General features: G+C 37.9%; 3 protein-coding genes across 5 annotated transcripts; 1 reads left to right on the top strand and 2 right to left on the bottom strand.

The window, feature by feature from the left end:
• Window positions 1-14,680: 14,680 nt before the first annotated feature.
• On the bottom strand, window positions 14,681-16,159 carry LOC110462760 (probable G-protein coupled receptor B0563.6). The gene has a single exon (XM_021516909.1). The coding sequence runs from the start codon at window positions 16,148-16,150 to the stop codon at window positions 14,888-14,890; it is 1,263 nt and encodes a 420-aa protein (XP_021372584.1). The 5' UTR covers window positions 16,151-16,159; the 3' UTR covers window positions 14,681-14,887.
• A 74-nt stretch (window positions 16,160-16,233) lies between these two features.
• Window positions 16,234-48,815, bottom strand: LOC110462759 (gamma-butyrobetaine dioxygenase-like). 3 transcript variants are annotated; one of them, XM_021516906.1, is made up of 16 exons: window positions 48,598-48,665; window positions 48,282-48,383; window positions 45,406-45,491; window positions 44,721-44,812; window positions 43,574-43,701; window positions 42,618-42,757; window positions 42,235-42,290; window positions 41,976-42,051; window positions 41,489-41,536; window positions 38,608-38,735; window positions 37,904-38,035; window positions 36,652-36,712; window positions 34,200-34,253; window positions 33,671-33,739; window positions 32,391-32,492; window positions 31,394-31,821 (listed from the first exon to the last, which is right to left on the bottom strand). In XM_021516906.1, the coding sequence occupies exons 2-16, from the start codon at window positions 48,337-48,339 to the stop codon at window positions 31,714-31,716; spliced, it is 1,338 nt and encodes a 445-aa protein (XP_021372581.1). In that variant the 5' UTR covers window positions 48,340-48,383; window positions 48,598-48,665; the 3' UTR covers window positions 31,394-31,713. The 3 variants fall into 3 exon arrangements, with proteins under 3 accessions (XP_021372582.1, XP_021372581.1, XP_021372580.1); XM_021516905.1 differs by lacking the exon at window positions 48,282-48,383 and having other exon boundaries at window positions 48,598-48,815; XM_021516907.1 differs by lacking the exons at window positions 31,394-31,821; window positions 32,391-32,492; window positions 48,282-48,383 and adding an exon at window positions 16,234-16,316 and having other exon boundaries at window positions 48,598-48,815.
• Window positions 48,816-59,675: 10,860 nt separating this feature from the next.
• On the top strand, window positions 59,676-61,707 carry LOC110462752 (uncharacterized protein F54H12.2-like). The gene is made up of 2 exons (XM_021516897.1): window positions 59,676-59,858; window positions 60,508-61,707. Exons 1-2 carry the CDS (start codon window positions 59,676-59,678, stop codon window positions 61,705-61,707), a joined length of 1,383 nt encoding a protein of 460 aa, XP_021372572.1.
• Window positions 61,708-66,626: the final 4,919 nt, after the last annotated feature.

Raw genomic sequence — 66,626 nt, 5'->3', positions numbered from 1 at the left:
GTCCCAGCACTCCCCGCCCCCTCCACCTCCCCCGACCCAGCACTCCCCGCACCCTGCAGGTTACCACCACGACAAAATAATAGAAAGTACTCGTAATAACGGTCTGTTCATCTAATTGAGCGAGGGGGGATTCCTTTCAAACCCCATACCTTTTCACGGCCGATCGGGGAATCGAACCCCGGTCGCCTTAGTGAAATGCAAGTGCGTTGTCCACTGCGCCACACGACCCACCCAACCTTTACATTATGTACAATCAACGTGCTTTATCTTGAATGTGTTACAACCAGCAACAATAAAATAACTTGCGTTTATTTTCATTACTGTCCTTACAGTGTTATACTTAAGCACAAGATGGCACTAATAATCAGGCTATTTGAAAACCAGAGGCTTGTGATGAAATGAACTACACTACTGACTTAAGAACACCGTTGTTTACACTGCTGTATGGGTCAGGCTTCGAATGAGGCTTAAGAACGCTTATGATCGGTCAATCCGATTATGGGCAATTGACCACTCAAGTCAGCTAAGTGACCAGGGTGTCCATAATGAAGTCGGTTAATCTCGGGAGTGAGAAATAAATCAATAATTTCCAAACTCCCTCATTGATTTAAGCAGGGATAGGTAGCGACACATCATAGACTATACATCAGACATGGTAGACACATCTTCACTTAAACATCCCACTTTGTAATATATTTTTGTTTGTTGACGGTTAAAGTCCTTGAAGCAGGTATACTCATATACATACGGTGTCCACAGCTAATATGGGATCTTGTAGGGACCACTTTAAAGCGCCATTTTGCTGAAATGTCATAATGACACAATAGCCTACTGTATGTCAGGAATTTTTCGCTGTAGTTTAATTTTCACATTTTCGCCCTCCGGGATGAGGGCGAATTTATCATTACAGCAATTATAAGTAAACAACATAATATACATAGAAATTAAATGTTGAGGGAAAATTAACACTGGGCGAAAATTGAGGACGAAAGCTTGAATGGGTGAAAAGTGTCCTTCAAACAGTAGCACTCCACTCGGTCACATTATTCTGACAACCGGCTGACCAGAAGTATCTTGGAAAGCACCACCGCATATAAAGAAGCAGATGGGAGAACATAAATATAATGCAAAATAAATACTCAGATGACAAACAAATGCAGGAATGTTCATGTATACTCGATTCCCTGCTAAAGGTTCAGCATTTCAGGTCATGGTAACAACCGGTTTACCTGTTGTCAGTATAATATGATAGGGCGAAATGCTGTACTGGGCGCCTTCGGCATGGTATTTCAGTGAGACAGCACTATAAAGTCGGCATCAGATCCGCGCTATCACAAGGAGACAAATACACCAACATACCATGCATTCAGCACACATACACAGATGCACGCACAAATTACACACAAAGAGGTACGTCCTTAAATGACCTAAGCTGTTAACATAAAGTTATTTCGGATAATACAAAACCAAGCCAATCGATGCTGTCTGTCTGTCTGTCTTGTAACATAGAATTTATTAAACCGAGATGTGTTCCGAATGCGCACCCTTACGTCGTAGAGTCTGTTTCCATGGGACTACTAAAAAGATTAAATCCTGCGCTACACGCCGTATGTAATACATGTAAAAACGACGTTCTTAATCAGCGCGTTTACCAAAAAATATGCAACTAATGTCAGGTTTGTTACTATCGCATACGACCGAGTCATTGTTTGGCGATAGCCCAAAACTCAGTTTGTACATATTTGTCAATTGAAATCAATTTTCTCTCATTCGGAAGGAGAAATAACATATATTTTCGATCGTTTTCGTACCCTGAGTATTACTCCCTACACACTGATATAGGTAGACGAGATCATCCCTTTGTTTATCGATTTATTTTGGAAGTTTTTAGTACCCTCCTACACACTACTGAGGTCTTGCACATACTGTGTCTAAGGCCGCTGTTTATAAAATAAGGTCAGACCTAGTAATCGTTTGCTGCTTTCAGGTGGGCATTGACAAAGCCTTGCATTTGTAGGTCCGGCAGGATTTATACCCGAAAATGTAACATTTAAAACAGACAAACTGGTTGTTCCACATAAATGAACATGCCCTTATTTTACACGTCCCACTACACCAGTTTAATGACAACATCTATCTGAAGTCAGCGAGTACAGCTTAGTGTGAAGACGTCATTAATTAACCTCGATAAAACGTGACATATCACAGCAACAATCTGGTGGTGGTGATGGTGGGGAAAGGGGTCAAATGGTCGGGTGGCGTAATGGATAGCGCAGGCGTCTTTCATAAAGACGACAGGGTATCGACTTCTCGATCGGACATGTAAAGTACGTGTCGAATCTGCCCGAACACGTGTTTTTTTTCCGGGTACTCCGGTTTCCTCGCACATTAAGACACCCTGAAAATTACCACCCGGGCTAACAAGACTTATTAACATAAATTGAAGAAAGACGAATAAAGGTTTGATGTATTAAATGTGAACAAGAGTATAACGGACAGTACGAAATATACCTACTAACACCATAATGGAAGTATGATTGTGAGTGTATTACCCTTAGCCGTCAACTGCTATCAAGAGTTGGATGTCAGAAACAATTGAAAAGGAAGAAACGGAAGACAATATAAGAGAAAAAGGAAAGATAAAGATCTCAATTGTGCGATGGTGGCCACAGAAATATTTCGGTGTCCTTGATGTTTCAATAGCAGAAAACACCGAATATAACTCTCGATTCTGCGGGGGTCTCACAATAGTCGTGTAAAAAGATAGCATACAGAGGGATGTGTTGTTGGTTTGTACGGAGTTTAACGCCCTGGTAACAGCAAGGGCCTTACGACGTCGTGCGTGAGGAGACACCAACTAAACGGGAGGGTAGGGAAGTGAGAAAAGTTAAAAAGTCCATGGTCTGCAATGGAGGCAGCTGATCAATTCTGAAATTGTCAATGTCCTCTCAGTACAAGACACGGAAGAAAACCCCGATTATGCAGGCCCCCACATACATGCATGTCGACTCTGAAGAGTACGCAGCGGGCAACATCAGACATATTCTTTTCCCGAACCTGCAGGAATTTCTTCCCTTGACCTTTACCAAGAAGTATGGCATTGACCGTTGACTGGTTTCAAGAGGTTGATGCCAGGAAAACATGTCTAGCGTTTTATGAATTGCGATTGAAAATGGTTTGGTTTGGTTTTGGTTTAATTTTGTTAAACGTCCTATTAACAGCTAAGGTCATTTAAGGACGTGCCTCCATGCGTGTAGTGTATTCGTGCTTGCGTGTGTTTATGCAGAAGACAAGGTATGTTGGTATGCTTGCCTCCTTGTGAACAGCGCGGATCTGATGCCGACTTTATAGTTCTATCGCACGGAAATGCCATGCCGAAGGCACCAAGCACGGCATTACGCCCCGTCACATTATACTGACAACGGGTGAACCAGTTGTTACCATTCCTTAATGCTGAACATTAAGCAGGGAATAACAACTACCATTTTTAAGGACTTTGGTATGTCCGGGCCTGGGGATAGAACCGATTGCCTTCCTCACCTGGTCGAACGCTCAACATTCAAGCCAAAGTAGTTAGAAGTAGAGAGAAATATAAAGTTCCCAAATATTGCAATGGGCACAGCAAATTTATTTTGGTCGCCAAATAAAAGATACCAAAGCAAATCCCCAATGCTGCAGGGGTTCCCCCATTAGTCGCCTCCTACGATACATGCAGCGGGTAATAGCAGGTGAACTCTTTTCCCGATTCCCCACCTGCAGGGGTAGTCAGAGATGTGCGCGCAAGTCAGTTTTCAGGAAAATGCCAATGCTACATGTAACAGACGGACGACTTGACAGGATGTGCCAATATGTGTTCCGGTAAAAGCACAATGTACATACACTATTTCTATTGATGTACATACTATTTCTACTGATATATACACTATTTCTACTGATTCGTATATTATTTCTACTGATACAAAAACTATTTCTACTGATCCGTATACTATTTCTATTAATACATACACGATTTCTACTGATCCGTATTCTATTTCTACTAATCCGTTTTCCATTTCTACTGATCTGTATTCTATTTCCACTGATCCATATACATTGTACTAGTTCTACTGATCCGAATACTATTTCTACTGATCCATATAAATGTTCTACTAACCCGTACACAATTTCTACTAATCCTTACACTATTTCTACTGATCAGTCCGCTATTTCTACTAATCCGTACACTATTTCTACTGATACTGATTCGTACTGTACTTCTACTGATCCGTATACTATTTCTACTGGTCTGTACACTATTTCTACTGATCAGTCCACTATTTCTACTAATCCGTACACTATTTCTACTGATACTGATTCGTATTGTATTTCTACTAATCCGTTCACTATTTCTACTGATCCGTATATATAGTACTTCTACTGATCCGTATACTATTTCTTATGATATGTATTCCATTTTTTCTAATCCGTATAATAATACTACTGATATATAAACTATTTCTACTAGTCCATATACTATTTCCACTGATCCATATACTATTTCTTCTGAGCCATACATATTTCTACTGGGTCATACACTATTTCCTCTGAGCCATATATATTTCTTTGGAGCAATATACTATTTCTTCTGAGCCATATATATTTCTACTGAGCTATATACTATTTCTACTGACCCGTATACTGTTTCTTCTAAGCAATATACTATTTCTAATTTTAGTGATACTCAGATTTCCTCCATTTATGATGTCGTGTATTCCAGAACGACTATAATATTGCTGCTATTATACATGCGATATCGTGGTTCTGTGCTATTAAGATATATTGATATGACCCTGTTATCTCCAAATCTAGTGCCATAAATCAAGGATGAGAAATTATGGAAAGCTGTCAAGTGATCTGATTCTAAAAAGTTTCAGATAACTGCCATTTCCCGTTTATTTAGGAATAAAGTGTGTATTTAGAAGCATGCATGTAGTGAAGGGAAATGAACTGTGTGTGTGTGAGTGAATCAAATAGCAAATGTCGTAAAATTGGTTCGAGGCTCGTAGATCCATATCCTTGTTTTATTCATCGTTCAAACTTAACTTTTTATAATGTTTAATTTTGCGTCATCATAAAAAACAACAGATATTGTCATGGAATTTGCATGTTGTCTTCAACATCCGAATTATGACGTCATGATCGGAAGAACGTGACACATTTACGTGCTTCATACAGCATCATTCAGCTAGTATGTTAATAAATCGACTAACATCACCAGTACAACACGTGTACATCACCAGTATGACACATGTACATCACCAGTATGACACATGTGCATCGCCAGTTTTACACTTGTACATCACCAGTATTACATGTGTACATCACCAGTATAACATGTGTACATCACCAGTATAACACGTGTACATCACCGGTATTACATGTGTACATCACCAGTACAACACGTGTACATCACCAGTATTACATGTGTACATCACCAGTATTACACTTGTACATCACCAGTATTACATGTGTACATCACCAGTACAACACGTGTACATCACCAGTATGACACATGTACATCACCAGTATTACACATGTGCATCGCCACTTTACACTTGTTTATCACCAGTATTACAGGTGTACATCACCAGTATTACATGTGTACATCACCAGTATGACATGTGAACATCACCAGTATTACATGTGTACAACACCAGTATTACACGTGTGCATCACCAGTATTACATGTGTACATCACCAGTATTACATGTGTACATCACCAGTATGACACGTGTACATCACCAGTATTACACGTGTTGATCAACAGTATGACACATGTACATCACCAGTATTATATGTGTACATCACCAGTATTACATGTGTACATCACCAGTATAGCATGTGTACATCACCAGTATAACATGTGTACATCACCAGTATAACATGTGTACATCACCAGTATAACATGTGTACATCACCAGTATAACATGTGTACATCACCAGTATAACATGTGTACATCACCAGTATAACATGTGTACATCACCAGTATAACATGTGTACATCACCAGTATAACATGTGTACATCACCAGTATAACATGTGTACATCACCAGTATAACATGTGTACATCACCAGTATAACATGTGTACATCACCAGTATAACATGTGTACATCACCAGTATAACATGTGTACATCACCAGTATAACATGTGTACATCACCAGTATAACATGTGTACATCACCAGTATAACATGTGTACATCACCAGTATAACATGTGTACATCACCAGTATTACATGTGTACATCACCAGTATAACATGTGTACATCACCAGTATAACATGTGTACATCACCAGTATAACATGTGTACATCACCAGTATAACATGTGTACATCACCAGTATAACATGTGTACATCACCAGTATAACATGTGTACATCACCAGTATAACATGTGTACATCACCAGTATAACATGTGTACATCACCAGTATAACATGTGTACATCACCAGTATAACATGTGTACATCACCAGTATAACATGTGTACATCACCAGTATAACATGTGTACATCACCAGTATAACATGTGTACATCACCAGTATAACATGTGTACATCACCAGTATAACATGTGTACATCACCAGTATAACATGTGTACATCACCAGTATAACATGTGTACATCACCAGTATAACATGTGTACATCACCAGTATAACATGTGTACATCACCAGTATAACATGTGTACATCACCAGTATAACATGTGTACATCACCAGTATGACACATGTACATCACCAGTATTACATGTGTATCACCAGTATTACTCGTGTACATCACCAGTATAACATGTGTACATCACCAGTATTACACTTGTTTATCACCAGAAGTACAATGATTCATCAAAATAGTACACATGCACTTCACCAATGATACACGTGATTCCTTTTTCTCACACACTTGACAGTTACATTCCCGTTTTTGGTAGGGAAAAGATAAACCTGTCTTGATCAACCACGATCAAGACAACTGACACGCGCTATTACGTTACAGACAACGCACTTCTTTCAACATGACCTGTGACCCTGTGCACTTTTAGCAAAACCGATTACCTAATCAATTTTTCAATATATGGCAAGCTCAGCATTTCAATAGTTCAAAATAGGCGAATGTGTTGCCGTGGGAAAAAATGGTGAAAAGGGAAGAACTGTTAATGAATTTAATTGATGATAATTCGGTGCATTGGGGTCAAACATACAAATTCGCAGTTAAGGTAATTTTTACGGTATGAAAATGTGGGAGAAAAATAATCACTCCTGTGTGATGTAGACAGAGATATCGCAACCCTCTGGTTGAGATATATCTGTCTACGTCACACAGGGGGATATATTCTACTATTCTCTTACCCTGGACAGATTTATCCTTACTTTTACCGGTGTGAGATTTCCTTGTCTCACCCTAGGGTTGAGACCTCCACAATAAACCTGACGTCACTGATGTGACCCGGAAGAAGAACTACTTTTATGAGGTCACACATACACAAGTTCGTCTGCTAATCTTGTCGTGTTTACATTTGACATCAAAGAAGATGGGATTGATTTTAAAATGTTTAAAATATGATGCGTGAACCGTCTGACACTTGGACAGGAACAACAGAGTAAGAGAAAAATAATCATTCACCCCTCGGGGATGAGATAGGGGGATCTCACCCCTCGGGGGAAGATTCTTAAGTTGCCAAACACTCGGCAAAGCCTCGTGTTTGGCAAATCAAGAATCTTCCCCCCTCGGGTTGAGATTCCCCTATCTCACCCCCAAGGGGATGAAAGATTTTATTAGTCTTACGTATATAAGAGAATTATATCTTAGTCATGTTGTCAGTACTAGGCATCAGATCACAAAACAATTTGCTCCAATATAACATTTACAATACCATTATCGATGTCTTCTCCACGTTTACTTATTAACCTGCTCCAGAAAATAAGCTCTTTTCATTATCCTGTAACCCTTTATTAGCAGACATAAAAGATAAAAGGCCCCCAGGCAAATGACCACTGTTTGATATCTGAACACCAAGACTACCTTATTTGATTTGGTGACGTCACAAAACAAACCATCTCTATACCATAGGAGGACGCTGGGTGGGTTATTTAGTAAACAGATTTTATAACGTCGACAGCGACCCCCTAGTGCAGAAGCGCTGTTTTGTTGATGCAATTTTCGACCGACATAAAGGCGTAACGAAAGAGACACGACTAACCTACAGTCTCGAATCTTAATGACAACGATATTTTGTATGCGATAAAAGCCCCATTTTCATGATACAAGTACAAACATAAACACATTATCCAATATGACACATAAAAACACACTCTCTATATTATCTTTTACAACATTGACGTCTCGATTGCTTGATGCAACATATGAAATTTGAAGGGGAACAAATTGTGCGATTTTAAACAAAATGTTAGAGATATGAAATGGTGAGATACATTAAAACGTGTCTAGGATTTCATCAGCAACCCATGGTCTTCATTTTGGAGGCATTTAAAATATTTACAGCGTACAATATGCAAAATTTAGTCCACTTTTGTTTGTAGCATGTATTCCAGTTTTGTATTAACCGGGCGATTTGGCTCTCTTTGAAAGAGTGAAAACCCCAAAAGTCATTATTTTGTGTCTCTGACACGAGCTGTTGTCGTTCTAAGACCTGAACTCTGAAAAAAATGGATACATAGTTGTCCTTGTTTAGCATTTGAATGCAAATAAAAACGTTTTATTTTGCCCTAATCTAAACATGGAAGAAATTAGCGTCAGCATCGGGAACACTGCTGCTCCATCATATCTAAGTAATATTGCGTGCAAGTTTATTGCTTGGCAGTGAACAGATACTTTAATGAAAAAATCATTTCGCCGCCTACGCATCAGTCAATCAATAATGTCTGTTATAAACGGAGTAACTTTTTGATTATTCAACATAACCACAAATTTATCCTGAAGAAAAATATGACCATTGAAAAGGAACAGTTTAACCTTTTCAACACACGGGTCATCGATAATGGCATCTCGCCCACCATTTTGCAAATTGATAAAAGATGTGTTTTTGAATGATACTCGGTGTATAAATACGATATGATACATCTTATACACGTTGTTAAACTAATTGTGGCCATTTTGCCATGAGTGAATATACAATAGTCATACATATATAATCAGTCTAGCTGGAGCAGTACTATCTAGTAGCCAAAGACTCTCGTTGAGGCAAGGCGCAATCGAATATATGATCAATACAATTTGATTTCTGATTTTAATACAACATTTGAGATTCTACTTTTTGTATAATTGCAAATTGCGAGCGTTGCTTAAAACAACTAGAGGCCTTTTATAAAGACATTTAGAAACAAGAACTTATTGTAATGGGGGACCATTACAGAAGCCCCCTAAACTGCTCCCATAGTCACAAAGATGGAAAAATACACCTACATACCAAATTTGAGCAAAATCGACCAATATTTAATTTCGACAAATCAGAGGCCATCTTGGCCGATCGGAAAAAGAAAAGTCATTTGGACTTTATGATGAACACTTGTGTTAAATTCCGTTCAACAGTTTCTGAGCAATGTGTCGGAAACTTTTTACAGCGGAAGTAGAAGAAGAAAAAGAAGAAGAAGAAAGAAAAAGGAGAAGGAGAAGAAAAAGGAGAAGAAGGAGAAGAAAAAGAAGAAAAAGAAGAAGAAAAAAAAAAAAAGAGGAAGAAAAAGAAAAAGAAGTCGACGACGACGACGAAGAAGAAGAAGAAGAAGAAGAAGAAGAAGAAGAAGAAGAAGAAGAAGAAGAAGAAGAAGAAGAAGAAGAAGAAGTAGAAGAAGAAGAAGAAGAAGAAGAAGAAGAAACGGAGTAAAACCAATAAGTCCCCCACTTCGTTTAGGGTACTTAATTAAGACGTACATCCATACAAGTAATCAATCCAAAACGTCGGGCCACATAAACTCGGAAGATGTCACAATAATGAGATTGAAGTTAGCATAAAATAGAATAGTATGACGTCATATCTGATTTATAGTGCTTCTGTTTACAATAGAAAAACTTGTGTTGTCTCGGGAATTGTCTTCTCAGAAAATATCATTATGTCTGCAACGTCACTGCACGAATTACATAAATATGTTAATGACTTGTGATATCAATAACTGCACTATCTTGGAATCGTGTTATTGGTTTCCAATATCAATTACTACGCTCTTTCGGAATCGTGTTATTGTGATTTAATGTATTACTGTCACTGAGTTAAATTCAGCACCAGCTGTACACTTCATCCTGTTTGCTGTTATTGTACATAGACAAAACTGACAATTATTGTGTTTCGTTCTGAAGTTTACGAATATGGAGACGCAAGTGACAAGTGACGATGGTTTCCATCAATAATTGAATGATAGAGTTTCAGTTTTCTTTCTTAAAAGACTGACTACCTTTATGGTATACAATACATAAAAAGTGTAAGAACTAATATCGCACCACCGTTAGTACGAGTTTATGTGACGGACAAAACATCTACGTGTCCTCATAGCGTTCCTAAGTTTTAGCCAACATTCTTACATTGACCAACCTCTGTAAATCCTCAGAAAAGCCTCTTGACAAAGTAGTGTGACATTTCGTTTCACATTGTTTCTTATTATTTTCTACACTTGGGTAAAACCTAAATTCGTTTCTGAAAACAAAATCAAGAAAAAACACACATACAAACATAACGGAAAATCCATTTTCACTGTTTAAAAGCGTTTCAGTATATATATTGTGAGCGGGTGAAATACTGTGCTGGGTGCCTTCCGCAATTTTAGCGAGTTATCGCTCTAAAATTGGCATCAATTCTGCGCTATCGCAAGGGGGCAGATAAACTATCATCCCGCTTCCAGCAAACACACACATTGTACATACGTAGGCACGTCTGTAAACGACATTGACTGTTCACAGGAAGAAACACCTTATAAACAAAACGTAGCCAAACCCTCATATTTACATTTGCGTGGCATTGTCACTATATAGCCTCTTTGAAAGCTGTGTCGTTGATGGGACTTTAATCACCATGCATCACGAGACAAAATTCTTAGCGTATTAATACAACACTGACCGGAACTGCAATATCCAATAAAAATAAACATGACGGCTGCTGAAATATCGCTGGGCATTGTGAGATTTGACAATGTCATTGTAAATTTATGTGCAAAATGAAAAATAAAATAAAAAACACTTTGATTACAACGAAAACAAGACCAAGGTCTGCAATATCGTACAAAATGCACATCGGTTGAAATCACCAATGCCGGCAATGGAAACAATTTTAACGCTCATGCAATTTATCAGAAATATCGTCTATTACACTGCACTGATCAACAGGGGTTCGTTACAAATGTCTGAAATACACATATTCTATAGACCTACTGACACATATGTTACAGACCTACTGATATGAGTCACAGCACACATAAACATTTCAGACATTTGTAACGAACCTGTGCTCCGTCGCAAGATCACTCACTTCAAACGCTATCAGTTTCACGCGTCTCGCATCCACGGTTCCTCAGTTTCTGACGACATGTCAAATAACGAGGATGTTATAGAATCTACCGACTGTTGTCAGGTTCCCATACAATCAACAAATACATTCACGCCTGGATTCTTCACAAAATGAGCAAAGAGAAAAGTTCGAATTAACTTCCAAAAATAACTCCCTCGTGGAGGGCAAGGTCGGATTTACGGTGTTCACTGTATTTGTCCATGCGCGAAATTTGTTCCGGGGAAAAATCGAAACAATTTCAAATCTAACTTTCAGCTCAGAGTTCTATTGATAAACTTAAATCACCCTATAGACATATCATACGCAATTGTATTGATACTGAATTGTGGAATAAAATTGAAGTGTTTGTTAAAATTTCAAAGTACTACTTTGTTCGCCAATCAGCACGCGACAATACGCTGTTCAAACTATTGAACGAAATTGTGTGGACTGTCGATAAGGCGGGCATTTTTAATTTTAAATATAAATTATAAGTTAAAAAAGAACATAAGAGGCAGAGAAAACGTAAATAAAAGTATTAAACTGTTTTTGTATGGTATTTATGATCTATTTGAATGACACAGCTTTGCAAGCAAACAACTCATAATGCGCGCTAGCGCGCATTATGTTGCTTGCTTGCAAAGCTGTGTCATTCAAATAGATCATAAATACCATACAAAAGCAGTTCAATGCTTAAATGGGACATTTCCTATATGTCTTCACTGCAAATATCACAAACAAAATCAAACGCGAAAACTTACATAGTCGATAGATTAACCTGTTAACCAATGCGTTACATTGTCAGAGTTTTCTACTGGAGGCGACTGAAACTACACTGACATCGTGGTCGAGATCATGGTTTAATTAGGATTCTAGTCAATATCAATATCTGCCTTGATAAAAATCTTCTGCACTAAGTTTTGTTGAGACACAGATTTTTTATTTGTTGATCGTATTTTTGTTAAAACCGATTATTTTTCACCGAATTTTTGTTTAGACCGCGTTTTTTTAACCGTATTTTTGTTAAGACCGATTCTTTTTCCACCGTATTTTTGTGTAGATCGTTTTTCACCGTATTTTTGTTTAGACCGTTTTTTCCCCATCGTTTTTATGTTTCGACCATTTTTTCACCATATTTTTGTTTAGACCGGTTTTTTCCACCGTATTTTTGTTTAGACCGTTTTTTTCACCGTATTTTTGTTTAGACCGTTTTTTTCACCGTTTTTTTGTTTAGACCGATTTGTTTTCACCGTCGTTTTATTTAGACCGTTTTTTTTAAACGTATTTTTGTTTAGATCGTTTTTTTTACCGTATTTTTGTTTAGATCGTTTTTTTTTTTACCGTACTTTTGTTTAGACCGGGTTTTTTCAGCGTATTTTTGTTTGGACCGTTTTTTCACCGTATTTTTGTTTCGACCATTTTTTTCACCGTATTTTTGTTAGGACCGGTTTTTTCCACCGTATTTTTGTTTAGACCGTTTTTTTCACCGTATTTTTGTTTGGACCGGTTTTTTCACCGTATTTTTGTTTAGATCGGTTTTTTCACCGTATTTTTGTTTAGACCGATTTGTTTTCACCATAGTTTTGTTTAGATCGTTTTTTTTTTTACCGTATTTTTGTTTAGATCGGTGTTTTTTTTTACCGTACTTTTGTTTAGACACAATTTTGTTTTGTTGACTGTATTTTTGTTTAGACCGATTTTTTTTCACCGTATTTTTGCCTGGACTGGTATTTTGTTCATTGTAATTTTTAGTTGTAGTTAACATTTTACCAATCTTTACACAATTATGACTTTGTGTCTCAAAGTCACTTAACAAAAAGGTTTATATGAAAAACTTTTGGCTGATGTCAAGTCGCAAGCCAAAGTTTCGGCAACGTTCCTTAACACCTTTTTACGGGAAGGTGATGGTAAAAAAGAAACACAATACAAAAAGAAAAAAACCCATCTTTGTTAAAATAGAGATCATCCAGCAGTTCTTCACAATGCCCCAAATCCACGTCTGGTTTATGGAGAAACGTGTTTAGGATTTAATGTCTTCGCAACAGCCAGGGTCATAGGGGAATATGCAGTTTGTCTTTCGCTGTCGTTGTTATGGTGGCATCCTCGAAACTATGCACCCCTGGAAAATGTCATGGTAAAACCGAAGGTATGATGGAAGCTTTTTGATTGGTTTCGTTTTAAAAAAAACTTGACCTATCGCCAGGCTAATAAGAAACCTTTTTAGATTACATAGGAACGACATCCGACTTGAAAGCCTGTTAAAATTACCGTTTAGCTACTGCGCGATTCTTTTGATCTACGTCACAAGATTAAAAAAGTCCACTTGCATCATCCACAAGGTGGCGCGAACCGAGGTTTTGAGATTGTTACGACATACTTTAGGGGTGCAGAGAGCGTACGTAAGGATAACCCCTGGAATTACGAGAATGGTTTGGTGGTTAATAGCGTAGAAAGGGGTTCAGTTGGACAGATGGCCAATCTGATTCAGATCCTGAATTTGCAGTATTATCAGCAATATGAAAGTGACCCATAATGCCTGATTAATCTATAACAGGACTGTTACAAGGAACAAGAATGTCGAATGTCACGTTGTGGGACTGATATTGTTATCACGAGTGTTTGTTTGCGTTTCTGACGTTGCGATCACATTCAACCTCTATGTCAGGGTGTGCATTCGATATTGTAATCCTACTTATTCTCGGACCTGATGTAATTCCAAGTTTGCATATGCAATTTTGTTGGGATATAAACACTAAACTTTGTGAGAGATTAATGATCGCGTTGATTCGTGAGTAGAATCATTCATTAATAAATTTCGTTCTCTTTTTTTTTATTCTATTGATAATTACTTAAAATTTTAAACTTTAAATCGCGATTTCAAGTAATTGGTTCTTAAATGACGTTAGCTGTTAATAGGACCTTAAAGAAAATGAAACAAACTCGACTTTTCTCTTATTATTCTATATACGTTATCTACGAAATAAAGTACACATGGAAACAGATTTATTGTTATTGCAGTAGTGCGTAAACGTGGCAAAGCACATTTAGACACGTAGAATAGAGAAAGGTGTAAGAATGAGCACCTTCACACTGATTACACAAAAAAACACACAATAATATCGATATATATATAGATTGTAATATCATATCATAAAATAGAAAACATGAACGTACAGAAATAAACATACCATCTTCACAACATACAGCAAGACACACGAAGCCGTTCTTATTTTGATTGACACGCAAAAGGACGGACGTTTAAACAAACACATTTTAATATAGACCCAGTGTTCTTTCTTGTGGATATTCTGTGAATTAAAATTGATGGTGTTTTCCGGAAGAACGATGCTCCTTCGTCATTGTTGATTATCCCTCGCACATCCTGCAGACGTAGGTGTCACGACGTTCGTCCCCCAGTTCCACAGTAGCGTTCAGCTGACAGTCGATCAAAGTCTCATGTGCCGGGTTTACGTTAGTTTTCATCCGATACGAGTTCGTCATCGTTCTTTTATAAGTGCAAACAAACTTTAGAGCAAATCGAAATCTGGATCCGCTCAAACAATACAGGTAGAAGTTTGCACACCTGTTGATGTATAGGAGGTAGAACGATGCCGAATAGATTAAAATATCCACAGATTTAGCTTCGTCATCCTCTATTACCACATTAGACGTCACGCTTGTGTAAATCGAAAAAGGCAAAGTGCATATCACGATGGTTATAGAATCTGCCAATAGCATCATCAGAATCTGTCGTCTGCGGGACCTCGGATTTGTTGAAACCTGCGTCCTTGTTTCCACTTTTTTACTTCCGGTTCTGTAGTATACATTTGCCGCCTTTTGTACGATATATGACAACTTCACGTGTCGGAGAATGATGATGTTACTGATGATTATCACTGTAAACATTATGAAGAGAAAACAATGATGAATCCACGGCCAGATGAGACGCCAAAACATTACCATGTTTTTATTATTTGAAGAAATTTCACAGAGCTTGTATCTTTGTTTCTGTGACATTAGACCAGAAGTGAAAAGGAAATGAGCGTTTTTAATCATAGCCAATACAAGTAGTAACAATGACATATGTTTTGCACGAGAAACACTACACCATTTCTGAGCCTTCAGAGGAAATGTTATGGCGAGACTTCTTTCAAGTGTCATGGCAGCGGTCAATAAAATCCCAAGGTCACTACTTGTCCATCCGAAGAAGTTGAATGCTTTACACATAAAATGCGCGTTAATTCCTCTGTAAATGATCCACGGGAAGTTTGCATTAATCCAATGCACCGTCAACAAGAACAACAGACTGAAATTGTCAATAAATGCGTTGATTGCCATGTAAAATGATGTCGACAAAAACCGGAAGTACATACTGCGCATGACTTTGATGACAATACAGTTACAAATAGTGCCCATAACAACTAAAATTGGCGGGAAATAGAGATTAATTGCAGCCGAAATTTGATCTAATTCTCTGGAAAGGTTTGTTTCGTTATCACCTGCAGTGACGTTTAATTTAAGGACAGGTATGGTTTGAGTGCATAAACGTTTGTAATCAAAGCCGATCAATGTAGAATTGATTTCGGCCAATGCCTCGAATCGAACCATTGTTGTATACTTGTCTAACATTTGCTGATGTAACGATTTGTTAAAGATGGTAAATATCCAATCGTGTAAGAAATACTCCTGTTAAGCAGGGTATTGGTTTCATATCCGCTGCTCCTTTATGGAAATAGGATCGTCAAGCATAGCACATCCCATCAGCGATGCTTCGGCAGCGACAACTGGTGATTTACTGAAAATGCAAAACAAAATAAACGAATTATCAAAATCTGTGTAACATTAACACTATAAACACACTTCCTGTGAAATGATCTTTTTACGTATTGCCAAAACATCCTTGTTATTAAAATATCGTTATTTCACGGGACGTGCATTCATGGAACATATGTGCAAAATATATAATCGTCCGTTTAAGAGAGTTCTTAAACCTTTGTCATGGTAACCCTTTTTGCTGTAGAACATATCAATTTGGAATGCTCACTTATATTGATGGTATATCCGGGTCAGCTGTCAGATAATACCACCACAAAGACTTGCATCAATATTAAAACTCGTAATATATAGGACCAAAAGTTCTTTTAATAGTACTTAGGCCTAGCTATGTTACAAAATATCACAAAAACTATGTTAACATATTTTACCGATTCCAACTTTTGAAACATCCCTGATACTGACGAACATGTGTTATATCTACTATGTACCGATCAATAGTGAAACAGACCGTTATCCGAACTCACTCTAAAGAAACCCACAGGGATACGTTTTCGCTTGAAAATCAATGAACATAATGTTTTATTACCTTGAAACGGCGATATTCACAATTTGGACTCTTTCTTAATCCTGTCGTTGTAAACATTGTTCAGAAAAAAGCATTTTCTAATACACTAATCGAAATTTAGAAATAAATCCGGATTTGCCCCGCATTTCTACTGGGCAATTGACTATTTAAAAAAACTTTCTTCAAACCGAGAAATTAAAGTCCGAATATCTTTATATCAAATAACAATCCAGTCATTTTTGCGCCTTGAAAAGAATTCCGTGTTTCAGAAAGCTCATATGTAATAAACCGATGTGTCCGTGTTTTGTATGTGTTGGTAATAGGCATCCAAGACACGCTGTGATCTAGGTGCCACACAACACATTGGCTACTCCCTTTTCCCATGCGCATGTTGTAATTGTCAACGTACGCACCTATAAGACTAAGCGTTACAGATGTTGCCATTGCTGATACTGTCACGTCTCACAACTACAGTAGAATTTTTCATGTATCGATCTTAGAGCGCTGGTGTTCAGTATGATAAGTCTGGCTATGATTGATAGGAGTGTTTCCCTTAGCGGTAGTCATCGGTGTTATATGATACCCCCAACTGCCGCCTCCGTGATCACAAATCTCATTTAACTTAGGTATCGTTTTCAAATAACTGTTGTCTGCTGTTTGGATCTGTAAATAGTATTTAAAAAGTCGCTGGCGAGAAATCTACTACAGGGATCTTGCAGTATATTTAGAAATCGGGTTGAGTTGGGCGCCTGTAAAATTAGTGGCTTCAGGCATATTGACATCGCGAAACATTGATCTACAACCCCCGCTGAGAATTTGTTTCTTTAATGTTTTATATTGTTTTACGGCCAGCAGACAATTTGATTCATTCAGGGCCATACAAACACTATACATAGGCGTTCACAAAAAGGTTGAAATGCTCAAAAAATGCAAAAATCACCAATACCAAACGAATTGGCGACATATTATATCAATTTGTAGTACAGGTACATTTATTGTAAATGACGGGAAAACTTATATCATACTTTCATAGTCGGTACATTATAGAAATTCTGTTACACATTTGTGTTTAATCGACACATTCAATCATAAAATGTTCGACTGTAAATGGTTGAAAACAAATATAATACCAATGTTGACCTTCTTCTCGAACAATGTAAGCGTACGTAAACTTGGTATGGCCTATACTTAGACGTGAGGGGAAAACTTTGTTCTATCTGCGGTCTGCTTTACTTGTTGGTTGCACATGTTTAATTTGACCGGTCGGAATGCTGTTCTGGGTGCCTTCGGCATGTTATTTCAGTGAGATAGCACTATAAAGTCGGCATCAGATCCGCGCTAATATAAGGAGGCAAGTATAACAACATACCCTTGCACGCTTACACAACACACATGGAGGCATGTCTTTAAATGACCTTAGCTGTTAATAGGACGTTGAACAAAATAAAATCAAACCAAACCAAACATGTACCCAGGTTAGATTGAATTGCAAATACCTCTTCACACCATTTATATTGTAAATTTGAATTAACAGAATTTGCCATTAAATGACTAAAATCAGAGCTACATAGTTTAATAGATGAATTGGCTTGGTTATATTTTGTTTCACATCCAATTTACAGCAGCATATTGTTTTCTTGATTTCATCAAACTCAGATTAACTACATTTGTTTCAGCCGAGAAGATAGAGGCATTGGTAAGTAAACACAAGAAAGAAGTTTCATATATAATAGCACTTGTTGGTGCTACATTCTCCGCGACCTCAAAAGTCTACAAAGAGTAAGAGCTCATCTAATAAATCGGGGGACAACGTTAAAATGAAGCCGATTGATCCCTTAAATAATTCCAGGTTTACTGCCGATTTTTTGGTAACGTGACTAAATATTGAAAAACTACCCCATTGAAGGCCAAACATGGATAAACTCTCCTCACTAAACATTGATGTACTGTCCTTACTGATGACGCATGACCTAACGCCCTTACTGCCCATGTAAGAGTATTAGGACAGCGATATACTGCTCCCACTGATCACCCTGAAGAGACAACATATTTATGTATTGTTCCAATGATAGGACCAATCATTTTGAACTCTACTCATCGGACGGACTAAATACTGGTATTTTTACCCCACTGAAACAAACTAGAACTGTAAACCAAAGGCTTACTAGTAGACCTTTCTCATTTTGAGGTAGACCGAGCACGGAGCGTGGAGACAGACACCTAGAATAGCAGATTTAGGGAACATCTCAAAACCATTTGTTATTCAGAACGTGCACACCTCGACAAACCCTTTATGAAGCTTTTTTGATGTTATCACAGCGTATGTATCACCCATATAAAATATTAGTCTGTTTCTATTGCATGAAAATATTACCAACGCCGTTAATTTAAACCGAAATTAGGATAGGACATACAATTTTATAGATTTCTAAGTCCGTTTTGGTTCGACAGGTAACACAGAACCATATATGAAGGCCTGGTTTTCTATACCTCCGTTACTTATATTAGGTTTAAACTAAATCTACATTTTGAACACGTAGTGAAGTGACATGGAGAAGGTGACCGGGTTGGGGGTGGGGGTGGTGGGGTGGTGGAGGGGGTTATTAGAAACCTCTAAGCCATGGGTAATTTCATGATTTAGTAGCATGATAAAGATTGATAATTTCTTATTCATATTTTTGTTTTTATCTATCTATCTATCTATCTATATGTTATACTCCACAGAGACCAAAACAGCATTATTACGTATTACACTAATAAAGTAAAGAAGTAACTCGTCACTTTACCGTTGTATTTATTTTATTGTCTAGGATTCATTATTTCTAATCAGCGTCGTCTGATGATGCGTACCGAATACTTTTAGGAGTTTTGGATTTTTTTTAGTTAACAGTTTTTTGGTACTGGCGTTGGTTTTCTAGCATAATTGGTGCCAAATTATCTTTCTTTTTTTCCTTTTTCGGTGGAGCTGTGCTGGTCTCCACCTCGTCCTCAGAAGGCAACGACATCGCAATTGTGATGTCTACCTTCTGCGGTTCACGGAAGTATCATGAAGAATTTTATGATAAAAGTGCTAAATTTGAACTTTGATTTAATAAAATCATTATATTCGTTATTTGGCGTTTTTTAACCTATAAACTTTCATTCAATCTATACCATCGTGTGACATAAATATAATTAATATCCTGGAACTATATGTGTAAATTGTTTCTCATGAACTTGTGTCAATTTAGATATATTCCATTTATGAAGCCTTTCCTTTAAAGTCGACATGTGTCATTGTTGTCAGATTAACTCATGCATTTACTTTGTCCATCTTATACCATATATCTTTTAAATGGCTCGCATATGTTAAAGATATTTTTTCTCAAACTGGCCTGAACTATGTGTGGTACTATCAATCTACACGTTCTTTTTCAAAAGACGAAATTAAGAAGCTTGTGAAAAGTAGACTGAAGGATCAATTTATACAGAAATGGTTTGATAATATTCTTAACTCCTCTAGAGGACAAACATATTCAATATTAAAGACAAAGTTTGAACAAGAAAAATATTTAATTAAACTTAATACAAATGATAGGAAAATAATGTGTAAATTCCGTTCTTGCAATATGCATTTACCCATAGAAAAAGGAAGATGGTTAGGTATTCCTCGTCAAGAAAGAACCTGTACATTATGTAATTTGTACATTGGAGATGAATTTCATTACTTATTTATATGTGAAAGTGTTTTAGTTAAATGTCTAAGAGAGAAATATATACCAAAATATTATTTCACTTATCCAAGTCAATTAAAAATGCAAGGATTGTTTAATATATTTAATGTAAAAATTTACACAAAACTTTGTAAATTCATAGAAAAGCTTGAAAAAATATTAACTTAATTTCTGTACCATTTGTGTACTTCTATATGTATCTATGCTATGTACAATGTTGTAATTGTGTACATCACACGCCATGTATCATACTTACTATATGTATGTGACCTCTTGTTACACACGTAAGTGTGTCGGAGTGAATAAATAAAACTTAAACTTCAACTTGATTATATTACGTAACAGGATTAACTGGTCATACCAATTCAGACACTGCATTCAGTCTCAGACAAAGGACAGCTAAATTAGCTTACCTGGTCGGGTACGGCCGAAGTCTGAAAGGCCGATTGCTATGAATGACAGATGTCACTCAAACTAAATACTTAATTGCTTTTGTGTAAATGTACTTAGGACACGATTACGATTTGTAACTTCAGTTAGGAACTAGGCATCGGACTGTACGGGTGTGTTTTTGGATACTCCAGAAATCACCCACCGACATCTTGGGATTCTACTTTCAAACTACACATTACAACGAATGCATACATAAAGGGGTTGAATAGAGATTGATATTTAACTTTAATACCAGTAATATATTTAACTTTAATACCAGTAATACTATGGCGGAAAATTGCCCATATTTCCCCAAGTCGGCACTTATGAGAACGGATATATGAATTTTTGAACTGCTGAGATATTAAGTATTGTTAATATGATACTGCAAATATAGCCATATTCACTATTTCTATGAAAGTAATTGGGTATCCCAGACTTTAAAAAAATACTTTCCAACACTTTCCTATCCGAGGACCCACTTTTGAATTAACTTTTTGATTTCTTGATATACACACCTCGTATGCCGGAAAAGTTTCTTTAAACTGCGACAGGTGTTTCTTGGGTAAAAACAGTTTGTATTTCCATATACGTCAATGTCCGTTGTAGCCGAATGTGTAACGCAGTTAACTTGTGACCTTAAATTATGCTGTTTGCAATAATATATTCTCAGACACAGGATTCCGATAGAGCTACCTGTATAGAAATACCTAAGGACGCTTCATGGCAGGGTACACGGTGGCACGCGAGCACTAGCGGATCACACCTTTGGATAAAAATAGTCATAGCAACCCGCCATAGCTCTTTACATTTTTTTTAATTGTATATTCGTATTTCTTAGTTATCTTAATCATTTAAGGTTTCCATTATCGTCCTTTCAAACCACATTCATGGAAAACTTAACTTCATCTGGATGATTGCTGCTAGGGAAGTCTTGTGTTATGCGCAAGGAGAAGCGTCAAAATGATACTGATCCTATTCCGTTCATACAGCTGTAGCCCTATGAATGCAATTTCGCCTGTTAGTCTCTTCATATGATATCGCTGCATAAATTCACATTTAAAGTAATGAAGCTGTAAACGGTCAATGGGAAAGAATGATGAATTCATTATGTAGGCAATCTCGCTATCCTCCGTTCCCTTTCTAAGGAGAGACAGCTTGGTTGATAATCTGTCTCGTAGCTGTTTCATGGTGGATTTTTCGTATAAACCACGCGTTTTTTGTGGAAGAAGAGACGAATTTCCTTGAATTTCGCCAATTATTTCGTAACCAAGAGCAGGGATTCTTTTGATAGGCACGAAGCATGATAAGTTCCTGGCAGTCAAACAAAACAAGTATCATCAATCTGATATGAAGGGAAACGAATGACAGATTCCTTTTATCATATTATACAAAGTAAACTGTATAATTGTGATCTGAAACGAATATTTTGCACTTGGCTGCCTCTGAAACGATGAAAATTGTGACTGCTTCATAATGACTTGACGTCACATTGATGGTTACGTCATTTCCGGAGTGATGGCTTTATGACACTGCATAACACGGTATTCATGTGATAAATTTGGATATGATATTTGTAAATTGACTAGTAATTTAATCTTGATTATTTCCCCGATGAAATACTTTTTCTGGTCATCTCCCATAATATCAAAATGATCAACACAAAAATGATGACGTCATATAACGCAGTGTTTTGGCAAGGTATTTGTAATTCCAAATTCTGATTGGGAGAGGTTACTCGGCGATGAAATAACAGTGATATGTTGCGATTTCTGCAAAATTGTATTTTTGTATGAATAATCAATTATTCATTATTATCTCTACTATAAAAATGAGTTGAGTGTGATTCTAAAATCAATTTTAAGGTGGTTTTACGAGTCACCAAAACGACGCTCAAATTCTCACACATTTGCTAACCATCGGACCAAATTTGGAATTAGATTTCCTGGATAATTGTTTGATTCTTGGCGACAACATATTCCCCAACAGATATCCTATCATGACGCCATTTCGCAAGCAACCAATCAGACAAGCTCCCCAGAATGTGCAGAACAAATATCTGCACCTTGACGCTATCATGAATAGGCATCGCGTAAGCCTGGAACATTTTATTCGTAAAATGAAAATGTATCGTGTCATCGGAATTCTGTGGCGCAACCCATGATTGTACATTTCTGCTACAGTTGACATTTGTGCAGCTCTTGCTGTGAGGCGACAAAGACTTTTCCAGTAGTGGTAATTGATATCTTACAGTGTATAAAAGTCTTGAACATATATGCGTCTCCATAGAATATTACCTGTTCCTTTACCTGACGTACGGGACATGTGTTTGACTCCACTACACAATGATCTTTCTATGAATAAAATTATTTTTTGAGATGACCTCCATGTTTGCTTGTGTTAGTGTCCGTCTCCGCTCTCCGCACTCGGTCTTCCTCAAAATGAGAAATGTCTAGCATTCTGGGGAGCTTGTCTGATTTGTTGCTTGCGAAATGGCGTCATGATAGGATATATGTTGGGGAATATCTTGTCGCCAAGAATCAAACAATTATCCAGGAAATCTATTTCCAAATTTGGTCCGATGGTTGGCAATTGTGTAAGAATTTGAGCGTCGTTTTGGTGACTCGAAAAACCACCTTAAAATTGATTTTAGAATCACACTCAACTCATTTTATAGTAGAGATAGACTATTTTTATAATAGAGGGATAGAAAACCAGGCCTTCATATATGGTTCTGTGTTACCTGTCGAACCAAAACGGTCTTAAGAAATCTATAAAATTGTATGCCCTATCCTAATTTCGGTTTAAATTAACGGCGTTGGTAATATTTTCATGCAATAGAAACAGACTAATATTTTATATGGGTCATACATACGCTGTGATAACATCAAAAAAGCTTCATAAAGGGTTTGTCGAGGTGTGCACGTTTTGCATAAGAAATGGTTTTGAGATGTTCCCTAAATTTGCTATTCTAGGTGTCTGTCTCCCCGCTCCGTGCTTGGTCTACCTCAAAATGAGAAAGGTCTAGTACTCCCCGCTCCCATATAAACTAGGACTGTAAACCATAGGCTTACTAGTACTCCCCGCTCCCGTATACACTAGAACTGTAAACCAAAGGCTAAATAATACTCCCAACCCCTATAAACTAGGACTGTAAACCAAAGGCTTACTAATACTCCCCGCTCCCCTATAAAATAGGACTATAAGCTAAAGGTTTACTAATACTTCCCGCTCCCCTATAAACTAGGAATATAAGCTAAAGCCTAACTAATACTCCCCGCTCCCGTATAAACTAGAACTGTAAACCAAAAGCTTACTAATACTCCCCGCCCCCATATAAACTAGGACTATAAGCTAAGGCTAACTAGTATTCCCCGCTCCCCTATAAACTAGGACTATAAGCTAAAGGCTAAATAGTACTCCCCGCTCCCCTATACATTAGTACTTTAAACGAAAGGCTTACTAAAGGCTTACTAGTACTCCCAGCTCCAATATAAACCAGAACTGTAAANAAGGCTTACTAATACTCCCCGCTCCCCTATAAACTAGGACTGTAAATCAAAGGCTTACTAATACTCCCCGCTCCCCTATAAACTAGGACTGTAAACGAAAGGCTTACTAATACTCCCCGCTCTCCTATACACTAGGACTGTAAACGAAAGGCTTACTAATACTCCCCGCTCCCCTATAAACTAGGACTGTAAATCAAAGGCTTACTAATACTCCCCGCTCCCCTATAAACTAGGACTGTAAATCAAAGGCTTACTAGTACTCCCTGCTCCCCTATAAACTCGGACTATGAGCTAAAGGCTAACTAATATTCCCCGCTCCTATATAAACTAGGACTGTAAGGTAAAGGCTAACTAAGGCAAAGTTTTACAAAGTCATCCATAGTCTCCCACCAGGAATGATTTCTTTATATACCTGGCTGTCACGTGTATCAGTATATAGGTAACCGGCATACTTACTATACTCTTCGTGCCAAAACAAAACTTCCATGCCAAATCTTGTTAGTCCAGGCGAACTAACATAAGATATGCCACACACGCTCTTTTCAGCGACAGTTAGAAATGAGACCAGAATAGACGTAGATTGAAATTATGGCTCAGAACGACAAGTATATATATTGCAAAACTAACAAGAGTTGAACAGCAGATGTATTACATTACACTAGGGGGTGCGATAGACAAAGGCACATACGAAGTCCTCAACATTCACATTCAACAGTAATGAAGCGACATGCTTGATTGATTGATTTTATTAAATCTGAACACTATGTTCCAATATAATAGAAATATGACCGTAGATTATTCGTAGCTAAAACATATGTTTAAAACACTAAATTAACATAACACTAACAACAGCGAGAAATATTAATATATTCAATATGTCATCGTTCAATACTTAAAGTTTTCACAGCTGTTAACATGCATACATAATTTTTCCAAAATTATAGATGACACTGGTCATTTCTTACTCATAAACTCCGTAATTTAACTGCGACAAATATATACAGTAATGCTGACATCATTTCAGTTAGCCAGCTGCCGTCTGAATGTTAAAATATGTCCTTATTAATAAAATTACTTTATATGGGGGTTAACAGTCAATGTCCTGTGAATACGACTGCCTATGGAAACACCGCCGAGCACAATGGAAACAAGTATTGCAATGGACCTGTAGATAAATGTTTGATTAATGACCCCAAGGAAAAGCTCCCCCACCCCAATTCTGCAGTGTGTTTGTTTGGCGTTTAACGTCCCCGCAACAGCCAGGGTCATACGTGGATGGGCGTCTATGGAGAAACCGCCGGAAAGAGAAAGTATAGAGAAAAAAAGAAGACAGGAAAGACAGCAAACGAAAAAATCTCAAGAGTTGCATTGTGGGTAGAAGATAAATGTTTGTCTCTTCTATGTCCCCTTCGTAAATGACGCAGACAACCCTCGAGTCTGTATGGGCCCTAACATTAGTCGCCTTTTTGCGATACACATGCAGAGTGATACAACAGTTCTATTCTTGGTTTCCTCAATGTCCCCTAAAAAGAAGACAAGGAAGAAATCATCCCCGGTTTAGCAGCCCCCCCCCCCACATTGGTCGCCTCTGATACTATCATGCTGTGGGATACAGCAGGTCTCTTCTTTCCCCGAACTTGCGCGCGTTCTGATTCTGCAGCTAGATTAATTGATCATCGGATTCCTACCGGCCCATAAACACAGTAGACGTCATTAGGACCACTAAAAGGTAGATAAAACACCCAAAAGGAAATGACGTCAAACTCACAAAAGGTAAAAAGGCAAATGTCAACTAACTTGAAAAGCAAAAGTGGCCACGGTTGGTTATATCTTTTTGAAAAGACCAAGAGAATTTAGGTAGGTCAGAATTGTTGCTATATTGACCTTTTCGAAGAGAGATTTTATTATATTTGTTTTATTACTAAAACCATTTTCTCGCGTTGGCTGAAGGTCAATGAATCAAATAACAAGTGTTTTACTGTGATTTGGACAGGGACCATATGTGTCCCTGCAATTACAACTGCTTAATACAGTCCTCTCGATATACTACTGTCACAAGTCGATATGTATCTTCCGTAGTTCCAGATTAATTAACCTGAAAAAGACAAGTGCAGATACCAGGTTCGTCTGTTTATTTATTCTTCTCGACACAGTAAAACGTGTTTTTGTCGAACGTGCTATAATCGAATACAGCGGTTGACTTGAATGTTTGCCTCGGTCCCGATGCTTTGCCCTCTTTATATCAGTAAATTTAGCATGGTTGTCTCGCACACTACATTCGGATGTAGTGGTTGTGTCGAGAATATATTTCAGTTCCTACGTTAGCAATCATACTAAACTTTCCCCCGCTTAAGTCGAATGTTCGAAGGTGCCAATTTAACTAGGGTAAATGTTTCGGCAGCAATGACTAGGTCCCGATCAGCCAGCCATGATGATAACAATTGTTATTTACCCATTCAGTGCGACAATCGAACGACATCCCAATTTCTTTGTTTACACAGGTGAACAAGGGTAGACTTAAGAGTTTGCACGCTTTGAACAATAATAGCTTTGATGAGTTAACCTGAAAAATATTGCTGTTGTTATCGAGGTGGTAGAAGAAGAACAAAATAAGCGATAAATACAAGTATCGCACGCACGGTTATGCAAATATACGTCACTTTAACCTGTTAATTTACTTGCAGTTTGATAAATAATCGCAATGTTTAATCGTGATAATGCAAATATATAAGTGAAAGTTATTTTACCGTAAAACTTATTTATTTTGTGCGGAACAGAGTGAATACACCTATTTTCGGTTAATTTTTTGGTTGAATGATTATTTATCGATCGTTTGATTGACTGATTATCGATTGACTATTTCATTGTTAGGTTGATGAATTGGTTCATTGAATTTTTGATTACTTCGTCGTTTTATGATAAACTAATCTATTGATTGGTTTAGTTTGGTTTAATTTTGTTAAACGTCCTGTGAACAGTCAAGGTCATTTTAGGACGTGCCTCCATGTGTGTAGTGTATGCATGCTTGTGTGTTTGCATGTTGGTGGCAGGGCATGTTGTTGTTTTTGCCTCTTTGTGACAGCACGGATCTGATGTCGACTTTAGAGTGCTACCTCATTAAAATATCAGGCTTAAGACATCTGTTGAAAGGATTAGATGTTTGAATGACGGCTGAACTAATTGATTGACTTTCTGTCTACAACAAGAAATGATTGTGTGTTTCATGGTAGTAACGCGAGGAAATTGTTTGTTCAACTTCCTGTAAAATTGGAAAGAAACCGAGCAAGAAAATGAAAGAATGGAAATTCAATTTTTGTTCCGAAAACCTCGATTTCCGCGCACCAAAGGTTAAGTACTGTTTCCCCTTTGACGTGGAAATACTAAAGCAGTATCACAAATATTAAATTAAAATATTGAGGTTATTCGTTTTTACTTTATTATATGGTGAAGCAATATATTTCTAGTATGTTAATAATAGAACAAGCCTAATAGGCAATCAAGTTTTTGCGTTTAAGTAAGTTTCACTGAAAGTATAAGTGCTACACCAACCAAACCTGGACCATAGATGCATCTTAGGTTGTACATCTCTACCCATGCATCAAATGCGTAATGCGGCCTCGCTTTCATGGTCCATTGACTTTGCCAGCATCTCCATCAACATCAAGTTTTTGCGTTTAAGTTAGTTTCTCTGAAACTATCACTGCTAGACCAACCAACCCTAACGTGTGCATTGATGGTCAAAGCGGGGTAGAGGCGAGACATATCAATCCGAATGGCTTGTTTTATAATAAACAGTTCAATCAGTGTACACTGTCAGTATCCACATTTATCGGAAAACATATCAAAACGGTTCGAAACATTCATGAGAAAACAAATAACGATATCAGCTGTCTGTAAATGACAAAGGGGAATGATATGTGGGTAAATCAGAAAAGAGAACGTTTACAAGATAAGTACATTTGTTCTATTGGTGAACCTTAAATCGTTAAAAATGGTCAATACACATAGAACGAGCTCTGTCACAAAGAGTGCTTAAATGAAATTTCAAGACATCCTTGATCAAGCCTTCAGCAGAACTGCCATCCAAACTACAAAACAAAGATCGTTACTAGAATTTGCGTTGGTTGTTTATATCGTTTTCATCTCCTGTCATACTATTGTCATGTCAATCAAATGGAAACAGAATGAATAATATATTTAGGTTTTTGTCACATTGTTGACACATAAATACAGGGACACAACTGTAATTGTCAATGCAATACAATATCTTTATGTCCGCAGATTGGTTGTACAGGATTTTCTTTCAACAGCTTTCGGTAGAGAGGATGCCTTAAAGCACGCTTGTGAAGTGTATCTGATAGCCAATAAAACATTGTTCGGTTAATTTATAGGTTGAATGATTAATTATCGATCGTTTGATTGACTGATTATCGATTGACTATTTCACTGTTAGGTTGATGAATTGGTTCATTGAATTTTTGATAACTTCGTCTTTTTATGATTAACTAACCTATTGATTGGTTTAGTTTGGTTTAATGTTGTTTAACGTCCTGTTAACAGCCAAGGTCATTTTAGGACGTGCCTCCATGTGTGTAGTGTATGCGTGCGTGTGTGTTTGCGTGCTGGAGGCAGGGTATGTTGGTGTATTTGCCTCTTTGAGATAGCATGGATCTGATGCCGACTTTAGAGTGCTACCTCATTAAAATACCATGCTTAAGACATCTGTTGAAAGGATTAGATGTTTGAATGACGGCTGAACTTATTGATTGACTTTCTGTCTACAACAAGAAATGATTGTGTGTTTCATGGTAGTAACGCGAGGAAATTGTTTGTTCAACTTCCTGTAAAATTGGAAAGAAACCGAGCAAGAAAATGATAGAATGGAAACTCGATTTTTTTGTTCCGAAAACCTCGATTTCCGCGCACCAAAGGTTAAGTACTGTTTCCCCTTTGACGTGGAAATACTAAAGCAGTATCACAAATATTAAATTAAAACATTGAGGTTATTCGTTTTTACTTTGTTATATGGTGAAGCAATATATTTCTAGTATGTTAATAATAGAACAAGCCTAATAGGCAATCAAGTTTTTGCGTTTAAGTAAGTTTCACTGAAAGTATAAGTGCTACACCAACCACACCTGGACCATAGATGCATCTTAGGTAGTACAACTCCACCGATGCATCAAATGCGTAATGCGGCCTACCTTTCATGGTCCATTGACTTTGTCAGAATCTCCATCAATATTAAGTTTTTGCGTTTAAGTTAGTTTCTCTGAAACTATCACTGCTAGACCAACCAATCCTGACGTGTGCACTGATGGTCAAAGCGGGGTAGAGGCGAGACATATCAATCCGAATGGCTTGTTTTATAATAAACAGTTCAATCAGTGTACACTGTCAGTATCCACATTTATCGGAAAACATATCAAAACGGTTCGAAACATTCATGAGAAAACAAATAACGATATCAGCTGTCTGTAAATGACAAAGGGGAATGATATGTGGGTAAATTAGAAAAGAGAACGTTTACAAGATAAGTACATTTGTTCTATTGGTGAACCTTAAATCATTAAAAATGGTCAATACACATAGAACGAGCTCTGTCACAAAGAGTGCTTAAATGAAATTTCAAGACATCCTTGATCAAGCCTTCAGCAGAAATGCCATCCAAACCACAAAACAAAGATCGTTACTAGAATTTGCGTTGGTTGTTTATATCGTTTTCATCTCCTGTCATACTATTGGCATGTCAATCAAATGGAAACAGAATGAATAATATATCTATGTTTTTGTCACATTGTTGACACATAAATACAGGGAAACAACTGTAATTGTCAATGCAATAGAATATCTTTATGTCTGTAGATTGGTTGTACAGGATTTTCTTTCAACAGCTTTCGGTAGAGAGGATGCCTTGAAGCACGCGTGTGAAGTGTATCTGATAGCAATAAACCTATGTTCGGTGAATTTATTGATTGAATGATTATTTATCGACGGTTTGATTGACTGATTATCGATTGACTGTTTCATTGTTAGGTTGAGGAATATGTCCTTTGAATTTTTGCTTTAATTTTGTATAACGTCCTGTAAACAGCCAAGGTCCTTTTAGTACGTGCCTCCATTTGTGTTATGTATGCGTGTGTGTGTAAATGTGTGCTGGAGGTAGGGTGTGTTGGTGTATTTGCCTCCTTGTGACAGCGCGAATCTGATGCCAACTTTAGAGTGATACCTCACTGAAATACCATGTTTGAGATATTTATTGAAAAGATAAGCAGTTTGAATGACGGCTTCGGTAATTAATATCCTTTTTGTCTACAAAAAGAAATGATGGTGTGTTTCATGGTAATAAAGCGAGGGAATTGTTTGTTTCAACTTCCTGTAAAATTGGGAAAAAACCGAGCAAGAAAATGATAGAATTGAAACTCAATTTGTGTTCCGAAAGCGAGCCTTGCTTTGTGATTTGCATGGTATTTTTGCCGGAGGCGTGATTAATAATGTCTTGAAATTTCATTTAAACACTCCTTGTAACGGAGGTCGATCATTCGAATGAATGTTAAATACACCATAACAGTAGCATTAAATGCATGCTTTCAATCTTTGAAAACAAATCCATACGTATTTCCTTTAGTTAGGATGTAAACATCTCTAAAACGGACGTTTTACAAATGTATCTGATCACCACATTTCCCTATCCCGTCATAAATTTCCCAATTCATCTGCCAGAGGCATTTAAGAAAATGGTGGAATCAGCAGTATCTCCAAAATATTATTCATGCACAATATGCCATCATCTGCAATAAGAGGATACTTCTTTTTCCTTCAGCAGTTAAGTATTCGTTTCTAAGAATTAAACATAAATCAGATAGCAGTGATGTACAATTTGATCTCATTAATAATTTAAAAAAATGTCAACCGATACAAAGATCAAACAGGCATTTGATAGAACATTGAATATATTCAGTTGAGTAACACTGTACAACGCCACAAAATATATCTATTTTTAAATACTACGTTATATGAGTATGTTTGAGCGAAATTGATTCTGCGCAATACCCAATTGTTACACTGTACAAAGTCAATTCCACGAAATAGAATCAAAACAATGTAGTCTACTGATGTGTGTACACTTGTAAACAACGACGTTCATACTAATCCTCAAAAGGCCCGAGCCTAACGTGAAGCCCGTCATGGTTTCTACATCCAATCCATGTTGCCGACGCGCTTGATTGACGACGCATCTCCATACTTCCTTGCAAGAGTGATCAAACGACTTTTGTATTCACAGCTATTTACGTAGCAACCCTGGAACAGAAAAAACACCCCAAAAAACGTACAACTATTGGTATCAACGTAGACCATCAAAGAAAACTACTCTTTATTCATAGATTTGTATTAAATGAACGAGGATTGTTTCTTTCTGTTAAGTCATTGTATGGTCAGAACAAAAAACTAGACAAAAAGCCATAACTCTGCAAGTGACAGGCAGGATGCCCCAAATTTAGTACGTAGCTCTTTGCTATGTCCAGATAAACATGTTAATAAGTTTTGGTGTCTCCAAGTCAAAAACCATACAGTTTATAGCCTGGACAAAGAAAATTAAATAGGGGCCACAACGCTGCATGCGAGGAGTCCCAATATCCAACTTTAAAAGGGTCTGTTCACCATGCCGAGACATGTATGTAAATTACATTTTCCACTCGAGGTGAACAATGGTAGGCTATATGGTCTTTACCAAAGACGAACAGACTAAGACCAGTATGTTTCTCTTCTCACGATACATGTTGAAATAACTGTTTGCTAAATTGTAAGGAATTCGATGTTGGTTTTATTATCATTCATAAAAGCGATTGCTTTGGAAATGGAATATTAACCTGCAAATGCCTTTCACCACTTCCGGATAATTCATTTCGAGCGTGTGCCATTCGTCTGTTGTTGAATGCGATGATATCCCCGGGCCGAAGTCTGACTATATTCTAAAATTTATTATAATGGTATATAATAGCAAACAAAGCTGACATTTGAATAGAAGGTCACACATTTAATAAAGAGAATAAAATTGTTATACATTAAAGGGAGTGCACCCAAAATAAATGTGACTCAAAATCTATGATGACTGTATTGTCAGTTTATTCATATTTGCAATAAAATTGATACTTTCCAGTCTTAACTGCATTAAGTACAGTAATGAATCAATTGTATTCAAAATGTTTCTATAATAGATTGTGCAGTTTGGTTAAGTTCAACGTCATACTGCTATCGACTTTTAGAGTTACGTCATTGATAGACCATGCTGCAAGTTCTAGCACAATATTCCACCAGTCATATTTTACTGACAACAGGTAAACCATTTGTTGCGATTATCCTTAATACTGAACCTTTAGATGGGAATAGTAACTACCATTCTCAACGTTCAACGTATTGCTATGGAAGGCGCTGGTAAATAAAGAGATTGTTAGGCAAAAGAGAGAAACTAGAACAATGGTCCCGCAATGTGTCTTAATGCCCCCAGTCTAATTTTGTTAACATTTACCTTAACCTTAAACTTTTAAAACCTCCATTGCATTTCCCCAAATCACATTATATCAACATGCCAAATTCAAAAAAATCAAAAAAATCTTTTGGATTCTAAGATTAGGATCGTACCCCTCACGGTCTACATGTACTTTGTTAACAGTGAACTTAGCAAGTTTTTAAACTCCTATTGCACATCTACATTTAACATTTTATCACCATGTCAAATTTCAGAAAGATAAGTCTTTCGGTTTACGAATTAATTTCCTGAAACCAAGCGCGGACTGACAGGGGACGGAAACCATGATAACTATAGGTTGCCCTAAGTTTAAAGATGGCAGCAGTTGTCATGGATGCAACATATTTATTTGGACGCTTTGTACTCCAAAGTAAAAGGCAAGAAACGATTATAATTCTGCAGTGCAATCCACATTAGTTGCCTCCTACGGTATTGCTAGTTTCTTCAATAATGTTTTTAATAGAAGACACTGAAGAAAACAAACACTGCATTCTGCAGGTGCTAACATTACGTACATGAAACGGGATATAACAAGCCCATTCTTTTAACTACCTAGTAGGACGTAAAACGATAATGTGTGAATAAGGTAAAATAAATTGTAATTTTGAAAATAATACTAACTTGGATGTGAAAGTTGGAGATGGCTCTTGCAAATAACTGTTTCGCTCTGCAATAATCCAGCACGTCTTCCTTAAAGGGAAAATGTGTATCTCAGATTATTTCTATGAATGCAATCACTGCTGATCCTTGAAATTAGCTGCTGGTCATAAAAACAAGAGAACAAATTTTTAATCGTTGGAAAATTAGTCAATAAAGATGTCTGTTATACCAGGCGATTCCTTTATCTAGGTTCAATTAACAAAAATGACTGCAAAGCAATATTAAAATGTGTTCACTTAATAGAGTTCAGTAAGTGTCTCAAGCCGGTTTGACTGACATATGAAATTTCCATTATGACACATGCTAGTAGTTAAAAATAACCTTAATAGTTATGGATAAAAAAATCTATCTACGTATGAATAATATTCCAACTAAGCTTTATCTTTTAATGTAACTAATGATACAAACTAATTTAAACATTTAATAATTTTGATGTTACAAAAAAAAGAACAAAACTATGGAATAGAACTGGTGGCGATTAAATTCTTGCCTCTGCAATCTGCAATTCACTGGACGCCATTGGGCTCCAATATACCCCGATAATCTGCAAGCAAAATGACAAATACATATATTGCGTCCAAAATGTAAATAGATCATTTTAAAAACAAAACAATTGAATTGTCTTTCACTCTATGTAAACTAAAGTATTCATCATTCTCTTGTTATGGAATTTTCATCTGGTCTAAGTAACCTGTTCCTGTAAACGATTTAGCAACGGTGCTTGGATTTCCGTTTTATGTATGCTGGAGGCAATATGTTGATGTATTTGCCTCCTTGCGTAGCATTCCTGCAGGTAGGGCGTAATATTTGTACCTGCTGCCCCCATTGCACGATCGTAAGAGGCGACTAAATTTGAGATCTAATCTTTTCCTTCTTTCTAAACAACTTTCTTCTTCCTAATGTCTCCCCTGACAATGCCTCACTTTTGGCCTTTAGTTGAGCGTTCGCCCCTGTGAGGAACGCTTTGGGTCTCTGTCCCCTGGCTGAGACATACCAGAGTCTGTAAAAATGTTAGTTTATACTCCTGCTTTACGCTCAGCAATTTAGGAGTGGGACGACTTGTTCGCCTGTTGTCAGTATAATATGACCGGGTGGGGATGTCCTGCTGTGTGTCTTCGGCAGTATGTTAGTGGCAGTGAAACAATATTAAACCAAACCAAACCAGACCACATTTTGGAAGATATGATGCACGCGCACTTCCGAAGGGCAACACCTGTTCGAGGTATTTCAAATTACAATTGCAGGTTCCGGAAAAGAACTGTATTTCTTACAAGCTGACTAACTTGGAATCCCTTGCAGAATCGGGAATTTTGACAAGTTGACAACACATAAACAGACAATGCATTTATTTTGAAATTGTTCGACAGTTAAGGTACTGCAAAGGTCATAGTGATCAAGTCTTCGTTGGTTCGATGCAAAGTGGAAACATACTACTCACTTTCCTGTTATATAACTATTATCTACAAAGACAAACACGTGTAAGGGTAAAACAAAGAATCGGATTGAGAATTTTGCTAAATTGTCGGTATGAAACCGCGGATTGAAATCGTGAAACATGTTTATATGTGAAGGAGGTACTACCTGAAACGAAACATATCCGATGAAAAGTCAGTTCGTTTTATTTGAAATACAAATATCGCAAATATATGCAGGTGTCTCACTGCTAATTGTTTGATATTATTGCTCTGTCGATGCATTGATAGACACTCAGGCGCTACATTGTTTTTGTTAAAGGAGTTATTTCCCTTTACCTGGTATAAATGTTACATCAATTATTTTTAAAGGGGTTTAAACATAATTAAAATTAAAAGAATAAATAAACTTTCGAACAGAGCATTGTATTACTTGCGTCGAGGACAACCCGTCAACAATATAGTGAATAACCGATTGACGACAGGGTCAAAGGTCGTCTGCGTCGGGCATGTACGATTCAAACATCACGTATTCCAAACAATCAGTAAGTATGAAAAGCATATTGTAACTATTATAACAGGAAAGAGAATAGTGTGCTTCCACCGGGTATCGAACCCTCGGTCTCCAGGTTCCTAGACGGACGCTCTACCACTGAGCTAAAGAGAAAATTCCCTCTAACTCGAAGCTAGAAGGCGACCCGTAATCCTATGTACAATTCAAATCTACCACACTACTCCCCCATTTTAAATATGTTCGCCCTTGAACACCACAACCAAGGTTCTTACTCCCTGTTACCACAGGTAGGGCCACGCATACCATTTGTAACAGGAAAGATAATAGTGTGCTTCCACCGAGGATCGAACCCTCGAACTTCAGTTTCCTAGTCGGACGATCTACCATTGAGCTAAAGGGGAGTTCCCTCTAGCTCGAAGCTAGAAGGCGACCCGTAATCCTATGTACAATTCAAACCTGCCACACTACTCCCCCATTTCAAAATCACAAAATGATCTGGTTCCAATACAAACCCTAATAATAATGATAATAATTAATAATAATTTGAGGTTCTTACATACCGCTTTATCACAACCTAGTTCGTAGGTCGTCTCAAAGCGGTTCACAAATTATTATCCGTGGTTATAGGGCCTTTGCACCCAGCCAATATCTTTCTCAAACCCTAGGGAGCATACAGCCAGTGCTGCCATTTCGGCGCTCACAGCTAGCATTCAACAATTCTAGCACTGCACAACCACGTACTCATTTATAGCTGAGTAGACTGAAACAAGCGGAGTAAAGTATCTTCCTAAAGAATACAACACAGTGCTGTGCCGTGACTCGAACCCGCAACCCTTTGGTCACGAGTCCGGCGTCCTATCACTGGACTACCGTGTCTCATTAATACAAGTGAAAAATTAAGAAAAATCTAATCATTATGTTTTCTTTAACGTCTTTTTACTTCGCCAAATCGCATGATAACGAATACAACTGTTGTTGCTAAAAATACTGTCAAAATAAAGTATAAAAAATCCCACCTCTTTTTCTCTATTAAGGTTGATTACTGGCCTCATTATCAGCAAGTTAACTGGGGTATCGCTGAAATGAAACAGTTTCTTTTAACTAAATCAAGTCAATATTTCATTTTTTGAACATTTGTTCCTTCCGGGAATGTTGCACTCAAACTCTTACTTCACGAAGTTCTAAATGCAATGTTTACCAGAAAAAATATTTCTAAACTATGTTTATGTAAATGCAGACCTCCATGTACACTAATTGCATTTAGGGAGTCCTTTTCTTCTCTTTTCAAAAAGCCGCTTCGAATAATTCTCTGCATTTATACATTTGAAATAATAAATGACTCAAAACTACTACATATGTACCTTCAGGGTTTGGTGTGTTCTGTACAGGATTTTTTATATTCATTTTGTCTGAAACAAATCTTTGTATACTATGCATAGTTTATTTATATATATTTGCTTCTTTTTCCTTTTAACTTATGTCTGATGTATTCCCTCATGTAAACGTGTATTTTTAGTTTTGTTTGGTCCGTAACAACGTAAAGATTTAGTCCTCGGAGAAATTAAAAAAAATCTGATTTTAAGTTTGTTTTCTTTATCGTATGTTTTGAAAGGGAGTTAATGGCAGAATAGAAAATGTAAAACAATATGTTTTCATGCTGTTTTGTTAAAGATATCAACGAAACATCCAATTTTAGTTTTGGTGAAATTAGTTTTTGACTGGTTGGTTGGTTGTATAGGGTTTAACGTCCTATCAATAACAAAGGCGATTTGAGAACGTTCCTCCATGTGTGTGATTAATGCTTACATAAGTGCCTGAGGCAGGGAATTGTGGTGTAATTGCCTCCTTGTAACAGCACGGATTTGGGTTTTCGCAAATTTATGCTAAAAAAATGTATGAATGTTTATACAATTGTAAATTATTTTCTGGAAACAATAAGCAGACTTTTTTACGGCTTTAAAAAGCATCTTTTAAAATTGATAATTGAACAGAAGAGTACATCCTTAAGTTGTCGACTAGCCGTGGAACAATACAAATGAAACTTATTGAAGATTGCTTTTTGGTGTCAAATTATATAAATACTACATTCATTATAGTGTGTTAGTGTCTAAGGTCACCCCGAGGGTATCACTAATACCCGAGGCGAATCCGAGGGTGACCCTAGGCACTTTCACACTCTAATGAATGTATCACCTTTCCATTGACTCAATGTTAAAGCGAACATGGCAGTGTGAAATTAACAGTTTGTCTCGACCATGTACAACTTACCTTGATACTTCAAACGCAGTTGGAAAAGAGCAAAGAATCTCAAACTCTAATGGGTTCGTCCGTCTAAATTCCTCACATATCGCGAACATGTCCACGAAGACGGTTTCCCCTCCTACAAGGCTTTCATCAAATCTAAAAATAGTAGGTTAAAAAATAACAGATGAATCATTGTTGTATCCTTTGATTCGTTATTGAATAGTTATATGCTGCCGAGGAATTGAAACTGTAACTCTGAATTGAACAATGCGATGAGTTTAACGAGCACATACAGAAGCACTGATAGCAATTTTCATCGAGGTTGGTCATATATTATTGCACCAGTGCCTAAACACGATGTTGAAGTATGACAAAGAAAATGTCCATATTTCTTCTTCGACGTCAGTAATAATTCCAACAGAAAAAATTAGTAATGAAGGACACACCAAAGTAATAGTCTGTTTTCAAGTTATCACTTCAAACAACCAAGTTCTGTTCGATTGTGTTTTACGTCCTATTTACAGCTATGGTAATTTAAGGAAGTGCCAAGCTTTGGTGGTGAATGAGAGCGGGAGTTCCCGGAGAAAAGACACCAACTTGCGGCCAGTACCTGGCGACTGCCCAACGTAGGCCTCGAACCTAGTGGTAAAGGGCTAGCGGTAGCAGTATGTCAGACGCCTTAACCACTTGGCCACCGTGGCCACCAAAAAAGGAAAACTGTTAGTTACCTGATGCAATGTAGAAACTGTATCCCGGGTGTTGACTCGTAGTAGACCATGTCCATATGGTATTGTAGCTTTTTCCTCGAACAAGATAAATTGATGGGATTTGCTTCTTCGACAATCGCATTATAAATCTAAAAAAAGGGAAACGAATTTGTTAAGTCTAAAGGGCTAAGTAACCTTATGCTATTTATGTCGTCCGTTGTGTGTTAGTTTTAACTCAAATACTACCTAAGGGATTTATCAGGTAGGTCAGTATCCATATTGCCTCCACTGTTATAATCTTAAAAGAAATATTTTGAACTTAACATCAAGTTATAATGAAGCTACTGCAGTAAAATTCATCTCAATCTGCAGAACATGGTCCTGATAAAGTCTGGCCGTCTTTGGTGCCAGTCGGGAAATCAAAGATGGTTCTCATTGAAGCCGTCTTGAAAAGAAAATGTGATTCGGTGTCTTGCTAGGTTAGTTGGTTATTAAGGGTTAAACGTCCTATCAACAGCTAAGGTTATATCAGCACGTGCTTCTATGTGTTTTGTGTATGCGTGTATGTGCATAGTCAGGCAGAGTATGTTGAGTACATAGCGCGGATCTAAAACCGACTTTAAAGTGCTATCTCACTGAAATACCATGCCAGAGTCACCAAACACAGACTGACAACTAGTGAACCAGGATTTCAATGAAACTTCATAGGAATGTTCAGTTCGTGGTATAGACAAAGTGAGGCTAGTTTTTGGGCGGTCATATATCGAACAAGGCATTTTCAATACATGCTCCTGTTTATCGTAAAAGACGACTAATGTTGGTCCCCTGCAGAATCGGGGTTTTCTTCTGCGTCTTCTACGAAGACGACATGGAAGAGACCAAAATGATCTGCTGCCCACATTGCAACACTTGTGATCTTTTTCGTTTCCTATCTTCTTGGTCTTCTTCCTTTTCTAACTTCTTTTGTATTCCTGGCGGTGTCTCCCAATGCACAAGTATGACACTGACAAAGTGTGTTATGTTTCAGAACAGCAAAAACCATCTGCGATGATCTAGTTCCAAAATAACTCTAAGCTAATGTGGAAAAGATTCCACTCTAGCAGTACTTTGTGGCGCTGCTTTGCTCTATGTGCTGTCGTGTCACGATTTAGTATGACCGGACATCCGGCCTCTAACTTCCGGCTTAGGTAAACAAACAACCCCTTTGAGCACAGCTTCATCTTATTGTTGTACTACCAGACATGGGAGCATATATAAATGCTTTCTTCACTATGAGAATTAGTTTGTTCGTTTTTAACAATTCACAGAGGACACAATATCCGCCTTTTACGATCATGCAGTGGGATATAGCAGGTCTTTTATCTCCCAATACCTGCACGGGTTAATGAAGGTATTTACTCTATTATTATCACATGCTTAACGGCCGATCAACACAGGAGAGGTCATTATGGCCAACAATTGATCGACAAAAACATTTGCAAAATAAAAATGACATCGAACATATGTAAAGGTAAAGACTACCGTCAACTTGAATATTAAAAGTGGCTTTAGTGACTCATTTTTTTTGAAAAAATAGATCAATAGCTTTCAGATAGTATAAAAATTGTAGAGACAGATATTGTTTCGAAAAGGATTTAAGCCATGTAACGTTATTATAGGATTGTTCTCGAGTTGGCAGAAGGTCGACGCAATCTTGTAAGGTTATTTTACTTTAAATGGTTCTTGGCATGCTATGAAATGAGGCTGGTCTTAATGTTTCAATATTCTTGTCTTGGCGCCCCTGTTTGTAGCTTTGTAGCATTCAGCGATTTAAGGCAAAAAACGAGGTATTGTAGAGGCAGGCGCTAGGAAACAGAATGGTTGTAAGGAAGTAGAGAGACTAAATAGAGTCCATAAAAGTCAATCTCTCATTCTGCAAGGTGTGAAGGACTACGTTAGTTACCTCTCACAACATTCAGTTCGTGACAGTTTTTCCAATTTTGATCTCAGACCTACATGTCTGTAGTCATTAGAAAATTCACTTGAAATGATTTTGACTGTAAGTCAACACTCCTTTGTCACTGTGTTTGGCATTATTAGCGAGAAAGCGCAATTTCAAACAAGCATACTGAGTATTGCTAAAGCAATACATGTCCCCTACCGGCCCCCGTTAGCTATTACACTGTAATGATTTATAAAAATGGTGCCCTTTGTTGTTAATTTGGGAAAATGAAAAGTATACAATTAGCTTGTAACTGATTTTAATGTAATAATAATACAAGAAATTGTAATGTTAGTATTGTGACAGAGGAATTGTAGAAAACAAGAACTTCTGAAAATAGTAACGGTGACCTTGACCTTGACCTAACAACCCTAAAACTCAAACCTGTCCGAGATATAATAGTCCTTTGTAATTGTGTGAAGTTTGATCAAGGAATGAAGCCACTAAACCGCTGACAAACATTGGTACACAGACGGACGGAGAGTTCCCCCCTCCTCGGTTTCACCTGTAGGGGACTTAAAAGCACTGATTGCAATGGGGATCATTCCAAAAGTCCCAAAAACCACACGTCCTTAAATGATGTAAAAGATGTTAACGGAAGTTGTTCGCAGTCTCCAGCACACATACAAACATGCAGGCATACACAAGATGACCTGAGATGTTGATAGGACGTTAAATAAAATAAAACCAAACTAAACCAATATACACATACAAACTTAATTTTAGCAAATTTGTCAATACAAAATTTCAACCTATTAGAGGCCAGGAAATGTCCGCCAAATCAGTAAACAGAATCTGGAAGTTTACAATGCAAAGTTTTTGTTTAATAATGTTAAAAGAATCACAAATCGAATCAAACTAAATTATGATGTCAAACCTGCTTTAAGTTTAATAGTACAGAGACTGTATTTGATAGCTTACCTTTCCATACGTGCTATTGACCAGGGGTGCTACGTGTCTTGGTATGCACTGAAAAAATAAAACAAAGCTAACTATTTAGGCGATGAAGAAATAAAGTTTTATTTAATTGACAGGTCGATATTCTCTTTAACAATTCATATATTGTGCTTATTAACGAATGATGATACTTTATTGTTTTAAATTCCAATCTGTGATATTGTTGCTGTGAATATATATTTGATATTTGTTAATTACCATAGATTGTTTCATATTGTATATATACGTTATTCGCGTTAAGACACCGTATGAGTCAACCAATCGGAATAGCACTAGGTTACATGTAAATAAAACTCGTGTAAAACAACTTATTACACATGGCATCAGATTCAAAGTATATTCTACATGATATCTAATCCCCTAAAGCAAGATAATATTTTGATCATATATACAAATGACACTGGAATGTATTTTAAAAATATACACGAGAAACATCAGAACTCTTGCATACCTCCAACATCAAATCGATTGTGTTTGGTGCGCCTTTGACCAAACTTAGCCCGTGCTCGTTGATATCACTCAGCCACCTGGTACAAACAGACAGAGGACGTTGATTATTCCTATAGGTCGCTAATGATATATTTACCGAATTACATCGATTGTTGCTATGAGAACAATCCTCACCTTAGTCAGGTGTATATCAAGAGGCACAATGGCAGAGAACAATGTCAGCATTATTACAAATATTTATATAATAGACGTATACCTACTTGTGTACGTAGCTTTCCTCCTCCAAGTCCTGCCACATAACACTGGGGACACAAGGCTGCAGGTATAAAAAATTACCTTTACATTTAGCCATTTCTAAACGCGTAATGTAATACATATGATAAAAAGGAGGGGCTTTCATAAGCTATGAATGTTGCCGAATTCGATTGCTTCTTGATCTGATATCAAATATATGATAAACGATCATCAACACAGGCCTCCCCTTTCTCTCATGAACAGAAGGTTTAAAAAAATAATATGAAAATAGACTTGATTGTAGTTTACAATCTGCAAAGGGGACTTCACATTATTGAATATTGCATGTAGGTTATAATATAAGATAAACAAATTATAAAAAAAACAAAACAATATAAGATAAATGTACCTTGGTATATAAGGATGTTTTCAGAGAATTCTTTTTCTTTTCCAAACTGCTCTGAGAGTAACAGTATTTCTGCAGGAATGCCGGCGTAAATTCCCCAATGTGACTGTTATCGTTCCATTGTATTTGAACTGTGGCACTGTCTGAAACGCCGCAGGTGTGTTAGATATATATATATAAAGATTGGGGTAAAGTGTTCTTTTTGTATGGCTTTACGACCCGGCGACAATGAAGTCATATGGGGCAAACACAGCACTGTAAAAATAGACATTCACAAAAATGAATACATAAAACGTGAAATAAAGTGTAAAGGCGTAAAAACGTAAAACGTACATCAACAGGAAACGAATTGGTTGTAAGATATTATTTATATGATAAAAATTAATTCAGTGTAGATATTCATATTTTGATTACACAGAAACTGTATCAAGTAAACTTTTCACAGACGGTATATTATAGAATCTGTTACGTATTTGTTTGAAATCAGCGCATTCAATCATAAATGTTTGACTGTAAATGACTGATCACATACATGACAATAAGGTTATAACTTTGGGGCAAATGATTAACGTTTATGGTCTCCCTTTACGACACGCAGTGAGATAAAGCAGGTCTATTCTAGCCTGTTTTAAGACGTTCAACATAATACAACTGAATATGGGGCCTGTTCTTTTATGTGGAATAAACGGTTGGCCTGTTTTCTAATTGTAACATTTTCTGGTATGTTTGCAGACCTACAAATATTTTTGCAGGTCTTTGCAGGGCTTTGTAAAGGTTCGCATGAAAACAGCATCATATTACTAGGTCCGACATTATTTCATAAACGAACAACTCTTGTCCAACCGGTTAAACTGTTTAGATAGCAATAACCGAAAGCGGCCCTGGTCTCTTAATTTTCTTTTCAGATAACATAGCAATTATTGAAATATTGTTTTCACAATTGCACATTTTTGTGCTACCTGATAGTGTGGCCTTCAGTATGAGAACTTCCAGTGGCAGCTCGTCGAAGTGTAATGATCGCTGATTACTTGATGGGCAGTAACATTCGACACATCTACAATGATGTCTCAGCCACACAGCGTGAAATCTGGAATAAAATTAATATATTCTCAGTGATTATGACTTCATATATTTAAATTTACTTTGCTCGTAGTTTTTTTTATATCTACCAATAAACATATTTGTACAATTATTTATATCGGCAATAGGGATACAACAAAGCTTGACAACTCCATATGTTATTTAGGGGATAGTGCGTTGTTTTGAGTGGCTATACTGGCGATTAAAACATGAAATTTGGTTTGAACTCGAGACCGATAGGTCGAGAGATAAACCAAATTTCATGTTCTCATCGCCAGTATAGACACGAAAAACAACGTACTATCCCCATTCTAACACACTTTAACAAATATACTACGCTAGTATGTTTAGAAACATTGTATTTACTTGCTACAAGTACGTAGAAAAGTACTCTGTGACCTGTGCTGGCGACGTGTCATTCTGCAGCGAACTGACCAATCAGAAAGAAGCTTTCAAAAGTCGGTCATTTGTCCCGCCCATACTGCCGAGCGCTCGATCTGTATGTTGACAAGGCGGAATATTTGGATTGTTCGTGAACGTCCTGTTACCAAAGTTTATACGACACATTTGGATTACTATTGACCAAATTCTTACATTTCCATGTCAGTATGCTTACCAATCTGTGCGTATCGACAAAATCGGTGAGTATTTGTTTAGATCTGTGAAGAGTTTTGTGCGACACATGTGAAATGTTTCATTTGATTTCGGATCTAACTAGATGCCTACACACGGATGAACGAAAGTTTCAGTAATAAATGGAGGTATAAGAACAAGGAATGTTTACTTTTTACTTTTAAATCTATTCACCAAATATATTTCATCGGTCCTTTCTGTTCTGTCGCCTGCTAGCCTATCAGACGGTTTCACTAAGAGGCGAGCTTGACGCCATATCGTTTTGGTCAGACACGGGGCGCGGCTTAAGTGCGATGGGAGGAGCTCAACACAATTAATCATGATTCTACCGCAGATAAGAACATAGTCCGCATCCAATCAAAACACTTGTTGCAAACGAATAGTGTTACAGACCTCGATGTTTCACCGTTGTTCCATGTAATCTCCATTTTTTTCCCGGCGTCGATGACTTTGATAGTTTTTGCAGCTAATTTCGGCGCATGTGTCTATAATAAGATATCAATAAAACATTTCACTAAATTGTGGGGTTATCGTCCGTTTTATTATCAGTCCAGGTCATGTAAGTATTAAAAATCGATAATTTTAGTGTCCTCTTTTACATGACTATACAGAGTTCTATATACGGAGTTTTTTCCCCACAATTGGTTTACCACGCTATAAATCTGCTACGCTACCTACACATCTCGTTTTTAAGGTTTCAAACTACATCTGACAGTGTTGTTATATTATGCAATATTTATTTAGCTGTGACAAAAAGGTGCTGTTCTCAATATTAAATTACCTTAACTGTAATAAGACGTTAAAATCCTATAAACAAGACCAAAGCAAGCATGTGAATCGTACCATGGTAAAAGTTACATGCTATAACTGATGAAATGTTCGCGTAAAACAATACGAAAACAAAGTTACTCCTCTCTACACTCACATTCTGTAATAGAATGACTTTCTTTAACTTTAACGAAGCGGTACGAGCATTGGGTACAAGTACTTGTTTTTATACTAAACGTTTAACTCTTATCCCACCATTTTTGAATGCGAACTTTTGTCAACATTAAATTGATGAAAAGTAATTACATACATGTACCATTGCTTGAAACGATTTACAATCGTCAAGAGGTCGTCCCAGGCTCAAAACAGCTGAAGGCATTGGTTTGATATTTCGCACTAAAATAAAAGAGTTTATCAAGGTAAAACAGACAAAATTCCACACGTAAAATTAGCTAGAAAAGACTCGCGAAAATATATCAATCATTACATATAATTTAAATCTTCACATGTTTGATCTCTGATTTTAAATGTTTTCACACTCTAGTCCATGTCCAGCTGGACCATAGTTTGTTTTGAGTTTCAAACTAAACTTCCTAAAAATAGTAGTGGTTATTTCCTGCTTATAGTGCAGCATTTAGGGAAATGGTTACAACTGGTTACACTGTTGCCTGAATAATGTGAGCGGGCGGATTACTCTGCTGGGTGCTTTCGGTATGGTATTTCAGTAGGATAGCACTATAAAGTCGGCACTAGATCCGCGCTATCACTAGGAGGCAAATACACCAACATACCCCGTCTCCTACACACATACACACTTGGAGGCACGTCCTTAAATTATCTAAGCTGTTAATAGGACGCTAAACAAAATAAACCCAAACCAAACCAAACTGTACGCTACAGTGTATTATCAGCTAAGGTCATTTAAGGACGTATCTCAATGCAGTGTCTGTAATGTATGGGTTTGGTTTAGTATTGTTTAACATCCTATCAACAGCCATGGTCATTTAAGGACGTGTGTGCAAGATTCATGGATGTAGTGTATGCGTGTGTGTTTTGGGAGGCTGCGATATATTCGTGTTTGTCACCTTGTGATAGCGCGGAACTGATGCCGACTTTATATAGTGCTACCTCACTGAAACATATCGAAGACACCCAGCAGGACCCTCACCCGGTCACATTATACTGACAGGTACAATTCTTACGCCCTACCTTAAACACACATATACAAGAAGCGGAGGAAAAAACGGGGTAAAACAGTTAATAACCCAAACGTTTTTTCTTGCAACTTAACTATTTATTCAAAAAATGTTGTTTTTTTCTAATCACTGGATTTTCGTCTTCCATCACTGACGAGGTCGGTGTTCGGTCGACGTGAGGGGGTAAATACCGCGTACCAGGCCCTCTGAGATTCAAAAGGTCCTGCCCATCCAGGTCACGCTCTGAGGGCGGACATCTCTTCAGATGCGGACAGGTTGTCACGGCGGCTGCGGCCCACGGAACGACGTACTTAGTGTAGTCCTCGCTGTCCTCCTATCGTGTGATTTTGTTTGATTGATTCATTCATCTATTGGTTTTACGTCTGCTTCACTACCGAGTACTTCGGTTGTCCAGCAGACGAAGAAAAGACAGGAAATTGAGTAGAAGGGATAAAGTATGGAGTGAAGGAATAGAAAGGGAGCCGGGAGAGCAGGAGCCGGATGTCTTATATGTATTTATTGTATAAGTCTAGTTTTTGTAAGAAGGCTCATTGGCCTAATGTTTGCCTCAACCTTACACTTGTCGTAAAGCAGCACCAAGCCTGGACCGGAAGTGAGGTACCAGCTCCTTACTATTCTATGAGTTTATTTTGGTATGTGTATTTTGAAGTACTTCTAAATGTCTAATAAAGAGAACCTAGTTCTAACGGCCGAAAATAAACCTAATCCTATCCTCTGTGTCGGCGTTATCACCCCTACTCTTTTTCGAAAATCTCAGAGGGATCTTTTCCGTGCGAGATTGGACAGTTCTCACACGGGCCAACATTTATAGTCCCATCCGACGGACTGTGTGTTAGTGGTTTGTAGTTAGAATCACGCAGATGCTGTTCAATGTAATCCTCTCCTCATCATTCGTCACTGAAAATGGAGCTGACTGTACTTTACCAATGTCCTCTTTCTTATAAACCTCATCATGTCTTTCACTTAATTCGATTTTTATAATTTTAAGTGTATAGTGTGACTATTAGTAAGGGTAGAAAAGGGGAGAGGTTGTATACTCGTTACGATTTTTTTTTTTTGGGGGGGGGTTATAGAGTAATGGCCATGACTAAATAGGAAACAAATACCCAAATTAATTTCGCGTAATTTGATTGGATAATAATGATTGAGCGATAAAAATTCTTCAAAACCGATCTCAATCTCGTACTGACCACCCGAAAAATCGGAATTGCTTTGTGTCTCCTGGGGATCGAACTCACGGTCTTTATATCAATTGTCTTATGCCTAACCATTCGAGCTACGCGAGCCGCTAGATAAAACCGTAATAACTAAGCGTATTCAGTGTCCGTACCGCTTTAGCTATCATAGTGTGTAGTCCGTCTGTATACAGTATATTGATGACAAATATGAATCTGAGCAATCATGGCGGACATATACACATGTATAAGTGTGTTTGGATACGAAAGGGGAATCCCTTTTATCCTAACAACTTACCTAAATAGTTTACGTTACTAGACGTTATGCGATGTACCATGCAATTTTCAATTTGGACTGTAAATAGTTTAGCACAAGTATGATAACAAGTGAGAGTGTGGAAGGTAGGCATAGCCTCTGTGCTGGGTGCCTTCGGTATGGTATTTTAATGATGTATCACTATAACGTCGGCATGGATCCGTGCAATTACAAGGAGGTAAGTATAACAACATATCCTGTGAATACACAACACACTCAAAAATGACTTCAGCTGTTGATATGACGTTAAACTGTATATATATATCACTTGCAACAGTATTTGGCTAGTCTTCAATAATATATAAATATATCATGCACCTGAAAAACCAATACAGTGGAAACGTAAGTGCAAAATGTAGGTCTTATTTTATCAGTTAACTCGTGTTTTATATAATTAACTTGCATTTTGTCAATTTTTTCTACATATATTTTATATTTACATATGTATCTTTCAAAAGAGATTCAATACTTGTTATACCTTTTACAGAAATCTGAAATCGTGAAGTGCTGTGTATTGGGGCTTGCCTTTGCAGCATGGTGTTTCAGTGACATTGCACTCTAAAGTCGAAATCACATCAGCCTTTAAGAAAGGAGGCAAATACACAAACAAACCATGACATGTGACCATGCATTCATATATTACACACATTACGACAAGTCCTGAAATGACCTTAGCTGTTAATAGGACGTAAAACAAAATTAAAAACAAAAAATCTTTGCGTTTTGATCTGTTGTGTATATATTGGACACTTGTAACATTGTATCATCATAACTTTGCGAATGTCTTTACGTACCATTAGGTAAACCAAGTCCTCCATGTGTACATCTTGAAGCAGACGTCAGTAAACGTTTACAACACAGCAAGCTTCTAAACATGTTTTTGTTCGAATTTTTGTTTTTGTAAAATGACAGCCGACAGCATCCAGACACATTTAAATGTTTATGTGGTTCAACGTGCTATAAACCGGCAGATTGTGTATACTTGAGGTAGTCTACAAACAAAACTTGAATAAACGCGATACACTTGCAATCCGGGTTGATAACCGCAGTGAACCGAAACGTCTGTATAACAAGCAGGTTACTTCTACTGCTAGCGTTGTGAAATTCAGCCCGAAGATCCAGTTGAAACTTTTTCAATGTGTTTGTATTTCACAGAGACCCAAATAAGCTCAAACACTATGGACATTTCTTAAATGAAATTAGCTGTTCCATACACTTAATATTTTGATCCAATCTGTATATATCACCAGTCGCCATTTATTTAAATTAATCGTACAATGAGTACCAGGTAATATCCCGCATGAGCCCCATTTTATTATTCATAAGCGAAGGCGCAAGAAGCGAAGCTCTTTTCCGGTAACATGTACGAACAATTGAAGTCATGGTAACGTCGAAATGCTATGCTTACATGCAAAATCCTTTGTCACGGAAGTAGCTAGTATAGAGTTACCGCGGTCCTATTTTTACAATATTGTTTAGCTTTGCTACACATTCTCAAAAATATCTATTTATTTGATAATTTTTTCTGTGGTTATGTAAATTCATGAAATTAAAAATTATAGAAACTGAAGCTTCTTTCAAATTTTCAGTCTTTTCTTCGCTCCACCCAAACCGGAAGTATATAGTTTGAGCTATTGTGATTCTCTTCTTACACGATTTAGAGGGATCAGGCAAAGTATATCATGTCGGAAAATAAAATTGGAATTTAATCACCAATATACTTAACTTATAATGACAGATAATAACAGTTGTATTTGATAAACAATACATCTTCAAATGTAAAGTCCCTCTACTGGGCCTCACTCTTTCCGCAACATTACGCTGAGGCCATAGACGGGACAATTAAATGCAACAGTACCAAATGCATTTGTGTTTTCTCTTGAGCTGCATAATTCATTCGAATGCTTTTCTTCACTTTTTATTAATTTTACATTAATTACTTTATCGCTATAAAACGAATAAATAGATAATATTTTAAATAATGTTATTTAGAAAATAAGATTAAAAAAAACAGCATTTAGACGCTTCTCTCGTTTCAGGCAATGCCTGTTTTCAAAATGAATGATTTTGCCCAGCAACAGATTCAAGTATATTATATATAAAAAAATACAGGTACATTTTTTATGTTTTAACATGGGTTATGTTATGATTCAAAAAATATACTATACTATCGAAACAAATGTACGAGCTTCACTCTTTCCAGGCCATGCCTAAGTCATATTACAGTTATCTCGCATGACCCCCATGTTATGAATTATACGAGCGTAGCTCTCGGGCGACGAAGTGGTAACACATGCGTACGTATACAGAATTGCTTCCCCTTGCTACACGTTGCCTTCAATTGTTTTCGTCCGGAAGTAGTCGTCCAGTGGGGAAACCGGACATGTATCCTTGAAGCAAGGACAATTGTGTTTCAACCCATACATGAACAACTTCATACAGTGAAAAACAGTCCTTGATGAATAGAAGTGAATATGAGGTAGCGTTGCTAAGGAAATCCGCCATCTTGGATCCGCCATCTTGTGCGTTGCTAAGGAAAAATCCGCCATCTTGGATTCAAAAAATTTCAGTAGAAATGGCTTGACCCTAAAAATAAAGGGCATGTCTCGGATTAACATGGATAGCGGATTCATCCTGCATAACACACCTACATATATGTATATATTTATAAACTACATTTTGAATAGGTGTTTTTTAGAAGAACATTTTTTTTTTTTTCAAAAAGTGATTTCCCCAGATTTGGGACTTCTGAAAACCATGGTTACCACATCAAAAAACACCAAAATATGCAAAAAAATCATGATTTTTAACCCAGAATTTGACCCCCGCAAGTAGAATTGTTTTTCTTAAAACCTGTCTGAAATTAGATATCGCCTACTCGGTAACAGAAATACTCACGTTTTAGCATAGGACATTCCGGTGGATTTTTCACAATATTTACACATGTGCTGAGTACAAAAATAGACTACATGAAGAGCTAGCTTTTGTTGTGTAGACACAGATTTGTAAATGCCCAAAATTGTAGTCTCAAACCAAATTCGATATTTTTTTTTTGAAAAAGTATGAAGCCCACATAGTCCACTTCATCATGTATATGCCAATTTTAGTGCTGATTTTTTTTTTTTAATTTTGATACATGTTATATTACAGGGGTTATTCATTGTATAAAAATATCACCCATGGCCACCGTACGCTACTGTACTCTGGTACCTATGGTTGCCAGCAACCATTTTTAATCCAAGATGGCGGATTTTCCCTTAGCAACACACAAGATGGCGGATCCAAGATGGCGGATTTCCTTAGCAACGCTATGAACCTACGACCTCATATCTACATCTTTTCATCATGTGTGTTTTGATTGTGATGACACTAATTTTGAGGTACTGACAGGATTATCGCCCCTTGTATCTGTATTAAATACTTTCCTTTTGTTTTTATAGGTATGCTCAGCAGTATGACTACACACGAACTCTGGACCCTGTGAGAAATAGAAGCAAAAAAGAAAGAGAAATAATACATTTCATTGTACATAAACTCAATAAATAATAATACACTCACTCTCTCTCTGTTCTTCTGGTTTTTCCGGTTCTGTAGATTGTTTGCAATCATGTCACCGTGAAAATGAGGGGCTCTGTTTCTCACAATAATGCGTTATTTACAATATACAGTCGAACCTCGTTATCTCGAAGTCGACGGGATCGCTGGAAAACTTCGAGTTATCCGAGTATTCGAGTTAAGCGAGTTCATATGTTTGGCATAAAGCTTGGTAAAGTGTTTGGTCAAATATGAGGCTATCAATACGTTGACTGTCGGAAAAATCAACAACTTATATAAACAGTCGATAAATGACAAAAAGATAACGATATAAAATAAAAATAACAATTTATTCATAATCATATTAATTAATTGATACAAATCAATGTTACAATAACCACAAATACAAACACAAAGAACGTCTACTGTAAAACTTGCATGCTGTCTCCGACCTCGCTATGCTGATAGCGGAAATGAAAGTGCGCAGGTCTTTACACAAATCACGGTATTGGAGCGTACACGTAAATGACGTTTTTAATGAGTACACGCGAAAACAATACACAATCTTTCTCTTCACGCCGGTTTTCACCCTATCAACTGATCCAAGTATCCCCCCGGTGGAGCCGGGTCCTTCGTTGGATTGCTCAGTTGATTTCGACATTCCGAAATGGGTATGAGTTAATCAGGAATCATATCAACATTTATAGACCCCATTGACACTTGACATCTCAACATGACGTACTCAATAATAATTATCGTATTGTTCCTATAATCCCTCAATTAATTATCAGTGTCACTGCCATACAAGCTCCTGTAAAAACATAAATCGACGAACCAGTCCTAGGTTGTGATTTTTACTGTGGAGCTTATTTACGCATGACCGCACACAGTGACCCATTTACCGGTTAGAATGTGTCGGCAGCTTTGGTGTAAATGATATGCCATTCAAATTGTTTACGGGCTCGCAGTGAGTACTAATTGTTGTTAATCTACATTGATGAAGTCTGTTTCTTTATTTGAACAAAGTGTTTTTACAGTCAAACACATTTTAATACAATAAGTTTAATCGAAGAAATTATGACCAAGCGTAAGCTGCTCTATGAGAACGATGTTTACCGTAGCACTGCGTCTAATATGTATCAAATAATTAAAGAATATATGATCGACCTGTGAATCTTAAGAAACTTCGAGGTAAGTGATATTTTTATGTAGGATTTACGTTGTTGGGACCGATATTTCACTTCGATATATCCGAGTTATTCGAGTTTTCAGAGTACGAACTATCCGAGTTATTCGAGTTTTCAGAGTACGAACTATCAGAGTTTTTATTACTAAGATTAAGAAGAGTTTTGGCCGGGACCGATGAAACACTTCGAGTTAAACGGGGTCTTCGAGTTAAACGAGTTCGAGATAACGAGGTTCGACTGTAAATAAAATACACGGCATATTTACGGTGTTTTCGAGTGTGGTATTAAATCGAGATGAACTTTCTTTTCGTGTAGGTAGTGAGTGTGTCGGTGCTGTAGCAGAAAGTGCACGTCGATATGCGTTTTTTTTTCTTCTAGATGTTTTGGGTTTCAATGTGGCTGATACTTTTACTTCCTTAAATCTGATTGGTCAAATTCTGATTGAGGGCGCGTGCTCGCGGGTTCGATGCGCGCCGTTGTCATTTTTATTTTATTTTTTATTTTATTTTTTATTTTATTTTTTGTATAGAATCCTTCTTGATTTTTTCTAAGAAGTTTGAAACTAAGGTTATAATAATAATAGATAGATAAATCGATCAATGTGAAAGAACGTATTTCGAGACTAAATTAAAACAAGTACGAAATAATCTTTTTTGATGTAAAAATATGCAGATACTGCTGATTCTGTATTGTATGTTGTCCACTATTTGTACACACTTGTCCCCTATTAGTTCCCTATTTGTACACACTTGTCCACTATTTGTCCCTATTTGTCCCTATTTGTCCCATATTTGTCCTCTATTTGTCCCTATTTGTCCCCTATTTGTCCACTATTTGTCCACTATTTGCGTTTTGTTTTCTGTGACATAAGTAAAGCATTTGATCGAGTATGGCATTTGGGCCTATTATATAAACTAAAAACATATGGTATTAAAGGTAAATTATATAATTGGTTTAAAGCTTACTTATCTGACAGAAAACAAAGGGTTATCTTTGAAGGTTATAAATCTAGTACCAAACCTATGTCTGCAGGGGTTCCTCAAGGATCTGTCCTTGGTCCCTTCCTCTTTCTTCTTTTTATTAATGATATTACTAATAATGTAACTTCTCATATAAAACTCTTTGCAGATGATACCTCTCTCTATGTAATAGTAAATAATAACAATGACCTTACAACACCTACTAACATGCTTAATGATGATCTTGACTCAATCTCTGAATGGTCAAAGCGATGGCAGATCCTATTCAATCCGAATAAGACTGTAGCTATTAACTTCTCTCGTAGACACATTAACAATCATCCTCAACTGCTATTTAACAATACTCCAATTGCACAACATGAACACCATACTCACTTAGGACTAACATTTAACAGTAAAGGGACATGGTCAGATCACATTTCAAATATTTATAAGAAAGCGAACTCTAGACTAAGTATTCTTAGAATTTTAAAAACTACAGTTGATAGGAATACATTAAAAACATTATATGTCTCTTATATAAGACCTGTGCTAGAATATTCTGATATAGTATGGGATAATTGTACCAAATCGGAATCAGATCTTTTAGAATCAGTTCAACTAGAAGCTATGCGTTTAATTACTGGCCTCAGACGAGGTACATCTCATCATATTCTGTATACTGAAACACAACTTGAAACATTACACACACGAAGACAAAATCATAAACTAACATTAATGTATAAGATTCTTAATAATTACACTCCAACTTATCTCGATAATATCATTCAACCATTTCTAAATGTAAATAATAACTATACCTTCAGAAATAACAGATTCTTTAATATACCACAGACAAGAACTACTACTTATATGAATAGCTTCTTCCCTTCTACAATGGTAAAATGGAATGCACTTGATAGCACTGTACGAGACTCCATCTCAATTTCATCTTTTAAAAAGAAACTTAAAAAAACCTTTGATACATCCGTCTCAGAAACTTTTATTAACTGTGTTCCGAGGAAACTTAACATAATTTTATGTCAGCTAAGAAATTTTAAAAGTGATCTTAACTGTGATAAGTTACAAGACCATCTGATTGATGATGCTTCCTGTGTATGTGGTGTACAGAGGGAAGATCTAATACATTTTTTCTTTCAATGTCCTCTGTATTCTAATATTAGGCATCATATTACCACTATTTATAATCTAGTAGGATATTTAAATCTGCACTGTTTAGTATATGGTATTAGTAATGCATCCAACCAATTAAATAAAACTATTCTTATACATGTTGACTCTTATATTAAATCATCAAAACGTTTCGTTACTTATACGTGCTAGATAAATTTCCAAATGAATATTCATGTATTGTTATAATTATTGTTATTCAGGCAAGTTTTATCCCTTAAATAACGAGTATTAGACATAAGCTGGTGTGGGTGTGGGTGTGCATGAGTGTGAGAGGAAACGAATCACAACATTTTATATATTTAAGCATTGTACATATCTACCGGAATTAGAAGAAGACTGATATAGGCAAAGTCTGTTGTCTTATTCTTTTGTCAATACTGTTCAAATATCTCCTTTAATGTTAACTTATATGTTTGTATTATATATGTGTTGTCAATAAAATACTTTGAAATTGACAAAAAAAACCCTATTTGTCCACTATTAGACCCTAGTGGAAGGGGATGTGTAGACGTGGGTTCAATGCGTGTCGTTGTCACTTTTATTTTTTATTTCATTCCTTCATACTATAATCGGAATGTTCGTTTTGTAACGAGGCTTTTGATTGACTATTCTAAAACAAGTGTTATGATTGATTGTTTTTGATAACAAGACTTATGATCGATTGGTTCATTTTTAGTCACAAAACTCGAAGGGGAGCAATACACTCTATAAATACCTGAAGTCTGCAGTCAATAATATTTCTATGGCGTTGTCAAACTCTCCATACACTAGCCGTTCGAGAGAGATAAAATGTCGTCAAAACAGCAAAAAGATTATCTGACAAAGATATGGTACGATCCTAAACACGTTGCCGGTTTTTCGGGCCCTTCGAGTGTGTACGCGTTCGTCCGAAATGAAGGAAAATTCAAGATCAGTCTTCAAAAGATAACCGACTGGTTGCAGAATCAAGACCCCTACAGTGTCGGAAGACAGGTTTGACACAAGACGCCGTCAGCCGAAACACCTTTAGTTGGTGTGGACTACATGTGGGACGCAGATTTGGCAGACGTATCTGACATTAAAGAACACAACGAAGGCACGTGGTTCTTGCTCGTTGTCATAGATCATTTTTCGCGGTACGCTTGGGTTCTACCCCTGAATAACAAGAAGGCCAGTACGGTGTTAGAAGCTTTTAAAACTATTTTCGGCGAACGAAAACCAAACATCATAAGAATGGATCACGGAAAAGAGTTTGCGAATAAGTTATTTCAACAGTATTGTAAATCTGTAGGCGTTACGCACGTCTTAAGTCACAGCGCTCATAAAGCTGCATTCGCCGAATCGTTTATAGGGAAGTTTANTCTTGCTCGTTGTCATAGATCATTTTTCGCGGTACGCTTGGGTTCTACCCCTGAAAAACAAGAAGGCCAGTACGGTGTTAGAAGCTTTTAAAACTATTTTCGGCGAACGAAAACCAAACATCATAAGAACGGATCACGGAAAAGAGTTTGCGAATAAGTTATTTCAACAGTATTGTAAATATGTAGGCATTACGCACGTCTTAAGTCACAGCGCTCATAAAGCTGCATTTGCCGAATCGTTTATAGGGAAGTTTAAAAATATTTTGTACAGATACTTTCATTCCAATCAGACGTTTAATTTTACCGACGTGTTGGCCGATATCGTTCGTAGTTATAACGGTAGGGTTCATTCGGCACTGTACGGATTATTGCCCAAAGAAGTAACGAAAGACAATCCTTACGAGGTCCTACGTAGAAAAAGCCAGCACGTAAACGGTATGAAAGGACCTCGCACGAAGCGGAAATATAAATTTAAAAAGGGCGATCAAGCGAGATTGAGTTATAAAACACGTCAGTTTCGACGAGGATGGCAGCAGAAATGGACGGAAGAAATATTTGTCGTGTCTCACAGATATTATCGAGGAGACATTCCCGTTTATAAAGTCGAAGATTTCGACGGCGAAGCGATACAGGGATCGTTTCACGAATACGAACTACAGAGAGTACAGCGAGACAGAGACACCAAGTGGAAAATCGAACAGATAATGAAAAAGAAGAAGGTAAAAGGGCAAACCCAAGTCCTCGTGAGATGGTTGGGATGGCCTAAGAAATTCGATTCTTGGATTGCCGAGAGGGACATGACATCGTATATATTGAAGTCGTTAGTCTGAAGCGAAAAAAAATCATTCCGTCGTCATGCCTCACGCGTGTCTGTCATGTTCCAAATCGTACGCGTTGCAAAATTCTCTGCGGAAACACGTGGAGAGAAAACACTCTTCTCTACGTAATCCTAGACTCGAAGCAAGGCGTTCGCCCGCGCAATTTAGCGGAAATACCTCAGTCGCTTCGTACGACTATAATCTACCGTACGAATTGACGTCTACACCAGTACATTTCTTCCCGCCCGCATGCGAGGCCCATTTCTTTCCCTGGAAACATCCGTTCACGTGCATCATCGCGGGTCCTACCGAAAGTGGAAAAACGGAGTTCGTGAAACGCTTCCTGGCAAACGTCGATCGCACGGACAACGTCGTCTGGTGTTACGGAGAATACCAGACGTCGTACGGGTTCGTAGACGGCGTCAAGTTCGAACAGGGTCTACCGGACTTGAAGAGTTTCGATCCGACTCTCAAGCACCTAGTCGTCATCGACGATCTGATGATGGAAGCCGACGATTCCGTAGCTTCGCTGTTTACCAAGAAAAGTCATCACGGCAACATAAGCGTCATGTACGTGGTACAGAATCTATTTCACCAGACGAAGTATCACAGAAACATCAGTCTCAACGCCCATTACATCGTGCTGATGAAAACCCCAGAGATTCGTCGCAGATAAGACGTCTGTCTCAGCAAATGTTTCCGGGAGGAGGTACGCTATTACACGAAGCATATTCAGCAGCAACGTCTAAACCTCACAGCTATTTACTCGTCGACTTGAAACAAGACACGCCGGAAGAAGTTCGATAAGGTTCGTCCGTTTTCCCGGGAGAATATCAAAAGGTGTATTCCGTTTAAACGTTTGAAAAAGAACCGAAAAAGGTATAAATATACTAGTTTCGGTCAGTTCTCAGAAATCATCGGAATATTTGTCATGTTAGGATGACGTACGGCACGTCAAACATAGAAGAACACGCTAGAGAATTGGAGTTTTTATGCCGCGCTAAACCTAGCGTCAGAAGAGCGGTCGTAGAAAAAGCGGACAGAAAATTAATCAATTGTATCTGTGAGTGCTCAAAAAACATCCTGCTAGGAAACGTACACTATACGGGGAAACAACGTTCGGCTCTCAAACGACAGAAATCGGAACTCAGAACGATCTTAAGCAAAAGATTAGCTATAAGTAAAAAGAAGAAAATCATTCAAAAGGGTGGATTTCTCACGGCTCTTATAGCCCCGTTGGCGGCTACGTTCTTACCGGGACTCATTTCTAAAGTGGCTTCAATATTTCAATGAGAATCCGTCACGTGGTCATGTCTGGACGCGACGTACGCTCTAGACCCAAACCGCCCGTCTCGACGTCCGTGATGTCGCTGAGCGCCTTGGACGGAGAAATGAATAGGACGTTAGACAGGCTGGACATGGCGGACAGCCAGAAAGCGACGTTATACGATCAGCAACTTAGGAAATACATCGATCGCTATAGAGAATTCTTAGGTAGGGACGGTACTACGAATGCACCGACGCCTACCGAGGCCCCCAAGACTCGGGTAGAATCCGCAAACGAAGGCGACCACATAGAAAATGCCATTTTAGAAAGCATTCCGCGCGGAGCTCATTCTAAAACTAAACTGTTGTTGGGAAGATTGAAAGACGTCATTCAATGGAACGACCGCGGCGAATTCGGATACAAAGGAAGCTCCGTGATTCCAGGATTGAATCTGGTGGATTTAGTCGGTAATGCCGCACGACCGTCCTCACTCAAACACGTGACTCCCAAGGGTCTCGACGAATTCCTGGGTGCACTCAAACGCTCGAATGCACCCCAAAGTTGGATGAGTAATAAGACGTACACCTCAAGAATGCAAAGGCTGTCGCCCGCCACGCCGACCGGGAGACGCGTTAGAACTCCCGAGCGCACTCCCGAGTTACGCAACATACCCGAATCGTGGAGCGAAGACGAAGACGACAGCGGTTTTATCTCCTCGTTCCACACTCCGTCTACAGTGCGAAAACAACAAAGCTGGTCGCCTTATTAGTCAAGCGAGTCACCAAAACATCTATAAATGGGAACTCGCTTTCGTGGTTACTTACAAGAAATGTCGAAATCAGGCAGCGACGCAGGTGGTCCGTGTTTGGCAAGAGAATACCAAAAGGAGAGATATTGTTTTTCGTTCAAGTCTTCGTAGTGTTCACGGTAGTCGTAAGTTGTATAATCAACTTATCGTTTTCAAACGGACACACGGAGGTGTGGATCACTCTACTGAGCAGCAGTCTAGGTTACGTACTTCCAAATCCGTCCGTCAAACGCAGTCATAGAGATGTTTTAGCTGACGTTACCAAGTAACAGTAGCATGGATTACTATCCGGGAAATACTTAAACCACTTATACAACGCGGTTGTCACAACCCTTAAATCTGAAAGGAAATTGGGAGGTGGGATTAGCCGAGATACACTATCCACATCTTTGGTATAACGTGAAAAGTGGCGAAGCTCAGCTGAAGTTATCACTGGGAGCAGGTAACGAGGCAAGTACCGGATTGACGATAGACATACCAGAAGGATATTAATCATCGACGAAAAGAGTGCTGAAGTACGTGGATAAAGCTAAGAGAATGATTTCTCACGGCGATCGGTTTAGCTTTCACGTCCACGAACACGATCACAAAGTTAGGCTTCACATTACCAAAGGCATGCACGTATACCTCACTCGGGCTTTAAGCGAAATGCTCGGTTTTAGAAAACAAGAATTCGCGGACGGAACGCACACGGCGGAATTCAGTAGTGACGTTCGAAGAGGATTTTATTCTCTGTGCGCTTATTGTCCTCTCGTCGAATCGAGAATGGTCGGAGATACGAGCGCTCCACTACTACGCATCGTTCCGATAGAAGGCAAACCTGGCGACACGATGTGTAAAGTATTCAATCCCGTACACTACGTACCTTTACAACAGCGTCAATTTCAAGAAGTGGAACTCACGCTGAGAGACGACACGGGCGCACCCGTACAGTTCGAGACCGGCAAAGTAGTGATGACGTTACATTTCAAAAGAAGACCCCTAGACTTTCCCTAAAAATGCTATATATATACGATTCGAAACGACAGTAATCAACAATTCGAAAACTTTCAAGATGAGGCACCCTCCACACAGAAGCGATCCCTATGTGTTCGATCGGTATTATCTCGATCAAGCCGGAAGCGGAAACAACGTTTTCGTCGGAAGTCGAACGCAGAGAGGTCACGGTCTTGGTTCGATATTCAGCGGTTTGTTTAAGGCTGCAGCCCCGTTGTTAAAAAGAGGAGCGAAGGCATTAGGAACACAGGCTTTGAAAACAGGTATGGAAATAGCAGGCGACGTCATAGACGGCAAGAATATCAAAACTGCAGCGTTGTCTAGGGCTCGCAACGCCGAAGTGAATTGAGAAACCGCGCGTTAGACAACGTTAGAGAAGGTCCGCCGGGACGACGTCGAAAATCGAAACGTAACAAAAAGAGAAGAGTAGACTATTTGGATGATTAGGGGCAGAAAAGTGTATAAATATAAACGAAATGTACTGATTTTCCGTTCGACCGCTATGAAACTTCGCAATACATAAGTCATGTCGTTAGTTCATCCGAATTCGTGCGAGTGCGCGAAATCCGAATTGGAATCTTTTTGACGTACCTCCCACCAGACGAGTGTCGAAGACGGCTACTGGCAACAGATCGGTACGGTGACGTACACGTTTAAGATATCTGGATCCGGAGAAGATTACCTAGACTTGAGGAACACAAACCTATTCGTGAAAGTAAAGTTGGTAAAGAAAGACGACGGTGCCGCCCTAGCGGCTTATTCGAACGTAGCTCCGACGAATATATTCTTACATTCGCTGTTCAATAACGTGAGCGTCAGTCTAAACGAAAGGCTCGTGTCTCCGCCCGACAATGCCTATCCGTACAGAGCGTACATCGAAACCCTGTTAAGTTACGGGCCCGCAGCTAAAGACTCTCAACTGACAGGCTCCATGTGGTACAAAGACACCGCAGGTCAAATGGACACTCAGGGCGACGAAAACTTCGCGAGGAAAGCGATGACGGCAAGAAGTCGCACCGTCGATTTGATGGGGAAAATCCATGCGGACGTGTTTGCACAGGAACGCTACTTAGTCAACAACGTCGACGTGGAAATAAACATGTCACGAAGTAAGGACGTGTTCTGTCTCAGTGCAGAGGGCGACACGTTTAAAGCAGTAGTGCAAGATATCTGTCTGTACGCAAGGAAAGTGCGTTTGAATCCGTCCGTTCGCCTTGCTCACGCGAGAGCCATGGAAAAAACTCCCGCCAAGTATCCGATACGGAGAATAGAAATGAAAGTGACGTCCGTGCCTCGAGGTAACATGGACTTTACCAAGGACAACCTGTTCATAGGACAGATGCCCAAGAGGATCGTCCTGGGCATGGTCGACACGGACGCTTTTAACGGTACCGCCACCAAAAATCCTTTCAATTTCAAACACCACAAGGTCGATTACGTGTGTCTTAATGTGGACGGGAAACAAATTCCAGCCAAGCCATTACAACCGGACTTCACGAACGGTCAGTACGTGCGCAGCTACATGAATCTCTATACGAGCACGGGTAAAATTTACCACGACGAGGGAAACAACGTGTCTCGAGAGGAATTCGGGAAAGGATACACCCTGTTCGGATTCGACCTCACGCCCGATCTGTCGGAGATGGGCACATTTCATCTCATAAAAAGCGGAAACATGAGTCTACACCTTCATTTCAACGAGATTTTAACAGCGACGATCAACGTCATAGTGTATGCAGAGTTTGACAACATCATAGAAATCGACCGTAACAGACAGATTTTATTCGATTACAGCGCATGATGAATACCATTCAAATAGATTCCATCTTGAACAAAAACTGTCCTCATTTCAAAGGCGTGTACGCCAGAAACAGATTACCGAGACGATTAAACGTGCCGTGTGCACTCGTGTGTAACACAGATCCCGATACACTTGAGGGTGAACACTGGATTGCGGTGCACATAGACGGTGAAGGCCACGGAGAATATTACGATCCCTTCGGATTTCCGCCGACGAACAAAGTATTCACTAATTTCATGGACAGACAGTGTCGAAGTTGGACGTACAACGACGTTAGAGTACAACACTTCCACTCGTTAGTGTGCGGGCCACATTGCATTTTCTACATAGTTCAGAGATGTTAAGGAAAAACGATGTCCGACATAACGTCCTTATTAAAAAATGATTTTCATGCCAATACGTATTTCGTAGACGACTTCGTAAGAACGCTCGTTTCGTGATGTCTTCGTTTGCCAACAAATCCATGGGATGGCTGGGGGTTGCTTATTAAAATGATAATTAATCAATGCATCAAATAAAAAGAAGAAAAAAACAAAAACAAAAGAAAACAAAAAACAAAATGAAAAATTAAAAAACCAAACAATTAAAAAAAATTAAAGCGGGCAACAATGAGTCAGTTGGTCACTGATGATACCCCCGACTATGATCGGATAATACGGGGAAAAAAAACCGGGGGACCCGTAGCCACATCTTGATTGCTTTGTTGAATGCCTTAGCTCGATTAGCAAAATACTGTCAAACTTTGAGACTTATGACGAACGAGGACAAATAGGGACAAATAGTGACAACTAGGAGACAACTAGGGACAACTAGGGTCTAATAGGGGACAAATAGTGGACAAATAGTGGACAAATAGGGGACAAATAGGGACAACTATGTGACAACTAGGGACAACTAAGGACAACTAGTGACAAATAGGGGACAACTTGGGGACAAATAGGGACAACTAGGGACAAATAGGGGACAAATAGGGGACAAATAGGGACAACTAGTGACAAATAGTGGACAAATAGTGGACAACTAGTGACAAATAGGGGACAAATAGGGACAAATAGAGGACAAATAGGGGACAACTAGAGGACAAATAGGGGACAACTAGGGACAAATAGGGACAAATAGTGGACAAGTGTGTACAAATAGGGGACAAATTGGGGACAAATAGGGGACAAGTGTGTACAAATAGTGAACAACATACAATACAGAATCAGCAGTATCTGCATATTTTTACATCAAAAAAGATTATTTCGTACTTGTTTTAATTTAGTCTCGAAATACGTTCTTTTACATTGATCGATTTATCTATCTATTATTAATATAACCTTAGTTTCAAACTTCTTAGCCCTGCAGGTAGGGCGTAAGAATTACACCTGCTGCCCCCAATTGCATGATCGTAAGAGGCGACTAAATTTGGGACCTTATCTCTTCTCTCCTTTCTAAATAACTTTCTTTTTCCTAATGTCTCCCTTGACAATGCCTCACTTTTGGCCATTTGTTGAGCGTTCGCCCCTGTGAGGAAGGCTTTGGGTTCTGTCCCCTGGCCGAGACATACCAAAGTCTTTAAAAATGGTAGTTTCTACTCCTGCTTAACGCTCAGCAAATTAGGAGTGGGACGACTGGTTCGCCCGTTGTCAGTATAATGTGACCGGGTGGGGCGTCCTGCTGGGTGTCTTCGGCAGTATGTTTCAGTGAGGTAGCACTATAAAGTCGGCATCAGTTCCGCGCTATTACAAGAAGACAAACACGAACATATCGCAGCCTCCCAAAATACACACACATACACTACACGCATGCATCTTGCACACAGGGGAGGCCGTCCTTAAATGACCTAAGCTGTTAATAGGACGTTAGACAAAATCAAACAAACAAACAAACAAATCAAACTTCTTAGAAAAAATCAAGAAGGATTCTATACAAAAAATAAAATAAAATATAAAATAAAAAATAAAATAAAAATGACAACGGCGCGCATCGAACCCGCGACCACGCGTCCTCAATCAGAATTCGACCAATCAGATTTAAGGAAGTAAAAGTATCAGCCACATTGAAACCCAAAACATCTAGAAGAAAAAAAAACGCATATCGACGTGCACTTTCTGCTACAGCACCGACACACTTACTTCCTACACGAAAAGAAAGTTCATCTCGATTTAATACCACACTCGAAAACACCGTAAATATGCCGTGTATTTTATTTATATTGTAAATAACGCATTATTGTGAGAAACAGAGCCCCTCATTTTCACGGTGACATAATTGCAAACAATCTACAGAACCGGAAAAACCAGAAGAACAGAGAGAGAGTGAGTGTATTATTATTTATTGAGTTTATGTACAATGAAATGTATTATTTCTCTTTCTTTTTTGCTTCTATTTCTCACAGGGTCCAGAGTTCGTGTGTAGTCATACTGCTGAGCATACCTATAAAAACAAAAGGAAAGTATTTAATACAGATACAAGGGGCGATAATCCTGTCAGTACCTCAAAGTTAGTGCCATCACAATCAAAACACACATGATGAAAAGATGTAGATATGAGGTCGTAGGTTTATAGCGTTGCTAAGGAAATCCGCCATCTTGGATCCGCCATCTTGTGCGTTGCTAAGGGAAAATCCGCCATCTTGGATTCACAATGGTTGCTGGCAACCATATTGAAATTTTTTGAATCCAAGATGGCGGATTTTTCCTTAGCAACGCACAAGATGGCGGATCCAAGATGGCGGATGTCCTTAGCAACGCTACCTCATATCCACGTCTATTCATCAAATCCTCGTGTTTTATTACTTGTTTATTTAGATAAAAACTAATATACATTCTGGGTGAAAAAAATATATCACATAAATTATGATACTAGCAGGCATGAAACTTCGTTCAGAGATTATCATACTGTGACGTCACAAGCATGTCAAACTCCATCGGCCTTGATCGGTTATTTCCGAAAGGATGAAAAATAACTGGAAAATCTTCGAACTGATGTCCGTTTATTTCATGAGAGAACATTCCTGAACTAAGATTTTCTGTCGGGAAGCATAAAGGTAAAATGTCCTTTTGAAACAACCGGATATCGCTACTTAAAAATGTGGATATTTTCTGAAGATCCTTCATCAACGAGGTTCTGTTAATATTTCTACCGGGAGATATCTTCAAAAAGAGCCGCATTAAACCGATAGGTCAACGTGTACATTTATTTTTCATCGTCTAAAATTGCATCAGCTTTTGATTACCATTTGTTGAGAATATGAACGAAATCATTAACATTTTTGAAGTCTGGCTCTAGTCTTTACATAAGTTATGTAAGCATCACCACTCATAAAAGAGAAAAATAGATAATTAATTTATGTCGAAATCAACAATAATTGTCCAGACAACCAACCCGAGTTTAACGCCCTTTTTTAGCAACGTATTACTTTTTTCACAACGCGTGCCGATTTATAACTAGTTACAGACAGAAACTGTTTAATTTTACTTGGCATCATTACCTGTCAAACCTCGGTGACAGTTGCAAAATTCAAACCAGTGTTTCAAGATGGAACAGGAATTGATACTAAATATCGATATAACGACAATCTCAGTTACATCAAAATATTACAATGCTTTTTTTATTTACTTTTTATTTTCTAACTAACATCTCTATACAGTTACTTACACTTATAGTCAAATATTTAATATGCACTTCTTTCTATAGCAATTACCAAACACTTTTTTCCCCAGCTTATCTCAATCATTCTTTTTGTGCCCTGACGGAAGCATGCAGCGGATTTAATTCTTAATGTAGGAGGGAGATGGAGTATCCGGAGAAAATCCGCGTGGTCGGGCAGGTGACCGGGATTGAATCCCGCCATCTTGGTGAAGACGAGCGCGCTATCCACTGCGCCAACCGACCCATAATATACGTTACGCACAAGAACAAATATCAACTTTAGCTTTGGATGGAAAAAATGGCGTCATTGATGCAAAAATTATATTATGAATACATTTTTACCAATCATCAACGATACAAAAAATCTACATACGGGAGACAGAGGCAAGTTCGGCCACCCCTAATATTTTTGTTTTTGAGCTAATATTCACATTTTAAGGATCTTAGCAGTTTAGTTGGCTGAGCATTCACAAGAAAAATTGGCAAGGAAAACGTTAATGTAAAATTACTAAACAGGAGAAAATTACTTTTGAGAGAGTAGTATCCAAATAAAATCATGATCTCGCTTCTAGTTATGCGAACTTTCTGTAAACGGAATTGCTATTTTTTTAGGGTCACACGTGTAACACACTGACAGCTTCAAATGATATGCATTAAAGCCAAGGCAAGCACTCACTACCATATTGCTGTACGATAAGAATTGATTGAAATATCATTTTGGGCCCGGACAGGTTCGGCAAATGAAACCATAAAAAGTTCGGCCCATGTAACACATAAAAAGTCGTAAAATTGGCGGTAAAATCTGACGTTGCATACTTTATGACGTCATAATTAAGCTGTTTCCAATGGGGCCGAACTTACCCGAATGCCTGTCCAAACTTATCCCGTGGCAGGGCTCGTTCGGCCATCCGATCTTCCGACAGTGAAAATGAAATAATGATTTATACAATTATCCCCCACGACTCTCATTTTATGATTTATACAATTATCCCCCACGTCCCCCATGTTATGATTTATACAGTTATCTCCCACGACCCCCATGTAAGGATTTATACAGTTATCCTCCACGACCCCCATGTTATGATTTATACAGTTATCCTCCACGTCCCCCATGTTATGATTTATACAGTTATCCTCCNCCCCCATGTTATGATTTATACAGTTATCTCCCACGACCCCCATGTTATGATTTATACAGTTATCCTCCACGTCCCCCATGTAAGGATTTATAAAGTTATCCTCCACGTCCCCCATATAAGGATTTATACAGTTATCCTCCACGT

The sequence above is a fragment of the Mizuhopecten yessoensis genome, unplaced genomic scaffold, assembly GCF_002113885.1.
Source record: "Mizuhopecten yessoensis strain PY_sf001 unplaced genomic scaffold, ASM211388v2 scaffold10829, whole genome shotgun sequence".
NCBI lineage: Eukaryota > Metazoa > Mollusca > Bivalvia > Pectinida > Pectinidae > Mizuhopecten > Mizuhopecten yessoensis.
The sequence above is the reverse complement of the archived record's forward strand: the minus strand, read 5'-3'. Positions and strand labels throughout refer to the sequence as shown.

Excerpts from the sequence above, each read along its gene's own strand:
- LOC110462760 (XM_021516909.1), bottom strand. The coding sequence starts at position 16,150 with ATGTTAGACAAGTATACAACAATGGTTCGATTCGAGGCATTGGCCGAA.
- LOC110462759 (XM_021516905.1), bottom strand. The coding sequence starts at position 48,679 with ATGTTTAGAAGCTTGCTGTGTTGTAAACGTTTACTGACGTCTGCTTCA. Across the intron at positions 41,537-41,975 it reads CAATCGATTTGATGTTGGAG|TGCATACCAAGACACGTAGC; the intron begins GTATGCAAGAGT and ends TTATTTTTTCAG. Across the intron at positions 32,493-33,670 it reads TCTCCAACTTTCACATCCAA|AATATAGTCAGACTTCGGCC; the intron begins GTTAGTATTATT and ends AATAAATTTTAG.
- LOC110462752 (XM_021516897.1), top strand. The coding sequence starts at position 59,676 with ATGGTCGGAGATACGAGCGCTCCACTACTACGCATCGTTCCGATAGAA. Across the intron at positions 59,859-60,507 it reads TACAGTTCGAGACCGGCAAA|ACGAGTGTCGAAGACGGCTA; the intron begins GTAGTGATGACG and ends ACCTCCCACCAG.